The sequence below is a fragment of the Bombus terrestris genome, chromosome 10 (genome assembly GCF_910591885.1).
Source record: "Bombus terrestris chromosome 10, iyBomTerr1.2, whole genome shotgun sequence".
Lineage (NCBI taxonomy): Eukaryota > Metazoa > Arthropoda > Insecta > Hymenoptera > Apidae > Bombus > Bombus terrestris.
The window spans coordinates 19669134-19741222 of NC_063278.1; the positions used below are offsets into that span (position 1 = coordinate 19669134).

The window sequence follows — 72089 nt, forward strand, 5'->3', positions numbered from 1 at the left end:
AAACACTCTTTAATATTCTATAAAGTCAAGATATTCTAAGGAAAGAAAGACACGAACGTACCAGACATGTCTAAAGTACGAATTCAGATGCAAATATATCTATTCATATTTATTCGTGTAGCAAAATTGGAGATTAATTCATTAAATAATTACGTTGTGCTTGTACAATTAGAATGTAACATCAAACGTCAAAGGTACTAATCTTTTGGTCATTATAAATGGTTGCGCACTTCTTTTGTATCATAGAGTTATGAAAGAACTACACACATTGTGAACATAAATAGGGCCTTGCGTCGGAAGATCTTTTTTACTTACTGTACACAGTGACACGATTATATTCTATCTAACTTTGGAAATATAATTTTACTGAATGCAAAATTTAATTTTATATACCTTATATGCCGGTTACGAATTGCTCTGCCTAGAAAGAAAACTGAACAGCTTTCCCTGACTTCAGAACGTACTCTTTATGTAACTTTATGTAACTTCGCTGCAGAAATGTAATTACAGAGATAACTACGATGAAACTGCATCCCCTAATCATACAGAAATGTTACTTTTCTATTAAAATGTAATGTTGATAGCGATAACGATAGTTCTAAGGTGTTGAAATAATATCTACTATAAGTAGAACACTTATTAAACATCCAAGCATTGTTTAAATACCTCGATAGTAATGATTGCTTACGAATAAAATTAGAAAAAATATTGGAAACCTAATCCAGAAGAATGTTTAATTTTTGTTACAATCCTTCAGCAAAAGGAAATAGCATCTCAAAGAGCACGTTACTTCTTCAACGGAGGATAATCTACAAGTTGTCAGTTATATCGAGAGTCTTTTGAAAATTGAAAATTTTTACCCCAAAAACGAAAGAAATTAAAAAAGTATAAGATAAAACCATCGTAATACTAGCAATAGTTTCGAGTTAAATTCACGAAACAAATTATATAACTTGCGGAGAAAGTAAATTTAAAAAGTCGTTAAACCATTAAATAACATTAATGATATAATCGATAGAATGCAAGATATGACAGAACATGGCGTAAATTGGACTATTTCTATTTTATTTTCTTAACTATTTCTACACTGCATGGAATGTTAACCTGTAACGAGATTATTTTAAACAAAACGACGACAAAATCCGAGAAAATATATTTAACCGATAATGAGATTATTTTCGTATTTAGTACGTAAAACACATAATTTTGTTCGATTTTTGCTACAAAGCAAATGTACACATGCAAATCAATCATTAGTCACATAAATTTTATAATTATATAGTTACGTTATGTTTCATCTATTGCTAATTATTTCAATAATTCATTCGCGTCTCGTAATCTATTCAAGTAATCGAAATTCTCCTCGAGATTCAATATATAGCTACGCACGTTTAGTTTGCTCGATTAAAGATCGAGTTCATATTAGAAAATTCTCGTTACCGTTGCCTACATCGATGATATCGCAAAAGAAAGAAAGAAATGCTCTTTAACTTTGCAAGTGACTGTCGGATTGGGAAAAAGTTTGAAGAAAAATGTTTGGATCGTAATTCTAGTGACTCAAGTACCTGTATACCTACCTACCATCGGTATTGAGGTAGCTTCGTACGAAAGCAATGCGAAGATATCGTGGCAGAGAACTTAATGCTGTTATCGCAAAGTGGGAAGTACGTATTAAAAAAAAAAAGAAAAAAATCGTCGTTCCAAAAGAACGACCGGAGAAAAATGGAAAATAGTTCAGTGGCCAATTACTGCTGGAATTTTTACGGACGATTTAACGCCGCTTACCTTCGTTCTGCAGCGAAGCTCCGTTACCATAGTGCTTTCCTTTCAGGAATCAACGAAGAAAAGAGAAGGAAGCGATGAGAGGAAAATAAAGAAGAGACGGGAAAAATTAGCTTGGGATCTCGTGGAAATCTCGTGTCCTGATATTTGCATGTGATCTCTCACCGCAGGTTTTACGGAGAAGGAATGGGCTCTCGAGAAACGAAGGAAAACGCCAAGGTGGAACTATCGACTTTCCATTTCCTTTTTCTACGTGTGCTGCTAAACTTATCAGCATTTACTCAGGACCGGTAAAAGTTGAAGAGACAATGAAAGTGATAAAGCGATATCGATAGAATGCATCATTCTAAACAGTTCCAGTTTCGTTGCTAAACCAATCGAACAATTAAAAATCAGTAGAATTAATCAATATTGTATATTCCAACGTATGTATGTTTTCGCATGACGTTTCCTTTGGATTCATTACTATTTTAGCTTTAACACGTATACGTTTTCTGTTGTTTTCTCCCATCCTTTCTTTGCTTTTGATAAAATCTTGATGCTCTTCTGAATTTCATACTTTTTGGATGTTTTGTAACTTGTTAATTTTTTATTATACTTGCCATGCTGATAATGTCCGTATACTGTACATCGTAATGAAACACGCATAGTATCGCATGACAGTAACGTATCACGACGGAATTGTATCTTTATATTCCTCTGTGCTTTTATATTGCTATTTCGTTATTAGTATGAAAACTACATAGCAATTTTTTAATAAGCCATTCTAATCTTATAATTTTCATTTGCACGAAGTAAAATCTTCCCAAGACATTTCAAAATAGTGGTATTTCGTGTTACAGCATAAATTAAATCAACCTTGCTCTCGGAACATGAATTCTTCTCCGAACAGCAGTAAGAAAGAAAGTAAAATGTAAATTAATTTGAATCTCGGGAGAAGTTCGTGCCCTAATATTTCTATGTAAACTCTGGCGATAAAACTTAAATGAAACCAACTTTTCAGAGCCACTGTCGAAATAAGAATAGAATATTATGTAATACCTTTCGTGCAGATCTGCAGAGATATATTCCACAAGCTTGCTAGTTGGCGAAACACAAAAATAGAAATAGATCGTAATGAAAAATTGGAAAATAAAGAACAAAACTCCGGTTTCTTTATTTTTCCAAATCTGTTGTTTTCATAGAGAAAAGTGATAAAAGTGAACAGTATGAAAAATACAAACTATTATAGGGAAAACGATATGCAGCATAAAGCTAAGATTTTATATCTCATAAAGTTAATTGTGTATTTCCATTTATATTTCCATCCGAAAATAAAACAGGCCAGATCTACGGAGAAAGATATAAAATGTGATGAATTTTTTCTTATTGTTATTGTTTTTTGTTCTATATTAGATGATTATATATCTTGAGGAATGTTATGAAAATATTATATGTACGTGGATCGCAAAAATCTTGAATAACTCACAGAATTCAATTAGAGATAGTTACAGAAAGTAAATTTTATACGAATTAATTCGGGACAAATTGTTCAACTAGAATTCCCTCCTTATAGATATACCGTAAAATAATTAACTGTAAGAAACGAAGGAAAGATCGTTCGGGTCTTCAAAGGGAAAAATATTGTTTGAAACCAGGGCAATAATAAGCGTTATGCATCACTAGAACTTGTTTGTACTCAAGTGTACCACGAATACCTCGTTGGTGGAATTTATCTTTAATCGGACAAGTAATATTGCATCGTAAAACAGAAAGAAATACTTGATAGATTTCTAGAATATTTTCTCTTAATACAGAAATCTGGGTCCGCACGAATGTTTGAACGATTCTGGGAAGAAACGAGAAGAGCAGAAAACAAAAGAGATGGACGCAGAAGAAGAGAAATCGATTTGATTTCCCTGCACATCTGTTTTCCGGAATTTGCATACAAATTCGTGCCCAAAGATTTAAGAGAAACAGACATTCGCCGTCAGAAAAGAAAGTAGAGTTCGCTCCCTAGCCACGTGTCAATTGAATGTTTCCCGGTCTGAGAATTACGAACGAGAAACGCGGAACTCGAAAAGAGTTCAATATGTACTTACATACATCTATCAATGAAAATCAATAGAATACGCGACGAGAAGGAAATGCGAAACATAGGGAAGGAAAAACTGGGCGTGATTCTGTAGCAGAGCATCTAAAATTTCCATGCAAATTCTTACTTCGGTATTTACGAGAAAAAGACATTGCAGACGAAGATAGAGAGAAAAGGAGAATAGTCCGAGATCTCCATTGCTGTGCACGTGCCACTGCAAAGTACGAAGAACTCTAGGGAAGAAAAGAAAATTACGGATGAAACGGTGTACACGTATGATAACATTTATGTAATTAAAACTACAAGTGATTTTAAATAAAATTTTAACTTCGAAAGCGAGATCTGGCTATTTATCAATTGTAACACGAATAACAAGATTCTTTGATAGTATCATACGCTTTCGTAAAACTTTCAAAGACGTAAGTGATTATTTTTTGTTCAAACCTAAACTCTATTCAGAGGTACGTATTTACATATACAGGATGTAGCCGAGTAATATGTACAAGTGGGCATGAAGTGATTTCTTATAAAAGGAAAAGTAATATATATAAAGTAATGTTATAAAATTTGTTCGTACGACACTTCGTTTCCGAAAAAAGCGAGTTTGAAAATTTTCCAAGCATACTTGACTATGGCTAATAACAGGCTGGAATGAATAACGAGATCTTATCTTATACGTGAAAATAAGTCGAAAATGTAGAATAAAATATTTTCAGAAAATGTTTTGTTTCCGGGAAAGATAAATTCAAAGGTTTATATTACACGTATACTAGACCAATTCTTAATTAAACATAGAAAGCCTTAAACGTATAAGTTTCATTCCATATTTTTTAGTTATTGTCACATGTAGAATGACTTCCTATTAATTGCTTATTCATACTCAGTCGAATACTTGCATATGTTCTTGAAAACGAAATGTCATATGAAAAAGCTTTTTTGTATATTTTTTCTTCCTATTTTTTTATAAGGAATCACGTCACTCGTGACGTATCGGACGATCGTACTCTGTATAATACAGAATATAATAATCAGCAAATAAAACATGTACGTACATCGGTTAAATAACAAAATAATCACAATGAATAAAAGAAGGGAAATAATAAAAATTTTTTAATAATAAATTAACTTTCTTCGTGCTATAAACAATTAATTTTATGATAAATGAATAAAAAATCGTAGTTTTAATTTGTCACTCACGTTTAAAAATTCAACTTATGATAGTTATGCAAATATGCTATTTATACGAAACAAGCGACGTCCATTAGAAAAAAATTATAGAAATTATTTTTATCACTCCAACAGATAGCTAAGTGTGTTAATTACTTTGATATTTAAACGAGGAGTCATAGAGATATAGTGAATATTTAATTTGAAAGTCAGGTATAACATTATGTCAATCTCAAAAGCACATCTAACTTTTGGTAATGAAAGTATTCCGTATAAATTCGCTTACGAGATTTTAAGATGAAGCATTATTATCGCGATTAAAATCTTTTGTAAGATGTTTTACAGAGAATTTTTTTATCAAAGTGAGATATAAGGAGGATTTTTCTAATGAGATATAAGGATTATCCCATTCCAAGTTAATCACTTTTGCACCTTGATATTAAGAGTTTCCATAATATTGCAGAGAACTTAAATTCTTAACTTTAATTACTAATTCTTAATCTTGAATTGGTTGAAAACTACAGATGTGAAAAATTAGCAATTTTCATAGTTATCACCTTCGTTAATGAAGCTATTAAATAAGCAGACCACTTTTCTTTTGTTTTAATCGTGAAAAGCATGTCCTTCCCAATGAATTGCTTCTATATTTAAAAATTATTTTTACGTTATAAAAAAGATAGGAATATGTATATTTTGCAAAGTCAGCCTTCGATCGGGATGATTAAAGGTTTTGGAAATTCTCTGTATTCCACCGTCTTCCCTCTGATTAAAATCTTTTTAATCCACAGTCTGGATAAATACTGAGATGCGCCTCCAGTTAAGTTAGTACAGTATTCGGTCTACTGTCGTGTGTTGGTACAATAAAAAAAACCCAAATGTGTCTTATGGAAAAAATACGATTAACGAAATCGTGCACAATACAGTATTAAATCAAAAGAGGTCTACTGCAATCTCAAGTGTTACCTTCAAGGGCGTTCTATTTTGATAATTTGCACGATATTGTTTTCCAAATAAACGTTCATATTGTTAAAACTTTAAGAATACTCCTACATTCCACAAAACAATAGCTAACCTTCTTTCATTATTATCTCTTTCCATTTTTTATTTCGTTTGCTAAAAACAATTAACCGTTGCCACGGTATAATGACGAAGTTATTACGGAATTTTGTAGATGTGTAATAGTTTTCCACTCATATTTATCTACTTTCCAGCGTAATTTATCTATCTTGAAGGATAATACAAAAATAGAATAGTTATGTAATATAACTATTTGAAAAGCATTTTAACGGCTTAATGAAAGTCACTTGTGTATCTGATACCTGAATAAGGAAGTGTTTATCGTTGTGCTTTGGTCATGACCTTAAAGTAATCGGCATTTAATTCAGAAACAATTAAAAAAGGAGGTAAATGTAAATTGCAGACTTATCTTTTTTACATTTCTAATCAATTTTTTAAATTTTGAATCGAAAATTAAATTGACAAAATAAAAACACCTATTCCTAACGAATAAATACAAGAGACATTAAAATCCAGATGTTTAATTATAATTTGATAGGCGATAAAATTTTACGCTTTCTGATTAATATGGAAATTAAAAAAATTTAATTTAGTAAAGCTAAATATTTGCATTTTATAAAAACTCTGTATAAAACATATTTCAATATTAGAAAATTTTCTAACAAGTCATGGAACAAAATGATCAATATGGAATAATTTGCAAATTAGTAAAGAAAAATATTAGGGACGTTGTTTGAAATGACGCAACAATATTTACATATCAACTTTTATAAAAAATATGCACATAATCTGCGGTATTGATGAATCCATGTAAAACCAGGTGAAAACAGACTGCTGAAAAAATAATCGGATTTATACATGTAAAAGCGCAAACAAGAATAAGAAATAAATTATAAATTTAAGAAAGTAAAAGTTTAAAAATACGAGACATCACCTGAAGATTTTCTCTTAAAATGTATATTTGAGAATTTTCATATGAATTCTTAACTCAGAATTTAGAAGCAAACGAAGATAGGAGGAAGCAAGAGTGATGGAATGGAAGCCTATCCGCGTTCATACATATATCTACATACATATACATACTTCTTCATACATATGATACATACATTTACTCTGTAACCATACATCTAAACTGAATAAGTTAAAAACTTTGCTTGCAATACATATCCTGTAAACTGTAAAGGAACGAAGTAATTTTTTTCCTATTTTTAATCAAAATTTACGGTTACCCCAATAACTTATTGAGAGTCGTGAAATAAATGAAACGTTAAAATGTTAGCTCTCTGTCGAGTGTTTACAGGAAGCAAAAATGTGCAAAGCGAAATCAATCAAAGATAGACAGAGTATAAAACAAGAAAAACAAACTTTTCAAATACACGCGTTCTATAATAACAATTTGCTTTTTCATGGTCCCGTCAAAATCAAATTGCCGATGAAATCCAAGCTGTTACTAGCGGTAACAGTTTCACATACAGTAGCTTACAAAAGTATTCGAAAACTTATCATAAACATTTTATATATATATATATATTATGTGCATTATACGAAACTTAGTAAAATTTCGTTAGCGCTGTAATAGGACCCGACTATTATGATTATTAATAGTAAAATGATTGATGTACGTAAAAGTTACAAAACATTTATTGCAAACATAAACATAGTGAAAAGTTAATATACAGCATAAATAGTAACTTTCAACGTACAATTAGTATCAAAGATAATCTCGCTATATATTGTGTCATACTAATATAGTAACTAATAGACTTGTTCAAGTACTTCGATGATTTTTGCAGAGTTTATACTTTTAACAAATATTTTATAACTTCTATGTATATTTTCATATTAATTTCAAATCTTGTCAATATAATTACGACAGTCATCTCTCGTTACAGTGCTACATGAGATTTCAAAATGAGATTTGTAAATACTCACAATACAAAATGAGAGTGTTCAAATACTTTTGTGAGCCACTGTATGTATATATATGAACATAAATTATTATGGTTTAAAAACTATAGCTGAGCCACACGATAATGTTCTGATCGTGAAAAAGCATCGTCGATCGTAAATACATTTTATCATTTCTCATTTAATAAAATCCTAAACACACGTCGAGTAAAGAAAGGAAAGAAGGAATCAGTTAATTTTGTCATTGATCTAATAAATCAGCCTTTACATACGAATCGTAAAGATTGGATTTCAAGGGAGGAGCAGAGCCGGGCAGTCGTGAAAGAAAGGAGATAAGGTAGACAATCTCTCGCCTTTCGATTTTGTAGCTGTGGTATTTGTTTGAACGAGGAATACGGGGAATAAGGTGAAATAGAAGAAAGCCGTGTGGGTGGCAGATGTGCAGGCTTACCAGCAGATTTAAGAGGAACGCAAACCTAAACGCGCACGCGCATACATATACACACATTTTGATGTTCGGGGCTACGTGCGGAGCTTTTACAAATGGGAAGATAAATATTAAATGAAAGTTGTGCACGCCGCGGTTGTTCGAAGTGGCTGAATGTCCAATAATGAATCCATAATCTACTTTAATAATGAAACTTACGAATTAGCCGCGTATGTTCTTCCAGAGATTTAAGAATATGTTTAGGTCGATTGCAGTTTATTCAGTAGGTATCTATTGCATTATATATAATTGCAATATTGCTATAAATTAGATTGAAACTAATTAGATGGAAACGTGATAGAAATGATCGAATGTGATTTTTGATTTAAAAAAATAAATATATGTCGGAGATGAAAGAACACGGGAACATTCCCTTTGGAACTTTGGGAAGATCCCTTAATACTGTAATATAGATTCCACCATAGCCGTATTAAGAAATTGTTGTCATTCGATCTGACTGTATTTATTTGAGATTTATGATAGTAAGCTCGGGCTCGAGGCGACAACCGGTCGCCGAACGTAGCCGCGGTCAAGGGATGAACGTTTTGTCTAACAAAGGCATGAAGTAACTCTATAGCTCTCCTTAAAAGAAATAGTTGGGACGGTGCACGACAGTAAACATTTCAACGATTTCTGTCCCGTGGCTCGCCACACGCAGACTTTGTCCTTCGGGTAAGATGATTGGCAGATGTCAACGCATCTTTACAGTATATGTTTAGCTGGCCGAGGACCCGTTATAAATCCTAAGTTTCACTTATATAAAGTCCTTCAAACAGACAAATAGTCTTTGTCTCAATTATGGGAAGATAAGAGAAATCTATCCTCCCGCGAACGACGCTTCTCGCTAGTAACTTTCCCTCAAGGGCTGCTAGCAACTTTTTCTAACCATTGATATGGAGATTGACCAATTAGCAGCAACGCCAATTTCCCTCACCTTCCGAACGAAGGCTTTCCTCGACGAATCCGAGGATCTCATGTCCTTAGACACACACCATATAGTTTTTCCTCGGTGGCATCATCGGGACGGAGAGTCATTCTCTCGTGCGATCTCTTCGACGAAAAGAGTAACGTCTTTACGATCAGTAAATATTTCACGTTTTGTTAACAAAGAGTCAGACTTGGACTTTGTGAGAACGTACATCTATCATCCCATCGACCGCGGTTTCGTTATTGAGCCTAGGATCATTGTCATTAGCTTCTCGAGTATCTAATTATCGCGATTACTTGTCAAATTCTATCATAATCATATTTGCACTAGTAAATATCTCCTCTATTGCATAATGATAACGTCTAATGCAAATGGGGATTCGTTTCACGCCCTTAACCCTAACCCTAATCCTAATGTCAACCCGACATATGTATATATAATAATATATATAATTTATGCTAACTTATTCTATGCGCAGTCTTGATATATACATGTACAATGGTGGTTCTGGGATATCTACGTGCGACATTGGATGCTATTTTCTCTGCATCTGACTGTAAAATGTAAACACATATACAAAGCGAGTTGGAAAACTAATGAAACTTTCACATTTTTTTCGCAGAGAACGGCTGAGTTGCGAACCACGGTTCCTTTAAAAATGAAGCAGCAAAAAAAAATTCAACCTAGAATTTTAAGGTCAAGATCAATTTTGCGAATACTTTTTGTTTGCAAATATCTAACAATCCAGAGGTGTAGAAATTATTTCCACTGTACATATTGACCACATTCAAATATTGTTGACATAAATCAACCAGAGACCAAACACTTACGGACGGTACTGTAAATGCTACAAGTTTCTTCTTTTCTTAACGTAACATAATAACGGAAATATGTTTATTTCAGTGACGACGCAGCTTTAAATGTCATCTAGAGCAATCAGTTCGACGCTATTCTGATTTCGAGGCACTTATAACAGGTATTTAGATTGTGTGTCAATAAAAGTACAGATGATATTGTACGGATACAAACGATACGAAATATGATAATCGAATAAGCCGGATTTGCGGTTTGAAATTCGAGACTTTGATAACACCATTTGCCATTTATATTACGAGAGATCAACATTTGCGCAACATACTTAAAGGAAACTGAAGTAAAAACTAAAATTAGCATCTACCCTATTTCGCTATGTATTGTAAGTTAAAACTACAGTTGACGGGGCGTTGTGACTAACGCAGTTAAGGTTTGAAAAGGGTGAAAGTTCGGAAAAATATTGGCGATCTAGAAAGGCTATCACGGTAGCTAGTGACCCGAAATCACGTAGCTATCGGATATCGAAGGTTTGATTGTTTAACGTGAGAGAGTTTGGGGATGGCAAGCGACCCGGCGCGACACCACGTTGCGCTGTCTTATATTATTTCTAGATGAACTAGCCTGGGGATGAGAAAAGCGAGGGTAACTTCTGTCAAAAGAAATATGAGGAACAGCACAGCATTTACCCAGGAATTTCGGAAGGGAACGGTGGTCGATTAATTCGGTCACGCAATAACATGCATGTCTAATAAAAAATTCCAATATACTTATAACAAATCAAAAATACTTTTAGTGTCAAAAATTTGCACTTCAAAATAATACTCGAAACTCAAACTAAACCTAATAAACAAATGTAACGCTTGAAAACAAGCAATTTACAATAATTAATTATTGATTATTACTAGAAATGATTATGCCATTGTAGAAGTGTTGCTTTACGCTGTTTTTATGATATCGTGCTTTGGTATGCTCCATTTTAAAAGAGTGTTTTGTATGCCGTATTATGTATAATAGAATATTAATTTAATAATTGCTTTTTAGAAGTGTTTTAAAGATTAGTATCGTGTCAATGTCATGTATAATGAGAAATATGTTCAATTCGTTTAAACTTGCTCTTTTAGAATTTAATTAATTAAGAAATAGAATTAACATTCTACTATTTTTACTTTTATATTTTACATTTTACTCTTTTTTATTCAGAACAGGAGTTTCAAGAACACATCTAACGTTATATTTACTGTAACTACTGGCTTAGTAAATTAATTTGTTCTTTGAATACAATTACGAAGATCTGTATATTTTTCGTTGATAGGAAGTACGTATAGTGATCGAATTGTATCTAGCTCCGGCTAATTGTGCAAATGCCATCGAATTCATTCAATTGTCAAAGTGAATGATTGCTTTTATAATGCTGTTAACTGGTAAACTCGATCGATTTTTTATAGTGATTTGTGCCTCGGTTTCGGAAATAAATTTTATTGGAATTGCTCCCTGATAATATATCTTCTCCAATCAACTGGGTAATTATTCAACATTTTCTCTACAGGTTTTTATTGAATTCTCCGAGGTAAAATGTTTTTTTAACGCAGGCTAATGTTTTATTACAGGAATTTTCAGTACGAATAAATATTCCGAAACTAGTACATTGAAGAATATTGCTCGTGCCTTTGCGGTTGAAATGAAACAATGGTATTTAAAAATCTGTCAATATTCTAGGTTGTTTTCTTATTTTCATTCCATCTGTATCCAAATCGTTAATTCAACATGGGAACGAAACTACGTATGTGTATGAGTAAACATTTACAAAAGTAATGACTTACGCAGTTGATTACAAACGTGCTGTGGAGATCTATCGTTCTATCTTTGTCATTTTGTATAAAGCCATTCTCGGCAGCCGATGTGAATCTAAATCCTATAAAGTTCATTGTTCGTATCGTTGTTTGAGTCAATTCTGCATGACTAATTGCATGTGGAACCCAATGGTCGCTGATAAAGACAAAGTTGAGTCTATTCCTGAAACCCGTTGCTCCAGCTGATCTGTCTTAGCGATCGTGGGACTTTAAGTCCGTTTCTGAAGCCTCTTACTTCAGCTTAATCAGTGCTTTCGGTTAACTGTCTGTTCCTGAAGTTTGATGTTCCAAATGTTCGAACAGTTCTAACACTGGAATCCAATACTTCAACCAGAGAATTCCGAAGAAGTCTTTGATCGTAGTCAGTGATTGATATAATCACTTTCGTCCAATAAATTAATCATTCTACCTTTTAGTATCGTTTAGTCGTGTTCGTTGCACGTCTACTAATTTTCACCTAAGAATATGAAAATTTAGCAATAACGGGAAATCCTCTGTACGTTTTGTTGGTTTCTATGGAGCCGTTAGAAATATTAGGTCATCCCATAAGTTCGTGCCGACTTTTGTGTATACATTTCATGTGTCGATTTATAAACATACGGCGATAAGGAACCAATGCACTTGAAAAATGGGAAGAAGTTGTACAACGAGAGGGGGATTACATTTTTTTATGAAACTGAAAGGTATGTAAACAATCTTAATATCCGAATCTTAATCTTAATATCTTAAACAATCATATATAACCGCTCGAAAACGAACTTATGGGATGACCTAATACATTGTCCCTTTGAAAGCTCTAGATTTGCGATATACTAAAATGTATAACGATAAATAATGCAAAACCAACTGAAACATAATTGCGGAGTTTTACGTATTTGTAGAAAATTTAAACGTGCAATGATACACACAGTGCCATATTACATAAAAATGTACGAAATATCTAAAGTAAAGTACCGGTTATTATAGTAAGTGGGTAGAGAAAACCACTGCTTAGGACTTGCTTCTTTTTAATTGTATTCATAAAAATATAAACTTGAATAAATGTCAGCAGACTGATCGAATGACCGAATCTGTATCTTTATCCGCGTAAATATAAAGTTTTCCAAATTTCACTTTTATTCGTCAATGTTTCTAATCATATGATAAACCATATTAACGATGTGCTCCAACTGAGTTCGATAAAACGTTTAACTGTATCGATTATAGATCGTGTCTTAAGACTGTCTATGTCATTTTTTCTAAGTAACATTTTATAGTATCACTTTTTGTCTTTCTTAAATTCACTCTACCCCTTTTCAAGTTTAATTATTTTCCGACAATATTTTAATGTATCGGTTTCGGTTTTGATCAGAATGTTGTATGTATGATCGTTTATATGACTGTTTACTCATTGCAGGCAATTTTCCTTAAAAATTCCCGTGCGCATTTGGTTATTGCCTGTGGTTCTATAGAAATCGCCAGCGATTTTGGTTCTCGAGTTTGTGGAGTGGAGGTTATAAATATGGAGATTCCACGACGAAATACGAATTCCGCTACTTTTTTCTTCCTTCGGTTAGAATCTCGAACGTGTTCGGAGTTAGAACATGTTACTTTCTTCAAGATTCTTCGCTATTCCTATTTCTACGGTCAAATTGTTGTTTTGAACTTATGATAGCTTCTCTAATTATTCCTTTCTCTTTACGTATATGATTATTAATGGATTGATAATGTACTGTGAGGTTTTTATATTGGTATCTAAGGTCTTTCATGAATTTTGACGTATAGCAAACATGCAATATTTGAACTCGTGCTTATATCTGGAATACAAATTTAAGTTGATAAATTGATACAAACATTCGGTTAATACATAATATAGTTACACCTCTTAGGCGCTTACCTACTTTGTTGAAGGGGTAGTTTTAGCAGAAATCATGTTTTTCTCCGAATTATATCTTTTCAATTAATCAATATGTTAACACGAAAATTGCTGGATATATTAAGGAAGCATGAACTTGTTTCAAAAAGAGATTTAAACACTACAGGGAAGAAGATAACTTTATCAAAAGTGCAAAACGTGAATTTCATTTCACACTCACATTAGATGCAAACTTTAATATCAAATAGTGGTTGCCTTGAAAGGGCAATTATGAAAAGGTATATATATCAATGATTTTATATGTTTGTGTTTGATAGACAAATGAAAAATTTGGATATTATTGTTGAACATAGGCTCCCAAAGGATCTACCCATCATCCTCATCGGTGCATCTGTTGGTGATAAATTAGCACAAAGTAACATAATTGGATACGCTATTGTCTACCTTCTATTTGGGAAAATGGAAAAATTGTCCTATCACAAGATTCTTAATCAACCCAGAAATATCGAGAATTATATCCACAAAATTTGTCTGACTATGAAGGAAACCAAGTCGTAATTAGAAACATCCTCCCTAAAATAACAGTTTTATTTAACATTTAAATATAGGTATATTTTGTTAAACAATCTAAGCTTCTACTCGAACGTTTAGAAGATATAATTAGATCATACGACGATAATGCTGAAATCAGTCTAACTGATTGCAGTTTTACAGCAAAATTATTATCATTTGCTTCTAATCAACTTTCATCTCCCGCATTCCAGCCGATGATTATTTAAGCATGGCAAACATTCGGGATTAATACACTCTCTAATATCGTAAGTTTTAAAAATGTTTTAAAAATGTGTAACAACTAGCTGTGACAAAGTTAGTTGCAACGAGCTATGTGCGATTCCGTGTAGCTATGTCCAGTATGAAGAAAACCTACTTTGCATTTATCACATTTTTGATCCTTTATTATATTTGCACTAGTCGTAATATATAATTACGGAATAAAATTTCATAATTATTATATAAATTCAAAAAGTATTTGTGAATTAAAATTTGAAAAAGTAAAAAATATTATATTCTTTATAAGTTTTTGATAAAAAAGAAAAAAATTAGAAATATGTTGCACAGGTACATAAAGTCACAAATAGTGTACATGTATACGTGTAAAATAAAAATATGCAATGAAGGGGGTGGACAAAAATATGGAGTAATCTTCGACTTAGGGGACGCAAAATTATTGACTTTGTTTCTAGTTTCTTATGTGATTCGAGTTGAAAAAGAAGTTTTTAGGTGATGAATTCGCTAGTTCAAAAGTTATACGTACATAAAATACAATATTTTAGCATATTTGACAGATTACTTTGACGCCATATTGGCTTCTACCTATCATCTGTTTGGTTCGCATAGATGAGTATTGAATCAAAGTTGGTCGAAAATTAGTTCTACCGGCGTATAACCGGCCGCCGCGAGGTGGCTGAAGAGTAAAGAGACCCAAACCTAATCCAATTCAAAATCCCGCCGCAAAATGGCCGCCACCTACGTGCTAACTACTGTCTATAGCCAGTGACTCCATTCGAATCATGGCTCGAAGCTAATATAATCTGTCAAATACGCTAAATAATAATCAACACAACTTTTCGAATACGCTAAACCTGCTCGATTCTATTATGAATGCATATTATATATGTAGTATCTTAATGGGTCTTAGAGGAAAGGACAAGTAATGATGTTTTGATTTAATTAATAATATTCGAAGCAAGGAAATAATTACAATGCTGTCGTACGTCTTATTTTCAGACGCGGCTTTCGACTTCCCGATTCACACCCTTCGGCTTCTACACTCGCTCGCTCTCGCTTCTCAATTCACACTCTGCACACCTTTTGCATCCGTCCTCTCCGGCTTCTCAACTAATACTGTCTTTAGCGTCTCTTTTGTCTTTTCCCGTCGTTCGAGACACGTGTCCCGAAACGCCCGTGGCCAGGGTCACGCAGGCCCTTTCCACGAAACTATCCACTTAAAAAGAACCGACGACACATTGATGTACCCGACGATGCCGCGGCTCTCGCGACATTGTTTACGATTCGGCCGATATCTTAGGCCTTTTGTCCACGATACTACATATATGCATACTGTTTGCATTAATGGATTCAACACCTTAAAATTTGTATTTTCAAAGTTTATACACCGAAAATTACAAGATTACAAATACAGAAGTCAATAAAAGATGCTCAGAATATTAATCTAGAAAAAACCCACAAAGCAAAAAGAATGTTACGAAAAGATATCATTTATACCCTGTGACATACAAAATTTGGTGACTGGGTAAAGCATCAAAATCGGCCCCAATTCGGGCATAAAAGACATTCGCGCGACATCAAGTCGTTTATCGTTTTACTACGCACTGGACCCCCTTTTACGCCGAATGCGCCGGCCAGCCACGTGCGCGAGTCTCGAAGAGTTCTTTGTCCGTACAACCGACAGAAATAATATCTCTGTCAACTCACCGCTCAAGGAAACTCCCGCTGCACGGTATGCATCCGTGAAAATCGTCAAGATGCTATGTCATAATTTTCCGCTCTATCAATTTTGATATGGACGGATGACGGACGAGGGTAGGGACTCTTTGCAGCGCTTCACTTTCTCGCGACGTATTCACATTTACCGAACTGTCTTGTTTCGATCGAGAGTTCTACTCGCATTCGCACTACCAACGCGAATGACCACACAGGCATCTCCTCCTTTCTTGTACATGTGATCACTCTTTGATAATTGACTGAAACATCGATTACTGATCGAACCACAATCGCGGTGCGGCGTGCTTGGTGATTCGCTTTCGCAGTAACTGCAAGCGTTCCAGTAACTGGCCATGGGCCTACGACACGACGCAACGGTCTCTTACAGTTACAAACGATGTACAGAAATAAACGTGAAATTCAATGCCATAGAAATTTCAAATGTGAAATTTTTCGAGTACCACGTTTTGGGAGTTACCTGATTCTCCATATCATTTTCATGTCGCGTGCGACGTTATCGATTTAGTATAGTACTGGTTTGAATGAAAATTAAAGTCTTGTATGAAATTATAGATAAAATGTCGTATATTAATAGTTAATTTTATATAAATATAGTAATACTGTATATTAATAGTTAAATGATTAATTTAATTAATTTTAAATAAATCTTTAATCTTTTAATCCTTTATATTTCCATCTTTGTATCCTCAAATCAACTTTAATTATGCATTATTAAATATAGATAGTCCGACTTACAACCAGAAACTTGTAACGCAATTTATCGATAACTGAGACAAACAAATTATACTCAATGAAAAAAAAGGAAAAGAGCAATGAAAGGAATAAAAAGAACAATGAAAGAAGCAAAAGATCACCAAAATCATACTTTTGTGAATAAATACGTACATGAATCAAGTACTCGATCTTTACCAATAAATTAACTAATTAACGCTTAAAATATACAACGGGATATAAAATCAAAAATTTGACAATAAAACTTGTCTTAAAACTAAGTTGCACCTTTAGTGAAGAAGAGGCAGCTCAAGAGGTAGGCTCGTTACAGGGACTATGTGTCCTATGCCTCGGGAAACGTGTTAAATATTAGATAAAATAAAATAAATCAATAATTTAATTGTTATAAATTAATGGTATTGTTCTACATTAATAGTTGGATTCTTTTCAACTAACGACATCATTATTATAAATTAATAGTATAAACGTCATAAATTAATAATTGATATAAATTAATAACGCAATCAAATTAAATAATTTTCTAATTTTTAATTGTAAATCTGCGACTTTAATAATTCATTGCAATAATCATAATATTTCTTGTTCTCTGCAACTAAATTTCTTGTTCTCTTCTCGAAAACTAAATTTACACTTCACGTATCTGCTTCATATGAAATGTGAAGAAGAAATCGGCGAAACAAAAACATCAAAAGTAAGTACAATTACACTCAACGCTTTACCTAGTTTTGAGGTCTACGGTCAATTCAAAATCATTTCATTACAGATCATTGAATTTTTCCTTATCAGCTCCAACGTGGAACTTAAAAAAAGTGCATTGAACTTAAAACAACTCAAGGTTACCTGGATAAGTCAGAAAATATGATACACGAGAAAATCTAATTGCTACCAACCCATGAGTTCCGTCAAATGCTATACAATTCATACAAAACATTTTTTATTACAATCATTAGGTAACGAGTTATTTTGGATGATGTGTAGTTCTTATCGCTTCACCCTATACATTTATGAGTAATACTCACAGTTATATTTAATTACTGTAATATTCTAGTTGTCGCATTTTTAGCAACTAATTTTGACGCGAGATATTTCCAATGTAATTTTTGGACTCAGAATTTGTTCGGAATTTTAGAGGCCCCGGCGGCTTTAAAACCGATAGTAAACAACGGAGAAATGCCATAGCTGCGGAACCATACCGTCTTACTAGCATGCCGGGAAAGGAAATTTGCGTGACAAGGAAAAAATGGAGTCATCTTCGACGATAACTATCCGACGAGTGCAAATATTTCGTGCCCGATTCCAATATATGTCGCTTAAATATTTGTCTGCAAATCACATCAGCTATCGCATGTGCAAAGTTCATAGCGGATAAAAATACCGACATTCGAATGTTATTCCAACGGCAGACTTTATGTTTCAACAGCGTTTACCTTCTAAGAAAAGCATTTGAAAATGAGGAAGAGAAAAGATATATTTGCGTCATTTCGCGTCGCTCGAATTCTGGAAAGATGTAACTGCGGAAACTGCTGTAAAAATATTCAGGATGTTTACCATGGCCATTTACCAGCTCTTGATGCAATAAAAAAATGGTTTGCGCAATTCAGATGTGCGCAATTCCAACTGGACGAGCAGCTATGCTTGGTCGACTTTCTTTGATAGACGATGATATTGTGCCCAATTAATTGTTAAGTAATCTCCGAATTTCAATTGAAGAAGAAGCAGAGAAAATTTTGTTTGTATAAAGAGCTGCTGCACCGTCTAGATAAACATCGCGAATATTTTTTCCGGTAATTCCCATCGTTACAACTTTTCAATAAGACGCAAATGAATATTTTCTTCGGCCATTGTCTTCAAAATCTTTTTTATCTATATCAAATTTTTTTTTGCAATGCGTAAGTTGCCAAACACAAAAGTTTTTAGCTGAAATAACGATTGAATATCGCTACTTTTATCCGCTATGCAGTCTGCATATACAACAGATACGACATGCAGAAAAATAATTTAGTGCATCAATTAGAGTCGAGTACATATGTTTGCAATAACCCAATATTTATCAAGCAATATTTAGATAAAGAACCAAACTCTTTTCGCAATTGTTACAATCTGAAATACGTCAAAATATGTTTGCAGCATCTCTATATACCTAAGATAAGACACATACTATGCCCTTTACATATTCATGAAATTTCTGATGATACGCAACAGTTGCTCAGAATTCAGTATTTATGCAATTGCCAGTACAAAAACGCTCGTCGCTTTGATCTACATCGTATCGGGTCCACTCTTTTACGTTCGATGTTGAATTCATGTATATATACTCCAAATTTCTGTATTTTCTCTAGTACTTGATTTTTTGATTATTTATAATCTTCTAAATTCTGAGACATAATATCCACATGTCCATTGTAAGTTTATTGGTATCTTAAGATGTTATCAGCCATTTGTGTCTGTGTCACCACTATTTTACATAGCTTTTCATTTTTTTCCATCAATTGTATAAATAAAAACAGGGAATCAGACAAGGGAACATCTCACCTATTTCACTGACACTGAGATATTTCATCAAAATCAACATTCTAAACGACTCTCTTTTTAATCGCCGCTCGACTTTAGTTTCCGAGTTGTAGAACAATTTATGTTTAATACTAAATGTATTATTTAATAACATATTTTATGAATTTTTGTACAGTAAATAAATTTTCAGTAACGGTAGGTACATTGCTTATATTTTTGACCAATCGAAAACGAGAATATAGCGCAACATTGCATATATCAGTCAATTCATCGAATATTACTTCACGCTAGCGTAACAACAGAATGCTTCAATATCATCTAAATTGGCGAGATTTTATGATAATAAAAAAATAATTACCAAACAAAAAATTCTCTCTGCGACAACCTACTAGACCAAAGTAGATTTAACAAAGTAAGAACCAAATCCCCTTAGCATCCAAAAGGACAAATGATGGTACTATGTTTATTAATCATTTTCTGTTACTTCGTCTTATGTTGCAAAAAGATGGTTCGTAAGATATGAGAACTTAATATTACAGATTGATAAAGGATTTCGGAGAAATACAAAATGGATGTTGAACGGATTATTTTTGGAGGAGTACAATCTGACCCGATCATATCGGTACTTTCGATGCTCTTAAGTTTGTCGCTATATGTCATATATTCGAATGTTCCTTACTCTTCAACGAATGTTCCTTCCAAATTACTATTGCCATCTTACGATTTCATAGTCGTAGGCGGTGGTTCTGCAGGTATGTCTTTTCATATTGTCCATACGAATTTCGGTTTTAAATGTGATAAAAATGTGACAAAGATAAACGTACCCGTTTGTTTACATATGAGAAAGAGCATATTATTTCTTGTACGATCAACTGACACGAGAATTTAACAACTTATATATTTTGATATTTTACCAACGCAAATTTCATATAATGTATAGTATCATATATATATAGTATATTAATGACGCTATGCATCGTTTGTATGTATTAACGATTAGATTTTAACTTTTTGTTTTCTTCATATAAACGTATTTTAGGTTTGTTTTGTAAACTATTTTAAATTTATCGCCAATTTCATTTCATAATTTGGACAAATTGTCTCTTTCTCTGTGTTTTGAACGAAATTACATAATTTTTTAATTTACAAATATTTGTAATCTCTAATTAGATTCAATTATTTCGAGTATGCTCAATTTATAATGCTCTGTCAATTTACACGATTACAGGAGCCGTTATAGCGAATCGCTTGTCCGAAATAGAAGATTGGGACATACTCCTCCTGGAAGCAGGTGGCGACGGAAGTGCTATATATGATATTCCTTCTTTAGCCGACAGTGTGCAGCTCTCCGAAATCGATTGGAAATACAAGATAGAACCTAGTGAAAATTTCTGTCGAGGTAAATAATACCGAATAATACCTAACTATAATAATTATAAGTTAAATAATTACAAAATAATTAATTAATTAAATAATTACAAAAGAAACACTGCAATCACCCTTTAAGCGTCCAAGTCAAACGTTTTATTTTTAACGACGTAGAAAGTAAATTAAAGAAAGGAAAGATAAAATCATGTTACGCTTGGAAGGAATTATAAAATGCAATCTATGACAACGCGAATAAATAAGTAAAGCATTCCAAAACATTGGTACATCACCGTCTTTCAATTCTAATAAATTCTACGCTAAAACTACCTAAAGATGACAAAATAACTAAAAGGATGAATAAGAGATTCTCCTTTTTACAGTTACTAGAAACATAGAAATATTTTGGCCAAAAATAACATAATTTCCATTTTGATGGAATATAATTGTGTAGATTTATTTACTTTAGTAATATCGCGTGGATTACACTGTTTCATACATATACAACATTTAGAAACATTAGGCGATTCCTTCTTAAGATAAATCGAAAAATGTATTGCCGAATCCAAACAGATATAAATGAGAATAAATAACCAACCTAGTTCAATATACAAATTATTCGAAATGCGTTCGGTGTACTTTACGGTAAATTATACCCATAGCGATGGAAGACGGTCGTTGCCTCTGGCCACGTGGTAAAGTGCTCGGAGGCACCAGCATGGTAAACACTATGCTATACGTCCGTGGTGCCAAAAAAGACTACGACATCTGGAAACAACAAGGCAATCCAGGATGGTCCTAGGAGAATGTGCTGCCTTATTTTTTAAAATCCGAAGACAATCGAAATCGCTTCCACACAAACACACCGTATCACTAGTCCGGGGGCTACCTTACCGTCGAGAAACCTCCATTTCACACTCCCCTGGCCGCTGCATTCATTCAAGCAGGCCAAGAAATGGGTTACGAAAATAGAGATATTAACGGAGAACGACACACTGGGTTCATGAACCCTCAGGCTACCGTCAGACATGGAAGCCGGCAAAGGCCTTCCTGCAGCCAGCCAGGTCACATAAGAATTTACAAGTCGCTATGAATGCGCATGTTACTAAAATTTTAATAGAACCATCGTCGAAGAAGGCTTATCGTGTAGAATTCGTTACAGATGGAAAGACATTACACGTTCGTGCTAACAAGGTGATCGTTTCTGGAGGAACTATCAATAGCCCCCAGTTGTTGATGTTGTCGGGAATAGGACCTAAAGAACATTTAAAGGAACACGATATACCAGTAATTCAGGATTTAAGAGTAGGCCATAATCTTCAAGACCATATAAGTGTGGGGGGCCTTACGTTCTTGGTGAATGAAGAAATTGCACTCGTACAGAGTAGGTTGAATAATATTAGCAACATACTAGAATACGTCATATTCGGAGAGGGTCCTTGGACTACTTTAGGAAATGTCGAAGGAGTAGCTTTTATCGATACCAAATATGCGAATGCCTCCGACGACTTCCCAGACATACAACTGCTTTATTATTCATCGGGACAGAACAACGACATCATTAGAGAGACTCGTGGATTGACCAGAGAATTCTATTACGCCGTGTATGGAGAGCTTCAGGATAAGGACGTGTGGAGCGTGTATCCTACGTTTTTAAGACCGAAAAGCAGAGGTGTTATCAAGCTTCGAAGCAACAATCCTTTCGATTATCCATTGATTTATCCGAATTATTTCAAGCAGCCAGAAGACATGGCAACATTGATCGAAGGAGTTAAGTTTGTGCTTGAGATGAGTAAAACTGCTTCTTTCAAACGTTACGGGAACATAATGAATCCGAAACTATTCCCAGGTTGCAAGCATGTTCCTATGTATAGCGATCCTTACTGGGAATGCATGATCAGATTTTATCCCGCGACTATATTTCATCCTGTGGGTACTTGCAAGATGGGGCCTAAGTCGGATTCAAAAGCTGTGGTAGATCCTTGGCTTCGAGTTTACGGAGTTACTGGACTTCGAGTCATAGATAGTTCGATTATGCTAAATTTAATCAGTGGCAATATCAATGCGCCTACTATTATGATCGCAGAGAAGGGTTCAGATATGGTAAAACAGAAGTGGTTGAAGGAACGGGATGCAGGTGAACAGTTGTAAATTGATTTACGGTAGAAGGTACTTCTGTAATATTATTAGATAATAGAAAGTTATTGTTTCTAATTGAAAAAAAATTTTCTTATGAATCAGCGAACTACAAGTCAGAAAATGGTCATATTGTGTAAAATTGAACGATCAAGCGACCCTGTGTAGTGTGATACTCGATCGCAATCATATGAAGAAGCCTCGTTCGAATAGATTATTAAAGTAGCTCGCTATGTATCGCCACGTTTACAATACAAAAAAACAGCCAATCGGTTGGTCTATTCATACTGCGTCGATTATTCTAATAATTTTCAGCTTGAGATTATAATTTCTTCGAACAAGAAGAAATTAATTGCTGTTTCATGCAATTGCGATTGAACTTCACTTATGGTAGCTTCGTTTGATCGTTCGATTATATTTCATCCGCCTCTCTTTCGATGTTATCAATGTGGATGTTTCGAAATGTAGCAAATCTAAATGAATATCCTTTATTTAGCTGTGATGGTATTTCTGCCGAGAAGCAATCCAACAACCACTTCGGTGACCAATCTGACAATTTGAGGTTAATTTTACTGCTAAGTGTTCTTTGGAGCTTGCAATCTGATCTGACTGGAGTATTTTCTTAATAAAGTCTCTCTTTCTCCCTTTCGAATAACATTCAAAACCAACCTTTAGCTATTTAGTTTTGATACAGTTCTAACCTCTGAGCGTCCAGTCATATGTTGATTGTCGTCTTTTATATCTGTAGATGTCCTCTTCTTGTGAATCTTTGGGTAACATTAGGAGATATCAGAATTCAACATTGGGCCCCTATCATACATACAACATCCTTTACTATAACCAGGAAAAACAATTGCTATCCAGGCACTAGGCGCCCTGAGCGTCTACATGATCATAGAAAGAAAACCCTGTCTTCGTAGTGTACAAACGCTCTGAAAGCGTTCGTGTATTCCCTTCTCTTAAAGGGACAGAAAAAGAAATGTAAACTACTTATTCAGTAAAATCCTAGTCTGTGAATTTTCTGCTCATTCTGCAGTTTCTATAATTGTACATAAAACAACTTTCCTTCCTAATGAAGCTAATGTAATCGCTTGTTTTGCGGAATAAGCACACGAGTATACGGATAATGAAGATATAAGTAATTGACTAACCTTGCTTCTTACTATTTTACGACTTCATAATTCCTGAAACATTCGCAAATAGTTATTGATAACATTACAGTTTATCTGAATTATAACTGTGCTTCCGTAACAGTTTATGCGATAGTATTGGTTACCGTATCCGGGTATGGGTATGGGTATGGGTACCGTATCCAGCGGATGGGTATAGTGAGTCACCGAAACCAAGCTCTCATCCCCTGTATTCTGGATTTAATTACTGCAATTTATTATTATGTATATATGCGAAATATACTTTTGTGCTCAACTTAAAAACAGATTCATTGAAAATTATTTCAGGTCATTAGTACCGGTTTCATATTACGTTAGCTCAGTCTTTATCTAATTCATATACATTTTATCTCTGCGTTATCAAGATTCGCTATCTCTCTTGTCAATGGTTTATGCTAAATGACTTGTTGTGAACTATGTCAAAACACCGCCACCTACTGCGAATTGAAGAGAAATGGTAAAATGGTTTGATTACTAATCGCATTCACATGTTTTCTATTTTTATTCCTGTATCCATATATGACTAGAAGTGTTTTTGCTAAGCAGACTATTGAAAATTGTACTGTTGGTGCAACGAAATAATCGTATAAAGAGATATTTCTACAAAATTATGTTGTTGTTCAAACCTTGAGAAAAATTTCTGATGTGTCGATTACGTAATTATGCCGTTTTTCATGTGGCGCTATAATAGCTCAGAATTCAGTACTTAAGCGATCGCTAAGCAGAAGCATTCCTCGTCTTGGATTACGCGTCACCGGATCACTCTCTTAGGTTTAGTGTTCAATCCACGTATGTATTGCATAAATTTCTGTATATTCGCTAATATTTTGCCATCTCATTAACTCTGATCTGTTTTTTAACAAATAATATCAACATCTATACTGTAAATTTATTGTCGTTTTATTCCTTTCTCAGCCATGTGTCACCATAACTTCAATTAACTTCTTATTTTTTTGTCATCTGTATAAAAAAAAATGTGATTATTCAGAGACGGAAAAACTTAAAAGAATTCGATGACATCGAAATACTTCGTCAAACTCATCATTTTGAACAACTTTCTCTCATATTTATAATCGCCGCTCAGCCTTGGCTTGCAAGGGACAAAGCAATTTATGTTTAATACCATGTGTGTTGTTTAACAATTTTGTAATTTTTTGGTTACAGAACGATTTTCTTGTGACTAGAACTATATTTATAACATTTTTGACGCATTGAGAATCAAATAAAGTACAACAGTCGATATAGCGATCTAATCATCAAAGATTATTTCATGACACCTTTTATTAGAATAGCACAATCTACAAACCGTCGCTCTTTCTATTTTAATTGCACGATATCGAAAGTAGTGGCTCTTTCATCAGACAGTTAAGTTTCAGTTGCTCCATTTAAGCCTACTTCAAGACGATGAGATATCGTCACATAGATTTAAATGAAATATTTTGCGAATTTCGTGAAGGCTGTGCAACATCGCAGCGGTTGCAGGTATAGAAAAACGTTGTTCAGGATGTTAACCTTGAAAACATGTTTCACTGGCAAAATCATTGCGATATACTCATTAAAAAAAAAGAAAAATATTAGTTTCGCTAGATCCTAGTCGAGAAAAGTAGCTTTAAGAATGAAAGAACCAAAGCCCCTTACGGCCCGAAAGAACAAATGATGGTGATATGCACTCAGTAATAATTCTCTGTCACTACGTCTTATATTGCGAATAAGATGTTTGGTAAGGTATCAATCCTTAATGTTACAGATTGATAAAGGATATCGGAGGAGAATAAAATGGGTGTCAAACGTATCATTCTCAAAGGGATGAAATCGCATTCGGTGCTACCGACACTCTTAGGCATGTCGCTGTATGTCATCTATTCGATTTTTCCATACTCTTCGTCCAATGTTCCTACCAAATCATTACTGCCGACCTACGATTTCATAATCGTAGGCGGTGGTTCAGCAGGTATGTCTTATCACGATGCCGAAACAAAGTTTCGTTAAAAATCTTATAAAAGTATACCTAAAACAGCCGCAGCTGCGTATGTGCGTGCAAAGAAGAAGGCATTGTTACTTGTATAATCGCGCAACACCAAAAACGTTACGTACTTCCCATATATCGATTTTTTCCAAATTTCATTTTCCGATCTATCTATCTATCTATCATAGACATTAGTGATCATACGCGCTATTTATATACATTAATGAAGAAATTTGATCTACAATTTTACAAAATTTTTTACAAAATTTTATATACATTAATGAAGAAAAATGGGATCATTGTGAAAACATTGTGAATTTATCGCGAAGCATTATTTCTAATTTCGACAATTTTACTCCCAATCTCGATGTGTTGATGTAAAACTACAAATTTCTGATTTGAAAATATTTACAACATCTAAGGAAATATTTTCTTAGGCATGTTTTATTTAGATACTCAATGAATTTACACCATTGCAGGAAACGTTATGGCGAATCGCTTGTCCGAGATAGAAGATTGGGACGTACTCCTGTTGGAAGCAGGAGCCGATGGAAGTGCTATATATGATGTTCCTACTCTTGCCCCCACTTTGCAAGGATCCGAAATCGATTGGAATTACACGACGGAACCGAACGAAAATTACTGTCTCGGTAAATAGTATTGAATAATAAATAATTATAATAATGATCGGTGCTTAATTACAATAATAATACCAGACACTCTAATCATTCACGTTCAACGCTTTATTTTTTCCATTGAAAAAGAAGGAATTTGAGAAAAGATAGATAAAATATTATCATGCTTAGAAGGGAATATAAAGTTCTACCTGTGGCAATGCGAATAAATGAAGCGAGTAAATAAGTAAAGCAAATTCTGCGTGCATCATAATCTTGCAATTGTAATGAATACTAGCACTAAAAAGACGTGAAAATATCGGACCAGAATTATCTTTCGAATACAATAAACAGATATTTTAGGCGCAATTAATGCTGAACAAAGTTTAGATTGACATATAATTATATAGATCTATTTATTTTAAATAATGACATTTGATTTGTATATAGAACTTACTGTATTTTATATAGAACTTACTTATTTGTATATAGAATATATACTGATTTATATATAGAACAGTCAAATATATTTGCACAGTTCTTGTGTTAACATAAATCGAAAAATGAATCTATCGTTCATTCCAAAGAATGAATGAAAGAGTGAATCAGTGACCTTCTAAAATCAATATTCGATTACGAATTACTCGCAATGCTTCCAAAGTTCTTTTGTAAATTATGTCAACAGCGATGGAGAATCGTCGTTGCCACTGGCCACGTGGCAAGGTGCTTGGAGGCTGCAGCGGCATAAACTACATGCTCTACATCCGTGGTGCCAAAAAAGACTACGACATCTGGGAACAACAAGGCAATCCAGGATGGTCGTATCAGGATGTGCTGCCTTACTTCCTCAAATCCGAAGACAATCGAAGTCCCAAATACGCTAAAACACCGTATCACTCGACCGGCGGGTATTTAACCGTCGAAGAACCACGATGGCGCACTCCCCTGGCCGCTGCGTTCATTCAAGCCGGCCAAGAAATGGGTTACAAGAATAGAGATATCAACGGAGAACGGCACACTGGCTTTATGATTCCTCAAGGCACCATTAGAGATGGTAGCCGCTGCTCCACAGCGAAAGCCTTCTTGCGGCCAGCCATGTCGCGTAAGAATTTACACGTCGCTATGAAAGCACATGTTACCAAAATTTTAATAGATCCGTCAACGAAAAGGGCTTACGGCGTAGAATTCGTTAGAGACGGGGAAACGGTGCGAGTACATGCCAACAAAGAAGTGATCGTTTCTGGAGGAACTATCAATAGCCCCCAGTTGTTGATGTTGTCAGGGATAGGACCTAAAGAACACTTATCGAAACACGGTATAACAGTGATTCAGGATTTAAGAGTGGGCCATAATCTTCAAGACCATATAAGTGTGGGGGGCCTTACGTTCTTGGTGAATGAAGAAATTGCACTCGTACAGAGTAGATTGAATAATATTAGCAACATACTAGAATACGTCATATCCGGAGACGGTCCTTTGACAACCTTAGGATTTAATGAAGTAGTAGGTTTTATTAATACCAAATATGCGAATGCCTCCGACGATTTTCCAGACTTACAAATACATATTTGGACAACGGGGGACTTCACCGAGAGCAGTAGAAAAAGTTTTGGATTGACCAGAGAATTCTATGATGCCGTATTGAAAGATGTTCACAACAAGGACGGATGGAGTGCGTACCCTACCCTTTTAAGACCTAAAAGCAGAGGGATTATTGAGCTTCGGAGCAACAATCCTTTCGATTACCCATTGATTTATCCGAATTATTTCAAGGAGCCAGAAGACATGGCCAAATTGATCGAAGGAGTTAAATTTATAGTCGAGATGAGTCAAACTGCTTCGCTTAGACGTTTTGGGAGCAAACTGAATCCGAATCCATTTCCTGACTGCAAGCACATCCCATTGTATAGCGAGCCGTACTGGGAGTGCATGATCAGATCTTTCCCCTTAACTGTAGCACACCCCGTGGGTACTTGCAAGATGGGGCCAAAGTCAGATCCACAAGCGGTGGTTGATCCTTGGCTTCGAGTTTACGGAGTTACTGGACTTCGAGTTATAGACAGTTCGATTATGCCAAATTTAATCAGTGGCAATATCAATGCGCCTACTATTATGATCGCAGAGAAGGGCTCCGATATGGTCAAAGAGAAATGGTTGACGAAATTAGACGTATATCAATAGCTGCTATTGTAAATTAATTTTATGCACCTGTTTGTACTATTGCGTGTATTTATTACATGAGCGAAATTATTTTAAATAAAATTTGATGGGTATGGTACTTCTGTATTGTAGTATCGTGGAAATTTAGGTATACATTTTTCCTGATACTATTTATAATTTGTAATTTATTTACAATAAATTAGTTATACAGATATTAATGAGACAGAAAACGATGATTGTTTAATATAATACTAAATGTAACAATCTTACTCTAATTCGACCACTCTCGCAATTAAACAACTCCAACAACTCAATCTCTCAGCTACGCTGGTAACTCACGCAACTCGACAACGCTGACAACTCCACTCTCAACAATACTAACACCTCTCGCAACTCGACAACGCTAACAACTCTACTCTTCGACTCCTCGATTAACTCTGACCTCTCGACTCATCTCACTTCTCGATCAACCGTCCAACGCTTCTCGATCAACAACAACTTTTTTAGATTCAAACCGTCCTCCTCCGTTGGCGTTATTTTTTCCCCTCTCAAATTCCGTCCTGTTAACGCTCCACAAGAACTAGGTGATTTTAGTCACATAGGTTTTTTTCCCTATGTAAGCTAACAACGGAAGGACAGACGACATTGTTTTGATCGATTTCTAACCAGGCTTTTTCCTCACGATACTACAGTATTTTAAAATGATTTCAGGGAAAATGTTTTTGACACGACTTAGTGGATTGTTAAATTAGTTCTCACTTACTGTAAATTTCGAGCTATCGCGGGGAGACGCGGTCGTTAGAATACGCGTCAACGAGAGTCGTAAATTCCCGTTACGATTAGAATAATCGACACCACGAATAGTTCGATCCCCGTATTTCGGTTAGGATAATCGGGGTGGTTGATGCGGTATAACACTGAGAGTCACAGAATTATAATAATGTATATTTCCAACACTTAGTCTACACGATTGAAAAGATATCAACAATTAACAACCTTATCGCACGCAGATAATATAGATGTATACAATATAGAGCAAGGCTCTTACAATTGAGCTTAGTCTCTTGGTGGACGTAGCACGATATGATACTTAATAGAATAAGCGAATGTTTGGCTCAATGTGTTATGTTCGACGCGTCACAAGGAACTGATCGACTTTTGATGATTTCTTTGTCTCATCTTTAAGACGACCCCCACTATACTTAGGTCACGCCACCGTTCGCGCCTATGATCACGTATGTCTGTTCTTGCGTGAAAAACGTAACGGACCAAATTCGACGTTTCGAGAACTCGTTGCTTGGCGACAGCTATGGGCTCGTCGATACATTGTATATGATCCGGCGGTCAGATAAGACGATCTGACTGAGACATTGTAGGGCCGCGAGTGACGGTTAGAAAATACAGCCTGTGTTAAGCCTCGTGGCGTAACACTTACCGATTACCGATATGAGTTGTATCCCAATCGACGCATCGTAACCCGATCTGAGCCCTCGCGAAGTCGATGAGAATCCGGGCTGCGTCCCCTTGCTGCCGCTTCGAGGTTACCCATCTTCTCTCATAACACCTATTAGGAAGGCGTCGGTTTGGGGGAAATGTCATCCGATTTGAGCGAGGAAAGTAATGCCTACATTTGTGCCAACATACAAAAATGAGTGTGATGAGTCTTGTGCGGAATTTTACTGCAAACTATCGTCTTGCGATATATTGTCTCGCGGGGTATTGTCTTGAGAAATATTGCATTGGCAAGTATCAGCGGTGAAACTGTAGAGCCATTGCTTCCACACGGATTTCGATGATTTTTTAATATCTTGTTATTTTATGATCCGGAACAACTTTAACAAAAATCTACAGACACCACTACATTGAATTCTGCCTATAATTATACGCCCGTAAAATCGTACGCGTTAGTATTCGTTGTTAAAAGCTGGACAGAATTACCTGACCTAGAAACCTAACACTTAACTTCTGTTTATGTATACAATCGAGAGTTGGACGAACTTGGATAAAGATCCGTTCAGAACTGTATATGCGGAACTATGAGACAAGTCTGCTATAATTGAATTAAAAGTCAATATCATCAAAGAGCTGGGTTTGAGTTTGGGGTAGGCTTTACAATCTGGCCGTCGTGAAGCTGGCTGACAGTATTTGGATGGAGCAATAAAAATTCTCCCAGTTTTTAAAATAATATCAATTATTCATGTCCCTATTAATTTGATAATTAATTTGTACTTACCTCCACAAGCGTTATTTTTTTAGAAGCGTCCTGCAGTCGAAATTCGGGGATTACTTTGCAGTAAATTGAGCACAATGTCATCGTCTACCAGAGAAAGTCGGTCAGAGTGTGACTGGTCTTGCAGTTTGAAATCACCACGTCTGAATTTTGCAAACTATTTTTTTATGCTGCGAAAAGCTGCCATACAGTCGTGGTAAACATCGTGAATATTTTTGCAACATTTTGCACCGTTACATCTTCCCAGAATTTCAGCAACATGAAATAATGCGCAGATAAACCTGTTGCTCGCTTATTATCAAAATCTTTTATTGCATTGTAAAAGCTGACAAAACACGAATGTCCGCTGTTGAAACAACAACTGAATATCATCCTCTTTATCTCAATTATATATGGCACTTGTGAACAAATAATTTATCTTTTAGAATCAGGCACGACCTTTTTACTGATCCAATATCCACAATTTGGACAAACCATCTAAATCTTCTCGCAACAGTCGAGATCTGAAATGTATCCACGGTTTACATAAATTAATCGCATCTTTGTTTACCTTAGATAAGAAACGCACATATGTATGTAATTCTGACCTGATGCAATAGTGATACAGGATATAGTATTTAAGCCATCCCCAAGAAGCGTTCGTTGCCATTGTTCACGTCGCATCGAAGCACGCTCTTAGGTATGGTAAACATAATCACCCATATATGAAATCGATCTCTAAATTTCAGTATTTTCGCTAATACTTGGCTATTACATTATTTCTGATCTTTTACATCTTACCACATAATATCCACACCTATGCTATAAGTTTACTAATACCACATAGATTTCTCTTCTGTATTTGTGAAGTGTTAAAAATAATTAGCTTTCTCATTAATGAGTTAAGTTTAGGTTGAGCTGTATAAAAATGAAATTGTGTACTGCAAGATGAAGAGTAATCATAACGTGAATTTCATTAAATTATTTTGCGAATATTTATCTTGGAAACAAAAATCGAGCACCACCGCGCCGGTGGCACGTATATGAAAAAGTTGTACAAAACGTCAATTTCGGCAATATGTATTAAGGTCATCGAAATTAATGAATTGTACACTTCTTAGAATAATTAGCAAACAAGATATTTGTTTCTACAAACTTTGCTACAAACCATTGGAGTGTAGTAGATTGAAGAATGTAAGAAACAAATACCGATCGTGTCTGAAGAGATAAATAAGGATAATACATGTTTATTAATAATTCTCTGTTACTTAATATCATAGATTGATAACGGAAATATAAGTACAAAATGGATGTCCAACGCATCATTTTCGGAGGGATGAAATCACAACCGATTACATCGATCATTTCGATGCTCATAAGCATGTCGCTATACGCTATCTATTCGATTGTTCCTTACTCTTCGACGAATGTTCCTTCCAAATCGCTATTGCCAGCTTACGATTTCATAGTCGTGGGCAGTGGTTCTGCAGGTATGGTTTTTCATATTATCCACGTGAAGTTCTGTCCTAAAAATTATAAAAGTGTGTCAAAGATAACTGCACCGATGTGTTTGCATGCGAAGAAGGTCGCGTTATTGCTCCTAATATGATGGATAGATGCAAAAAATTTAACAATTCACACATCCCGATCTTTTGCCAAATTTTCTTCGACGACACTGTCAATCCACTGGATACATTGTATGCAATGTTGTGCGTTATTTTAACATCTAATTTCCTTCGTCTAAATATATTTTCCGTTTACTTTGTAAACGTACTTTTGCATTATCGTGAATTTCGATTCGTAGTTTCGACAAATTATCTCCCTTCCTTGATGATTTGAAATTAGACTACGAACATTCGACTCAAAGATATCTGGGACATTAAACTGGATTAAGATTTCATAGATATGTTTTCTTTAAAATGCTCTGTAACTTTACACGATGACAGGAGCCGTGGTGGCAAGTCGCTTGTCCGAAATAGAAGATTGGAACGTACTCCTGCTGGAAGTAGGTGAAGATGGAAGTGTTGTCTATGATATTCCTTCTCTTGCCGACAATCTACAGCTCACCAAAGTCGATTGGGATTACAGGACGGAACCCAATGAAAATTATTGTCGAGGTAAAAAGTGTCGAATTATACTGACTTACAAATAAAAACAGTAAGTAGTTAATTACAGAAACAATACTGCATCCCCTAATCATTAACGTCTAACGTTCTATTTTTTACGTTGAAAAGAAGGGGACGTAGATAAAATTATATAACGCTTGGAAAGGATTATAAAATGCAACCTAAAGCAATGAGAATAAACGAAGTGTGTAAATAAGTAAATCTTCCTATAACATTGGCAAATCATCACAATTCATTTCCAACGTAAATTGTCACTAAACATACCAGAGAAGTTAAAATGACAGATTTGAAATTTTGTATTCTACAATTACTAAAAACATACAGGTATTATTGCTATTAAGGTTTTATCTCATAATAGAGAGAGAGAGAGAGAGAGAGAGAGAGAGAAAGGAAATGGGTGGATGAATGTATAACAGAAAATATATATAAACAAGATTAAGTATAAGTACAATGTGTATACTAATCCAGATGCGCACAATAGTAGCGTTACTTTACGAAAGAGCTTCGAAGCCATGGGTCTATGGGTATTAATACAATTACGAAAAATTGGCTTGTCTGTACCCCGCCGCATCATCTGTGAAAGGCATGATCTTAGTAAGGCTATGAGGCTGAGAGGCCCTTCAAATTGATTTAGTGTTAAACAATACTCAATGGCTTCGAAGACTAAGAAAGCTAAACACAAGAGATGATGTGCAGTTTTATATGGAGTGGGACCCACTTCAACAATTGCCAAAATTAATATTGCTTTTTTTTAAATTTACGAATTTGCAGGCTTATTAATTTCAAGTAACACCACTTGAATTATATTGATTTGCATTTAGAACCAATAGGTAGATTTCGGCATACCTAATGTCAAATCTAAAACGAAGAATGAATCTATCGCCGAACCCAAAGATATATAAACGTGAATTCATAACCAAACGACAACAATATTCGTTTATGAATTATTTACAACGCTTTTGATGTACTTTAACGTAAATTATACCCACAGCGATGGAGAATGGTCGTTGCCGCTGGCCACGTGGCAAGGTGCTTGGAGGTAGCAGCGGAATAAACTCCATGCTTTACGTCCGTGGTTCCAAAAAAGACTACGACAACTGGGAACAACAAGGCAATCCAGGATGGTCGTATCAGGATGTGCTGCCTTATTTCCTCAAATCCGAAGACAATCGAAGTCCCAAATACGCTAAAACACCGTATCATTCAACCGGCGGGTACTTAACCGTTGAAGAACCACGATGGCGCACTCCCCTGGCCGCTGCGTTCCTTCAAGCCGGCCGAGAATTGGGTTTCGAGAATAGGGATATTAATGGAGAACGGCAAACTGGCTTTATGATTCCTCAAGGCACCACCAGAGATGGCAGCCGCTGCTCTACGGCGAAAGCCTTCTTGCGGCCAGCCAGGAAGCGGAAAAATTTACACGTCGCCATGGAAGCGCATGTTACCAAAATTTTAATAGATTCGTCGTCGAAGAAGGCTTACGGCGTGGAGTTCGTTAGAAACGGGGAGACGTTGCGCGTACGTGCCAACAAAGAGGTGATCGTTTCCGGAGGAACTATCAATAGCCCCCAATTGTTGATGTTGTCAGGAATAGGACCTAAAGAACACTTATTGGAACACCATATACCAGTGATTCAGGATTTAAAAGTGGGTCATAATCTTCAAGATCATGTTGGAGTCGGAGGACTTATGTTCTTGGTGAATGACGAAATTTCGTCCATAGAGAGCAAGATAACTAATATTAGCTATATCTTAGAATACGCCATGTCCGCAGATAGTCCTTTGTCTACCATAGCAACAGTGGAGGGAACATGTTTTATCCATACCAAATACGCGAATGCCTCCGATGACATCCCAGACATACAACTGCATTTTATGTCATCGGGACCAAATAGCGAAATTTTTAGAGAAGATCGTGGACTGACCAGAGAATTCTACGACGCCGTATATGGAAATCTTGGTGGCAAGGGCTCGTGGAGCGCATTTCCCGCGCTTTTAAGACCAAAAAGCAGAGGTGTTGTCAAGCTTCGAAGCAAGAATCCGTTCGATCATCCATTGATTTATCCGAATTATTTCAAGGAGCCAGAAGACATGGCGACATTGGTTGAAGGAGCTAAGTTTGTATACGAATTGAGTCAAACTCAATCGTTTAAACGATATGGAAGTAAAATGAATCCGACACCATTTCCTGGCTGCAAGCATATTCCCAAGTATAGCGATTCTTTCTGGGAGTGCATGGCCAGATTTCTTTCCGTGACTATATATCATCCCGTGGGTTCTTGCAAAATGGGACCTAAGTCGGACGCGAATGCCGTGGTAGATCATCGACTTCGGGTTCACGGAGTTGCTGGACTTCGAGTCATAGACGCCTCGATTATGCCAAACCAAGTGGGTGGTAATACCAATGCGCCGACTATTATGATTGGTGAGAAGGGTGCCGACATGGTAAAAAAGGATTGGTTGAAGAAACAGGGTTCGGATTGATTACTACTTTGGTAAATTCATTTTAAGCGACTGCTAGTAGTATACCATTACGTAATAAAAACATACGGTTTTGTATTGAAAATAAATTTTCATTATGTATCGCGTATGGCGAAGTACGGTTTAAAATATAGCCTTGTTTTATAAAATTGGACGATCAAACGAAATTAACGTAAGTGAGGTTTGACTATAATTATATGAAAAAACTTCTTTAGAATATATATCGTAATGCTCCATCTGCCCTCTAGATATCATAATGTTTAAAGTAATATGATCGCACGTACTTTGTTAGGATAAGAAAAATGTTTCGTACATGTATAATAGTATAAACTATGTGTTATGCAATAAAATAGTTATTACAATAATTTGTCTTTGATTTCGTCATGTATCGTGCGAACGTTGACTTTGATATAGTTGCTTCTCCAAAAGGAAGTGTAGTACAGTAGAATACTATAATAAGTTCAATGCGTCGAGGCGATAAACATAAGCAGAGCGAGAGTGATACAGTTGCAACTGTTGGCTGCCGACTGGTGACATTCGAGAAATTAACATTTTGAGTAACTTTTCTTATACATGTATCTGTCGGTCGAAAACTATAATTCCTAAGGAAAAAAAACTATAGTTTCGAATATAGTTTTCGAAATATTTGCAAAAACCATTGATAGTCGGCGTTGGTTTTTGCGTATGAAAACGATAAACAACGCTCATATAAACCTATCCCTTATCTGACCTGATTTTCGACTTTTAGCGAGTTCTGTGTTGAAATAATTTTATCTGATGATAGAAGTAGTTGTATTAATTTCGCCTCCCCATTTGCGAACAGAATTCGTTATCTCATGAACAATACCTGGACAAATGGAGAGAGCAAGACGGACAATGCTAAAACCATTCTTGTATTCAAATCCAAGCAGGTCATTATGAACACTTCTTAAGAAGCTACGCAGAGAGAGTTTGTTAATGTACAAATTCACTGTAACTCGAAAGCGAGGAAAAATAGGATATGTGTTTGCAACAACGTCCTTTCATCTGCAGAATCCACAGCCGCATCGGTTTCCTGATGCTACGAGAAATTCTACATAATTAAGGAATACAATTGCATAATCATTATAGAGATTGGATATGCAGTATAGTGAAATACAGTTTGAAAAAGTGAAAGTACTGTATTTACTATAAGCTTTCCTAGATTAACTAGAAAGAATAGAAATATGTGGTAGAGGTACATAACACCATATATCTTGTGCACACATACGTGTAAAATAAAAATGTACACTAAACAATAAAAGATATATTTCTGCGTACATACATTTACAGTGTACCATATCTAAACGCAATTTGAACTTCAGGTGAGATAAATAAAAAAAATTCATAGTCACTATCAGAGCCGAAAGCCAAGGTTCCTCTGTATTCTACTTATTTTATTTACATCTATTTAGCAAAAATCCAAAAAGTAAATAAAATTATGGAACGATGTTATTTATACACATTTTTAGGGCCGTTGTCGCTGGTCTTTGACACCATTTTTCTAGCTGTTATCAAATTTTTATTTCAGCTATTAGGAGGTAGAGAACTATGAATTTCCAACTGTTATTTTTTCAATACTGATTTTATTGGTCGTCTGGACAACTTTCCTTGTCGAAGCAAACGATTAAAAGTGGCTAAAGTCATAGTTTTTCAGGACTACCGAACTAAACCCTAAAGATTTCTACATTTTTAATTCATTGCCGCCTGTTTTCGCGTCAATCGATTTCGATAAAATTGTCAGCAATGTCATAAATATAACAATGTCATAATATATAAAATGTATATATATTTATATTTGATTATGATTACATTGATATGTAATTGACATAACTATTTCAACTTACAGGCACAAATGAAAAACTTGTAACAAGCGACCTTTAGCTTTGTCTCCTCGACTCTGATCAACTGCAAATTTCTCAAAATTTTTTGTAGACCTCATCTAGTAAATTAGTTGTTCTAATTTCTCAAAAAAATATGTGGTCGTTTCATGAAATTTAAGAAAAACTGTTATCACCTTTTAAAGGATGTACGAATGTTTTTTTTTACACTAAATAAGCGCAATTTACGATGTTGCAAAATAATTTCTCAAAATACCTCGTTTACGTGATTATCAGCAAAAAAGCACTCGTCGCTTTGCGTTCCATTATATCGTTGCACAATCTTACGTTTAACGTTTTGTAGACATTACAAGATATATATATTTTTACTTTTGAAACAAATTTTCTTGTAGTTATAACCTTTTATGAAGGACAAATTTAAGTTAGGAATTATTTCGAAAAAATAATAAATTGAATAAAAGCGTGACACTTATGTGTAATGAATCGTGAAAATCGACCAAGAGGTCTCAAAATATTTTTCGTAAATATGCACATTAATTTAAAGACACGTCAGCATCACCCAAATGTGTTCATTAATAAACCTCTATTACTTCGTCCTATCTTGCGAATAAGATTACTGTGAATGTATCATAACATAATATCACAGATTGACAAAGAAAATCGGAGAAGTACAAAGTGGATATCGAAACATTTCGGAGGGATGAAAACAGAACCAATTGTACCGGTGCTTTCGATGCTTTTATGCGTATCGTTTTCTATCATGTATTCTATAGTGCCTTACTTTTCGACGAGTGTTCCTTCCACATTACTGTCGCCAGCTTACGACTTATTACTCGTGGTGGGTTGTTCTTTTTTTATTATGTCGTTAGAAAATTCCATTTTAAACATGATAAAAGTGTGACAAAAACAAGCGTATCCGTATAAATGTGTTCGAGAAAGAGCATGGTATTGCTCGTATGATCAACTGATACGAGAATTTATCAACTTACACGTCTCGATATTTTACCAATGCAAATTTCATATAACGGCTCTATCTTATGTATAGCATATTAATAAAGTTATGCGCCGTTTCTATATGTTAACGACTATATTTTAACATCTTGTTTTCTTCATATTTTTATTTCTTTGTTTTCTTCAATGTGTATTTTAGGTTTGTTTTGTAATCATATTTAGAATTCATCGAGAATTTTATTTCGTAATCTCGACTAACTGTCTCCCTTTCTCGATATCTCGAAATGAAACTACATACTCTTGACTTTTAATTATTTTCAGTTGTCTCAACTACATTCTATTTATAATGTATCTGCCAATTTGCACGATTACAGGAGCCCTTATGGCGAATTGCTTGTTCAAGATAGAAGATTGGGACGTACTCCTCCTGGAAGCAGGTGGCAATGGAAGTGCTATACATGATATTTCTTTTTTACCGGACAGTGTGCAGTCTGAAATCGATTGGAAATACAGGGTGGAATCTAATGAACTGCAATTCGTTAGAGACGGAGATACATAGCGCGTTCGTGCCAACAAAGTGATCGTTTCCGCGGGACTTATCGGTAGCTCACAGTTGCTGATGATATCGGGAATAGCATCTGGGGAATACTTCTCCGAACACTGTATACCAGTGATTCAGAATTTAAGAGATAATCGTAAGGACCATATAGGAAGATGGGTTACGTTCTTGGTGCATGAAGAAATTGCACTCGTAAAGAGTAGGTTGTATAATATTAGCAACGTACTAGAATACGTCATACTCGGAGAGGGTCCTTGGACCAACGTAGGAAATATCGAAGGAATAGCTTTTATCAATACCAAATACGCGAATGCCTCCGACGATTTCCCAGACATACAACTGCTTTATTATTCATCGGGACAGAACAACATCATTAGAGAGACTCGTGGATTGACCAGAGAATTCTACTACGCCGTGTATGGAGAGTTTCACGTCAAGGACCTGTGGAACGCGTATTCTACGCTTTTAAGATTGAAAAGCAGAAATGTTATCAAGCTTCGAAGTAAAAACCCTTTCGATTATCTATTGATTTATCCGAATTATTTCAAGGAGCCAGAAGACATGGTGACATCGATCGAAGGAGTTAAGTTTGTGCTCGAGATGAGTAAAACTGCTTCATGCAAACGTTACGGGAACAAAATGAATCCGAAACCATTTCCTTGCTCCAAGCGCATTCCGATGTATACCGATCCATACTGGAGGGACATGATCAAACTTTATCTCTCAACTATATTTCACTTCGTGTAAACTAGCAACATGGGGCCTAAGTGGGACTCAGAAGCCGTGGTAGATCCTTGGCTTCGAGTTTGCGGAATTACTTGACTTCGAGTTATGGGCTGTTCGATTATACCCTACATACTCAATGCCAATGCCAGTGCGCCGACTCACATAGTCGTTAAGTGGGGATCGGATGTGATAAAAGAAGTATGGTTATAGAAACGGGATTCAAATCAATAGCTGCCTTTGTAAATTAATTTCATGCGATTGTTACTTTTGAATTTAAAATAAATTTTCATGACGTATTACGAATAGCAGTTCCCCTGTCACAATATCGTCATGTTTGATAAAATTAGACGATCAAACGAAGTTAACATAAGTGAAGTTTGGTTGTAATTATACGAATTTGCCTTTTTACATTACTAATGTTATACTCTTTCCGTTCGCTAGTTTAGGGTAAACGAAACGAAGTGCTCTATCGCTTACCCGGCCTCGCTTCAATGTCATGTTGCAGAAAGTTTTTAAGATATTGTCCCCAGAACAATGGCTCAAAAAAGTATAGTGTGAGCAGGCGTAAGAGAGCGCATGTCAGCATATGTGGAAGAGAAGGAAACTGTTTGGAGAAACCGAACGCGCTAACCCTACGTTTTATGTAGACGCCTATGGCAGTGCTATGACAGTGCAAACTCATGCTTGACATTCATTCTGAATTTAAACAAATTAGATACTTTGTATTTCTTTATCAGAAATGTAGTAGCACGATGTCTTGCCGCTTTTTGATGTCAAATTCCTAACGCAGTTTTGCATCAAATATTAGCATTTTGAATAAGACCTAGACGAATTTTAGCTATAACAAATGAACATGTCGTCTTGCCAACGCGTTAACGCAACGCTAAAATTTGAAGAGATTCCTGGGAAATTCATATTCTCAGAGAAATCCGTTAAAATAGCTAGAAGAATATGAGAGGTGAATTTGAGGTGTTACATTTATATTCCTGTAATTTTTCCAGTCTTTGTCTCAACTCTTTGAACGAGATATTCTCATATAATGGCGATTGAACTTCACTTATGGTAGCTTCGTTTGATCCTATAATTATATGTCATCCGCCTCGTTCTCGACGTTATCAATGTGATTGTTTAGTAATGTAGCAATTCTAAATGATACCTTAATAACCTTCATTTAGCTGTGTCGGTATTTCTCCCGAGAAACAATCAACTTCGGTGACGAATCCAACAATCTGAGGGTAACTTTACTGCTAAGCGTTCTTTGGAACTTGCAACTCGGTCTGACTCGACTCTTTTCTTAATAAAGTCTCTTTCTCCCTTTCGAATAACATTCAAAACCAACCTTTTCCTATTTTGTTTCGATATAGGTCTAACCTCTGGACGTCCAGTCACATGTTAATTGTCGTCTGTTATACCTGTAGGTGTCCTCTATTTTTGAATGCTTGTATATCTTTAGGAGATCTCAGAATTCAACATTGGGGCCCTGTCTTACAACAACATCCTTTACTATAACCAGGAAAAGAATACGTACCCAGGCACTAGGCGCCCTGAGCGTCTACATGAACATAAGAAGAAAATCTTGTCTTCGTAGTGTACAGACGCTGTGGTAGCGTCCCTTGTCTTAGACAGAGAAAAAAATATAAACTACTAGAAATATAAAATCTGACAAAGGACTGTGAATTTTCTACTCATTCTACAGTTTCTATAATTATACATAAAACGACTTTCTTTACTAATGCATCTAGTGTAGTAGCCTGTTTTACGGAATGAGCTCACGAGTATAAGAATAATGAATATATAAGTAATTGGTTAACCTTGCTTCTTACCATTTATTTTATGACCACGAAATAAATAGTTGGTTATTACATAAGGCAAACATGAACTATTGTTCTTAAATTACTGAAAAACTGTCTCAGTTATACATGTATTTGATATATGGTACTATTGTGGCACCTCAAAATGGTCGATAAGTCTTTGATAAGATTAACAAAAGTTGGAAATGATCAGGCTCTGAAAATTTAACAATATCTGAGTTATTTATTTCTAAACTTCTATGCGTAACACAAATATTATTAATTTAAATTCGTTGCAAAATTGCTTTAACTTTACACTATTAACCGAATTACCTTATTTACCTCATAAACTTTATTAGTAAGATTCCACGTTTTGTAGAATTTATATTCAATTTGTGAAAGTACGAGGTGCGTCCACCTTGTCTCCCTGAGTCGACTAAGAATGTGTTGATTTTCGAAATAGGATATTTTGATCAAGAACTGATCTGGAGACTGGGGCGAGCAGCGTGACTCCTACATTTCCGCCAACATACAGAACGGAATGTGATGAGTCCTGTCAGGAATTGTCTTGCGATATATTGTCTCGTGGAGTATTGTCTTGCGATGGCGAATCTAGAGAACTGTTAAACCGGAGAAACCCGCGAATATCGATGATTTTTGAATTTGTTGTCGGGGGCATGATCCTGAGCAACTTTCTCCTGTACGTGTAAGTTTCAGTCGGTCATAGATTCCAAAATATTTGCCAAAAACTATCGATACCACTGCAGTGAACTTTGTCCATAATTGTGCTTCCGTAACAGCCTACGCAATAGTATCGGTTACCGTATCCCTGATAGCGGACGGATATAGTGAGTCATCGAAACCAAGCTCTTGTCTCTTGATTATGGCACATTCCAATGTAATCTAGATTTGAGCAACCTATAGCAAAATCTGCACACAACTACATATGCAATACTGTTACAAATGTCTGTTATGTCAAATTATGTAAAAATTTATGTAAAGAAGGACACACGTCACCATTTTCGACGATTCCGAAATGTATTGCTATGTTGTTATATTGGAGATATTCACAAAAAATGTCAATTACATTAGGATTCCATTACCTCTCATTCTAGCATGCAGATGGCCAAATTTTTGTATCGGCCACCTAAGCTGAAATCAATGACACTATTCATCTTTGATGTAATTATACGAAAACAGACATAATCATGGGTAATTGGTTGACTTATATACTTATCTTGTGTATGTGAGATGTTATTGTAAATTGGTATTTCATGCGAGTTTATCAGTACATTCTCAATTCAATTGCTACGATTTATTATTGTTCACATCTAGAAAACATACTTTAGTATTCAACTTGAAAACACACCATGTATATTTGTCACTAGGTTACATGTACAAACAGGCAGGTAAAATGTAGTGCAATGTTGCACATATTTGTAGATTTACAGGAAATTGTTTCAGGTGATCACTACCGATCTCACACTACGTTAGCCTAGTCCTTACATAATTCATATTCATTTTTATGTCTGCGTTGTCAAAAATGGCAATCTCTCTCGTCAATGTCATATGCAAAATGACATATGCTGAACTATGTCGAAACATGCACATCCATTTCATATTCAGGTGCAATGGTAAAGTAGTTTTATCACTAATCGAACTCGCACTTTATTATTTTTATTGCTACCTGCACTGTTAAAAGCACGTCTTAGACATTGATATTGCTTCAAATAGGGTGCGCTCTTCCCACCACTCTACAAGTCTACTTAAGTGCTAATAGTGCAAATGATTACTCGTAGTTAGCTAAGTAATTTTTTTGAAAATTGGTCTGTAGATACAACGAAATAATTGTATGTCCAGAGATATAAGTTTACAAAGTTGCCTTAAGTATTCTAACCTTGAGAAAAATTTCTCATGCCTCTATTATATAATTACGTCTTTTTTCATATCGCTCAATAATTGTTCAGAATTCAGTACATAAACGATCGCGAACCAGAAGCATTCGTCGTCTTGGATTACGTCGCATCGGAACTCTCTCCTACGTTTGGTGTTTAATTCACGTATGTATTGCATAAATTTCTGTATTTTCGCTAATATTTTGCCATCTCATTACCTCTGATCTACTTCTTAAGAAATAATAACTACATGCCGTAAGTTTATTGCCGTCTTATTCATTTATCGACCATGTATGTCAGTGACACCACATTTTCAAATAACTTCTGATTCTCTTATCATCTGCACACATAAAAAAAATGTGATTATTCAGAGATGGGTAAACCTCAAAGAATTCGATGACATCAAAATACTCCGCCAAACTCACCCTTTTGAACAACTTTCTCTCATATTTATAACCGCTGCTCAGCCTTGGCTCGCAAGGAACAAAGCAATTTATGTTTAATACCATATGTGTTGTATAATACTTTTTTAATTTCTGGTTAGAAAACGATTTTTTTGTGACGATAACTATATTTATAATATTTTTGACGCACTGACAATCAGAGTAAAGTGCAACAGCCGATATTGCTATCTATGCATCAAAGATTATTTAATGATACCTTTTATTAGTTTAGCACAATCTACAAACCGTCGCTTTTTCTATTTTACTTGCACGATATCGAAAATAGTTGCATCTTTCATCCGTGAATTAAGTTTCAGTTGCTCCATTTAAGCCTACTTCGAGATGATGAGGTATCGTCACGTAAATTTAAATGACGTGTTTTGCGAATATCGTGAAATATAAGGCTGAGCAACATCGCAGCGGTTGCAGGTATCGGAAAACGTTGTTCAGAATGTTAAAATCATCAACATGTTTCACTGGCAATTAAAATCGTTGCGATACACTCATTATAAAAATAAATAGTAGTTTCGCTAGATCCTATTCGAAAAAGGTTGGTTTAACAATGAAACAACCAAGCCCTTAGGACCCGATAAAATAAATGATGGTAATATGCATTCAACAATAATTATCTGCCACTTCGTCCTATATCGTGAGTAAGATGTGGATTAAGGTATAGAACATTGATGTTACAGACTGATAAAGGAATTCGGAGAAGAATAAAATGGACGTCAATCGCATCATTTTCGGGGGGATGAGATCACAACCGATCACATCGACGTTATCGATGCTCATAAGTGCGTTGCTATACGTCATATATTCGAATGTTCCTTACTCTTCGACGAATGTTCCTTCCAAATCGCTATTGCGAGATTACGATTTCATAGTCGTGGGCGGTGGTTCTGCAGGTATGGTTTTTCATATTATCCACGCGAAGTTCCGTCCTAAATCTGATAAACGTGTGTCAAAGATAAGTGTATCGGTGTACTTGCGTGCGAAGCAGATCGCCTTGCTGCTCCTAATAGGAGGGATTGACGGAAAAAATTTTTTTTCAAACTTCCTTCCACAACTCTGTCAATGGATGCATCACTAGATGCATTAAGAATGCTGTACGTTACTTCTACATACTAACGCTGCAATTTTAACTTCTAATTTCCTTCCTCTAAATATACTTTCCGTTTGCTCCGTAAACGTATTTTTGCGTTATCACGAATTTCGACAAATTATGTCTCTCGATGTTTTGAAACTAGGCTACGCACTTTCGAATCAAAGATATCTGCGACGTTAAATTCGATTAAGATTTCTTAGATATATTTTAATTAAAATGCTCTGTAACTTTACACGATGACAGGTGCCGTAGTAGCCAGTCGCTTGTCCGAAATGGAGGATTGGAACGTACTCCTCCTCGAAGCAGGTGGCGATGGAAGTGCTGTGTACGATATTCCTTCCCTTGCCGATAATCTACAGCTCATCAAAATCGATTGGCAATACACGACGGAACCCAATAATAGTTACTGTCGAGGTAAATAGTGTGGAATTATATCGAGTTATGAAAACTGTAAATACATAATTAAAAGACAATACTGCATCCCCTAATCATCCACGTCTAACGCTCTATTTTTTACGGTGAAATAGAGGGAAGTGGATAAAATTATATCAAGTTTAGAAAGGATTTTAAACTGCAATTTATGATAATGAGGATACATGAAGTGAGCAACTTTGTAAAGCATTCTAAAACACTGAAAAATTATCACATATTATTTCTAACGTATATTGTCGCTGAGCTCATCAGAGGCGATAAAATGATATATCTTAAATTTCTTATTTTGCAATTACTGAAAACATATAGGTATTGTTGCCAAATGTGATATTACTTTGTAGGAAAAATGTATAAATGTGCAGACTCATTTATTTGAAATTCACTAATATGTATATAGAACCAATAGGTAGATTTCGGCATATCTAATGTCAAATCTAAATCGAAGAATGAATCTATCGTCGAACCCAAAGGTATATGAAAGGTGAATTAATAACCGAAGAACACCAATATTCGTTTATCAATTATTCACAACGCTTTCGATGTACTTTAACGTAAATTATACCCACAGCGATGGAGAATGGTCGTTGCCGCTGGCCACGTGGTAAGTTGCTTGGAGGTAGCAGTGGAATAAACTCCATGCTTTACGTCCGTGGTTCCAAAAAAGACTACGACATCTGGGAACAACAAGGCAATCCAGGATGGTCGTATCGGGATGTGCTGCCATATTTCCTAAAATCCGAAGACAATCGAAATCAAAGCCTCGCCAAAACACCGTATCATTCGACCGGTGGGTACTTAACCGTCGAAGAACCACAATGGCGCACTCCTCTGGCCGCTGCGTTCATTCAAGCCGGCCGAGAAATGGGTTACGAGAGTAGGGATATTAATGGAGAACGACAAACTGGCTTTATGATTCCTCAAGGCACCATCAGAGATGGTAGCCGTTGCTCCACGGCGAAAGCCTTTTTGCGGCCAGCCAGGAAGCGGAAAAATTTACACGTCGCCATGGAAGCGCATGTTACCAAAATTTTAATAGATTCGTCGTCGAAGAAGGCTTACGGCGTGGAGTTCGTTAGAAACGGGAAGACGATGCGCGTACGTGCCAAAAAGGAGGTGATCGTATCCGGCGGAACTATCAATACCCCCCAGTTGTTGATGTTGTCAGGAATAGGACCTAGAGAACACTTATCGGAACACCGTATACCAGTGATTCAGGATTTAAAAGTGGGCCATAATCTTCAAGATCATGTAGGAGTGGGAGGACTTATGTTCTTGGTGAATGAGGAAATTTCGTCCATAGAGAGCAAAATAACTAATATTAGCTATATCCTAGAATACGCCATGTCCGGAGATAGTCCTTTGTCTACCATAGCAACAGTGGAGGGAACATGTTTTATCAATACCAAATACGCGAATGCCTCCGATGACTTCCCAGACATACAACTGCATTTTATGTCATCGGGACCAAATACCGAAATTTTTAGGGAAGATCGTGGACTGACCAGAGAATTTTACGACGCCGTATATGGAAATCTTACTGGTAGTGGCTCGTGGAGCGCGTTTCCCGCGCTTTTAAGACCAAAAAGCAGAGGTGTTGTCAAGCTTCGAAGCAAGAATCCGTTCGATCATCCATTGATTTATCCGAATTATTTCAAGGAGCCAGAAGACATGGCGACATTGGTTGAAGGAGCTAAGTTTGTGTACGAATTGAGTCAAACTCAATCGTTTAAACGATACGGAAGCAAAATGAATCCGACACCATTTCCTGGCTGCAAGAATATTCCCATGAATAGCGACTCTTTCTGGGAGTGTATGGCCAGATATCTACCCGTGACTATATATCATCCCGTGGGTACTTGCAAAATGGGACCTAAGTCGGACGCGAATGCCGTGGTAGATCATCGACTTCGGGTTCACGGAGTTGCTGGACTTCGAGTCATAGACGCCTCGATTATGCCAAACCAAGTGAGCGGTAATACAAATGCGCCAACTATTATGATTGGTGAGAAGGGTGCTGATATGGTTAAGGAGGATTGGTTGAACAGACAGGATTGAGATAGAAGATTACTTTTGTAAATTTATTTTAAGCGACATTCGAAGATGGTATCTCGCTGGGGGTATCCATCCACGTGTTATTTAGCAAATATGTCAAAAAAATTATCATATGTTGAGCTGCACAAATTGTAAAGTACAAATTAAATAATAAAGATAAACAATTTTAAGGGACTGCTTGTAGTATACCATTACGTAATAAAAACTTGCGCCTTTCAATTGTAAATAAATTTTCATAGCATATTATAATCGACAGAGGTCGTGTCACAATATCGTTCGGGCTAGCGCGTTCAGTTATTTCAGATAGTTTCTTTCTCTCCCACATATGCTGACATGCATTCTCTATGGCATGCGCGCGCTATACTTTTTTGAGCGACTGTACTCTGCAAAATACCATAAATACTTTCTGCAACATGAGGAGACGTCAAAGCAGAGCCGAGCAGACAATAAAATGCTTCGTTTTGTTTACCCAACACTAGCGAACGGAAACAGTATAACATTAGTGATGTAAAAAGACAAGTTCGTATAATTACGATTAAATTTCACTTATGTTAACTTCGTTTCATCCTACAATTATATCTATTTCATCTGCCTCGTTCGCGACGTTACCAATGTTGATGTTCAAAAGTGTTGCAAATCTGAAGGAATACTTCATTTTTCTGTGATGATATTTCTGCCGAGATTCAATCAGCGACCTGTTTGGTGGACAAGCCCCAATCTGAGGCTAATTTTACTGCTATGCGTTCCTTGGAGTTTGCAACCCGGTGTGACTAGAGTATTTTCTTAATAAGGTCTCTCTTTCTCCTTTTCAAATAACATTCAAAACGAACCTTTACCTATTTTGTTTCGATACAGGTCTTAACCTCTGGATGTCCAGTCACATTGTAGTTTTTTATACCTGTAGATATCCCCTATTTTCGAATCTTTGGATAACTTTAGGAGATTTCATCATTCAACATTGTGTCCCTGTCTTATATACAACATGCTTTACTATGACCAGGAAAAAAATTGCTATCCACACACTAGGTGCCCAGGGCGTCTACATGAACATAGGAAAAAGACCTGGTCTTCGTAGTACACAATCGCTCTGGAAGCGTCCGTAACTCCTTCTCTTAAAGGGGCAGAGAAAGAAATATAAACAACTAGTTATATAAAATCTGGTAAAGAACTGTGAATTTTCTGCTCATTCCGCAGTTTCTATAATTATACATAAAACGACTTTCCTTACTAATGCATCTAGTGTCGTAGCCTGTTTTAGGGAATGAGCTCACGAGTATACGAATAATGAATATATAAGTAATTGGTTAACCTTGCTTCTTACCATTTATTTTATGACCACGAAATAAATACTTGCTTACTATAGAAGGCAAACATGAACTATTATTCTTAAATTATGGTTTCAGTTACATGTATATGGTATCGTAGGTAAAAGGCCTAAGATATCGGTCGAACCATAAACAATGTCGCGAGAGCCGAGACGCCGTCGGATCCATCAATGTATCGTCGGTCCTTCAAATGAATAGTTTCGTAGAAAAAGGCCTACGTGACCCTGGCCACGAGCCTTCGCGGAACACATGCGTGGTGGGGCTAAGAAAAGACAAAGGGATGCTAGCCCAGGGGGTATTAGTTAGTTGGGAAATCGTACAATGTGAGATGAGAAGTCAGAGAGAGTGACTGCAGAAGCCGGAGAGTGTGAGTGGAGGAGCCGGAGAGTATGAATCGGGAAGTTGAGAGCCGAGTATGATAATAAGACGTACGACAATATTGTAATTAGTTCGTTGTTTTGAATATTATTTGTTAAACCAAAACATCATTACTTGTCCTTACTCTAAAGACCCATTAAGTTACTACACGTATATTTGATATATGGTATTAGTTTGGCACCTCGAAGTACTTAATAAGTCTCTGATAAGATTAACAAAAGTTGGAAATAATCAGGCTCTGAAAATTTAACAATATCTGAGTTATTTATTTCTAAACTTGTATGTGTAACACAAACATTATTAAATTATATTCGTTATGATATTGTTTTAATCCCGAAAGAATCCCTACTACCTACTACTAAAGAGGGGAAATGTATTAAATTTTATATTCGCCCACTGGAAACTAAACACATCGGTTTGTAAAGCTTCAGAATCAGATTTCCAGATGTAAGTAATTTTAGTATTTACGTCGGTGGCTATTCGCTGTATGCGTACAAGGGCCTAGCTGATGGATTAGGCTTATGATGCTAACGAAACCTCATCATATGAAAACGATTCGATGGAGATTGTTCACAAGGTAACGGATATTTAAATTGCCTAACTACCGGTGTGAGCTATACTTAACCTTATTAGTAATATTCCACCAGCTTGTCGCACTCGATCGATTAAGCAGGTGTTGGTTTTCGAAATAGGATATTTTGATCGAGAACTGATCTGGAGACTGGGGCGAGCAGCGTGACTCCTAGATTTCCGCTAACATACAGAACGAAATGTGATATATTGTCTCGTGGAGTATTGTCTTGCGATGGCGAATCAATAGAATTGTTAAACCTGAGAAACCCGCGAATATCGATGACTTTTGAATTTGTTGTCGGGAACATGATCCTGTACAACTTTCTCCTGTACATGTAAGTTTCAGTCGGTCATAGATTCCGAAATATTTGCTAAAAGCTATCGATATCACTACAGTGAACTTTGTCTATAATTGTGCTTCTTTATCAGCGTACGCGATAATATTGGTTACCGCATCCCTGGCAGCGAACGGGTATGGTGAGTCACCGAAACCAATCTCTTATTTTCTGTTTATAGCACATTTCAATGTGAACCAGATTTGTGCAATCTATAGTAAAATCTACACACTACATGTGCGATACTCCACCAAATGTTTGTTATAATTAAATTTATCTAAAGAAGGAAATACTTTACCGATTTCGACAATCCCGATGTGTGTTGTTATGTTGTTATGTTCGAGATATTCACAAAAAATGTCGATTACGTTAGGATTCCATTACCTCTCATCCTATCATACAAATTGTCCCTTTTTTGTATAGGACACCTAAGCTGAAATCAATGATACTATTCACTTTTAATGTAATTACACGTAAAACGACAAATTCATGGGTTAGTTGTAGGGTTATATTAATATCCAGTCTTTGTGAGATGACCGGTAACGCTAGCATAGCTATTGTAAATTGCTATTTCATGCGATTTTATCAGTACATTCTCAATTCAATTGCTACGATTTATTATTGTTCACATCTAGGAAACATACTTTAGTGTTCAACTTGAAAACACACCATGTATATTTGTCATTAGGTTACATGTACAAACAGGCAGATAAAATGTAGTGTAACGTTGCACATATTTATAGATTCATTGAAAATTATTTCAGGTGATCAATACCGGTCTCACACTACGTTAGCCCAGTCCTTATATAATTCATATTGATTTTTATTTCTACGTTATCAAAAATCGCTATCTCTTTCTTCAATGTCATATGCAAAATGACATATGCTGAATTATATCGAAACACGCTCATCTATTCCATATTCAGGTGAAATGGTAATATAGTTTGATCACTAATCGAACTCGCACGTTTATTATTTTTATTGCTATCTGTAGTGTTGAAAGTATGCTTTAGTAATTCATATTGTCTCGAATAGCGTAAACTCTTCCCACCACCCTATGAGTCTACTTGAATGTTAATAGTGCAAATGATTAGTCATAGTTGGTAAGTAATATCTTAAAAATTGTTCTGTTGATACAAAGAAATAATTGTATGTCTAAAGAAACACTTTTACAAAATTATGTTAAGTGTTTAAACCTTGAGAAAAATGTCCGATGTGTCTATTACATAATTATGTCATTTTTCATGTTGCGCAATAATTGCACAGAATTCAGTACATAAGGGATCGCTAGCCAGAACCATTCGTCGTCTTGGATTACATTGCTCCGGAACTCTGTCTTACGTTTGGTGTTTAATCCACGTATGTATTGCATACATTTCTGTACACTCGCTAATATTTTGCCATCTTATTAAAGATCTTATTAAAGATATTATTACTCATATTTAATTTTTAAGAAATAGTATCTGCATCTATATTGAAAGTTTATCGTCGTCCTATTATTTTATCAACCATGTGTGCCAGTGACACCATAATTTCAATTAACTACTTATTTTCATATCATCTGTATACAAAAAGAAATGTGATTATTCAGAGATGGGAAAACTTAAAAGAATTCGATGACATCGAAATACTTCGTCAAACTCACCATTTTGAACAACTTTCTCTCATATTTATAACCGCTGCTCAGCCTTGGCTTGTAAGGGACAAAGCAATTTATGTTTAATATCATGTGTATAGTTTAACAATTTTGTAATTTTTTGGGTAGAAAACGATTTTCTTGTGACGAGGACTATATTCATAACATTTTTGATGCATTCAAAATAAAGTAAAGTGCAACAGTCGATAGAGCGGTCTATTCATCAAAGATTATTTCATGATACCTTCTATTAGTCTAGCATAATCAACAAACAGTCGCTTTTTCTATTGTACTTCACGATATCGAAAATAGTTGCATCTTTCATCCGTGAGTTAAGTTTCAGTTGCTCCATTTAAGCCTACTTCGAGATGATGAGGTATCGTCACGTAAATTTAAATGACGTGTTTTGCGAATATCGTGAAATATAAGGCTGAGCAACATCGCAGCGGTTCCAGGTATAGGAAAACGTTGTTCAGAATGTTAAAATCATCAACATGTTTCACTAGCAATTAAAATCGTTGTGATACACTCATTATAAAAATAAATAGTAGTTTCGCTAGATCCTATTCGAAAAACGTTGGCTTAACAATGAAACAACAAAGCCCTTGGGACCCGATAAAATAAATGATAGTAATAAGCATTCAACAATAATTCTCTGCCACTTCGTCCTATATCGCGAGTAAGATGTGGATTAAGGTATAGAACATTGATGTTACAGACTGATAAAGGAATTCGGAGAAGAATAAAATGGACGTCAATCGCATCATTTTCGGGGGGATGAGATCACAACCGATCACATCGACGTTATCGATGCTCATAAGTGCGTTGCTATACGTCATATATTCGAATGTTCCTTACTCTTCGACGAATGTTCCTTCCAAATCGCTATTGCGAGATTACGATTTCATAGTCGTGGGCGGTGGTTCTGCAGGTATGGTTTTTCATATTATCCACGCGAAGTTCCGTCCTAAATCTGATAAACGTGTGTCAAAGATAAGTGTATCGGTGTACTTGCGTGCGAAGCAGATCGCCTTGCTGCTCCTAATAGGAGGGATTGACGCAAAAACATTTTTCTTTTTCAAACTTCCTTCCACAACTCTGTCAATCCACTAGATGCATTAAGAATGTTGTACGTTACTTCTACATACTAACGCTGCAATTTTAACTTCTAATTTCCTTTCTCTAAATACACTTTCCGTTTGCTCTGTAAACGTATTTTTGCGTTATCACGAATTTCGACAAATTATGTCTCTCGATGTTTTGAAACTAGGCTACGCACTTTCGAATCAAAGATATCTGCGACGTTAAATTCGATTAAGATTTCTTAGATATATTTTAATTAAAATGCTCTGTAACTATACACGATGACAGGTGCCGTGGTAGCAAGTCGCTTGTCCGAAATGGAGGATTGGAACGTACTCCTTCTCGAAGCAGGTGGCGATGGAAGTGCCGTGTACGATATTCCTTCCCTTGCCGATAATCTACAGCTCATCAAAATCGATTGGCAATACACGACGGAACCCAATAATAGTTACTGTCGAGGTAAATAGTGTGGAATTATATCGACTTATGAAAACTGTAAATACATAATTAAAAGACAATACTGCATTCCCTAATCATCCACGTCTAACGCTCTATTTTTTACGGTGAAATAGAGGGAAGTGGATAAAATTATATCACGCTTAGAAAGGATTTTAAACTGCAATTTATGATAATGAGGATACATGAAGTGAGCAACTTTGTAAAGCATTCTAAAACATTGGAAAATTATCACATATCATTTCTAACGTATATTGTCGCTGAGCTCATCAGATAAAATGATAGATCTAAAATTTCTTATTTTGCAATTACTGAAAACATATAGGTATTGTTGCCAAATGTGATATTACTTTGTAGGAAAAATGTATAAATGTGCAGACTCATTTATTTGAAATTCACTAATATGTATATAGAACCAATAGGTAGATTTCGGCATATCTAATGTCAAATCTAAATCGAAGAATGAATCTATCGTCGAACCCAAAGGTATATGAAAGGTGAATTAATAACCGAAGAACACCAATATTCGTTTATCAATTATTCACAACGCTTTCGATGTACTTTAACGTAAATTATACCCACAGCGATGGAGAATGGTCGTTGCCGCTGGCCACGTGGTAAGTTGCTTGGAGGTAGCAGTGGAATAAACTCCATGCTTTACGTCCGTGGTTCCAAAAAAGACTACGACATCTGGGAACAACAAGGCAATCCAGGATGGTCGTATCGGGATGTGCTGTCATATTTCCTAAAATCCGAAGACAATCGAAATCAAAGCCTCGCCAAAACACCGTATCATTCGACCGGTGGGTACTTAACCGTCGAAGAACCACAATGGCGCACTCCTCTGGCCGCTGCGTTCATTCAAGCCGGCCGAGAAATGGGTTACGAGAGTAGGGATATTAATGGAGAACGACAAACTGGCTTTATGATTCCTCAAGGCACCATCAGAGATGGTAGCCGTTGCTCCACGGCGAAAGCCTTTTTGCGGCCAGCCAGGAAGCGGAAAAATTTACACGTCGCCATGGAAGCGCATGTTACCAAAATTTTAATAGATTCGTCGTCGAAGAAGGCTTACGGCGTGGAGTTCGTTAGAAACGGGGAGACGATGCGCGTACGTGCCAAAAAGGAGGTGATCGTATCCGGAGGAACTATCAATACCCCCCAGTTGTTGATGTTGTCAGGAATAGGACCTAGAGAACACTTATCGGAACACCGTATACCAGTGATTCAGGATTTAAAAGTGGGCCATAATCTTCAAGATCATGTTGGAGTCGGAGGACTTATGTTTTTGGTGAATGAGGAAATTTCGTCCATAGAGAGCAAGATAACTAATATTAGCTATATCCTAGAATACGCCATGTCCGGAGATAGTCCTTTGTCTACCATAGCAACAGTGGAGGGAACATGTTTTATCAATACCAAATACGCGAATGCCTCCGATGACTTCCCAGACATACAACTGCATTTTATGTCATCGGGACCAAATACCGAAATTTTTAGGGAAGATCGTGGACTGACCAGAGAATTTTACGACGCCGTATATGGAAATCTTACTGGTAGTGGCTCGTGGAGCGCGTTTCCCGCGCTTTTAAGACCAAAAAGCAGAGGTTTTGTCAAGCTTCGAAGCAAGAATCCGTTCGATCATCCATTGATTTATCCGAATTATTTCAAGGAGCCAGAAGACATGGCGACATTGGTTGAAGGAGCTAAGTTTGTGTACGAATTGAGTCAAACTCAATCGTTTAAACGATACGGAAGCAAAATGAATCCGACACCATTTCCTGGCTGCAAGAATATTTCCATGAATAGTGACTCTTTCTGGGAGTGTATGGCTAGATATCTACCCGTGACTATATATCATCCCGTGGGTACTTGCAAAATGGGACCTAAGTCGGACGCGAATGCCGTGGTAGATCATCGACTTCGGGTTCACGGAGTTGCTGGACTTCGAGTCATAGACGCCTCGATTATGCCAAACCAAGTGAGCGGTAATACAAATGCGCCAACTATTATGATTGGTGAGAAGGGTGCTGATATGGTTAAGGAGGATTGGTTGAACAGACAGGATTGAGATAGAAGACTACTTTTGTAAATTTATTTTAAGCGACATTCGAAGATGGTATCTCGCTGGGGGTATCCATCCACGTGTTATTTAGCAAATATGTCAAAAAAATTATCATATGTTGAGCTGCACAAATTGTAAAGTACAAATTAAATAATAAAGATATACAATTTTAAGGGACTGCTTGTAGTATACCATTACGTAATAAAAACTTGCACCTTTCAATTGTAAATATATTTTCATAGCATATTATAATCGACAGAGATCGTGTCACAATATCGTTCGGGCTAGCGCGTTCAGTTATTTCAGATAGTTTATTTCTCTCCCACATATGCTGACATGCATTCTCTATGGCATGCGCGCGCTATACTTTTTTGAGCGACTGTACTCTGCAAGATACCATAAATACTTTCTGCAACATGAGGAGACGTCAAAGCAGGGCCGAGCAGACAATAAAATGCTTCGTTTTGTTTACCCAACGCTAGCGAACGGAAAGAGTATAACATTAGCAATGTAAAAAGGCAACTTTGTATAATTACGACCAAACTTCACTTATGTTAACTTCGTTTCGTCCTACTATTATATTTCATCTGCCTCGTTCTCGACGTTACTAATGTGAATGCTCAGAGACGTAGCAATTCTAAATGAATATCCTTCATTTAGCTGTGTTGGTATTTCTCCCGAGAAGCAATCAACTTCGGTAACGAATCCGACAATCTGAGGCTAATTTTACTGCTAAGCGTTCTTTGGAGCTTGCAACCCGGTCTGACTGGAGTATTTTCTTAATAACGCCTCTCTTTCTGCCTTTCGAATAACATTCAAAATCAACCTTTACCTATTTTGTTTCGATGCAGGTCTAACCTTTGGACGTCCAGTCACATGTTAATTGTGGTTTGTTATACCTGTAGGTGTCCTCTATTTTTGAATCCTTGTATATCTTTAGGAGATCTCAGAATTCAACATTGGAGCCCTGTCTTACAACAACATCCTTTACTATAACCAGGAAAAGAATACGTACCCAGGCACTAGGCGCCCTGAGCGTCTAGATGAACATAGGAAAAAAAACCTGGACTTCGTATTGCACAATCGCTCTGGAAGCGTCTGTGTATTCCCTTCCCTTAAAGGGGCAGAGAAAGAAATATAAACAACTATAAAATCTGGCAAAGGACTGTGAATTTTCTGCTCATTCCACAATTTCTATAATTATACATAACATGACTTTCCTTACTAATGCACCTAGTGCAGTGGCCGATTTTACGGAATAAGCTTACAAGTAGACGAATGTTAAATATGTCGGAGATAAAAGAACACCGGAACCTTCCCTTTGGAACTTTGGGAAGATCTCTTAGTACTGTAATCCAGATTTCATCATAACCGTACTAAGAAATTGTTGTCATTCAATCCGACTGTATTTATTCGAGATTTATGATAGTGAGCTCGGGCTCGAGGCGACAACCAGTCGCCGAACGTAGTCGCGGTCAAGGAATGAACGTTTTGTCTAACAAAGGCATGAAGTGATTCTATAGCTCTCCTTAAAAGAGATACTTGGGACAGGACACGACGGTAAACGTTTCAATGGTTTCTGCCCCGTGGCTCGCCACACGCAGACTTTGTCCTTCGGGTTAGATGATTGCCAGATGCCAATGCATCTTCACAGTATATGTTTAGCTGGGCGAGGACCCGCTACGAATATTAAGTTTCAATTGTACAAAGTCTTTCAAATAGACAAATAGCCTGTGCCCCAACTACGGGAAGATAAGAGAAATCTATCCTTCCAGGAACGCTTCCCACTGGCAGCTTTTCCCAAGGACAGCTAACGTCCTTCTCTAACCACCAACATGGAAATTGACCAATTAACAGTAACGTCAATTTCCCTCACCCTTCGAACGAAGATTTTCCTCTGCGAATCCGATGATCTCGTGCTCTTAGGTACACCCATCATAGTTTTCTTCGACAGCGTCACCGTGACGGAGAGACACTCTCTTGTACGATTTCATCAACGATTGAATTGTCATCCTTATACGTAGTGATTGCTCCTTGCATTAACATTGAGTACAACTTAGACGCTACAGAAGAGTAGAGTTCGCCATCCCGTTGACCACAGATTCGTTATTGAGCCTAGGATCATTGTCTTTAGCTTCTCGAGTATCTAATTATCGCGATTACTTGTCAAATTCTATCATAGTCATATTTGCACTAGTAAATATCTTCTCTATTGCATAATGATCACGTCTAATGCCAATAGGTATTCGTTTCAAGCCCTTAACCCTAACTCTAATCTTAACGCAAACCCGACAAATATATAAGTAATTGGCTAACCTTGCTTCTTACTATTTATGTTACGACCACGAAATAAATACTTGGTTATTCCAGAAGGCAAACATGAACTATTGTTCTTAAATTATGGTTTCAGTTACACGTATATTTGATATATGGTATTAGTTTGGCACCTCGAAGTACTTAATAAGTCTTTGATAAGATTAACAAAAGTTGGAAATGGTCAGAGCCTGAAAAATGAACAATATCTGAACTCTTTATTTCCAAACTTGTATGTGTAACACAAACATTATTAATTTATATTCGTTATGATATTGTTTTAATGTCGAAGAAATCCCTACTACTAAAAAGAGGAAATGGATAAAATTTTATATTTGCCCACTTGAAACTAAATACATCGGTTTGTAAAGCTTCAGAATCAGATTTCCAGATGTAAGCAATTTTAGTATTTACGTCAGTTGCTGTTTGCTGTATGCGTACAAGGGTCTAGCTGATGGATTAGGCTTATGATGCTAACGAAACCTGGGGATTCGATGGAAATTGTTCACAAGGTAACGGATATTTATGTTTTCTAACTGCCCATGTGAGTTACATTTATTAACCTTATTAGTAATATTCCACCAGCTTGCCACGCTCAATCGACTAAACAGTTGTTGGTTTTCGAAAAAAAATATTTTGATCGAGCACTAATCTGGAAACTGGAGCGAGAAGAGTGACGGCCATATTCCCGCTAACATACTGAAAGGAATGTGGTGAGTATTGCCAGAAATTGTCTTACGATATATTGTCTCGTGGAGTATTGTCTCGTGACGAGCATCGATGACGAAGCTGGAGAAACGTTATGTCCTCTCGGATATCGATGATTTTTTAATTTGTTGTCGGGAGCATGATCCTGAACAATTTTTTTCTGTACATGTAAGTTTCAGTCGATCATAGTTTCCGAAATATTTGTTAAAAGCTATCAATACCACTACTGTAAACTTTGTCTATAATTATGCTTCCGTATCACCGTATGCGATAGCATTAGTTACCGTATCCCTGGCAGCGGACGGGTATGGTGAGTCACCGAAACCAAACTCTTATCTCCTGTTTATAGCACATTCCAATGTGAATCAGATTTGGACAATCTATAGTAAAGTCTACACACAACTACATGTGCGATACTCTTACAAATGTCTGTTATAATTCAATTTATGTAAGGAAGGATACATATCACCGATTCCGATCATCCTGAAAGGTGTTGTTATATTGTTACGTTCGAGATATTCACAAACAATGTCAATTACATTAGGTTTTCATTACCTCTCAATCTAGCATACAAATGGCCACATTTTTGTATGGACCAACCTAAGTTTAACTCAATGATGTTATTCATAATTTTTTCGCATAATTACATTAATGATGAATAATATCATTCATCAAGACAAATCCATGGTTGGGTTATATTCATATCTTGTCTTTGTGAGATGGCCGGTAAAACTAGAATAGCAATTATAAATTGCTATTTCATGCGATTTTATCAGTACATTCTCAATTCAATTACTACGATTTATTATTGCTCACATTTGCGAAACATACTTTGGTATTTAACTTAAAAACACACCATGTATATTTGTCATTAGGTTACATGTGCAAACAGACAGATAAGATATAGTGCAATGTTTCGCATATCAATAGATTCATTGAAACTTATTTCAGGTTGTGCGTACCGACCTCATACTACGCTATACCAGTTCACACCTAATTCATATTTATTTTTATCTCTGCGTTATCAAAAATCGCTATCTCTCTCCTGAATGTCATATGCAGAATGATTTATGCTGAACTATGTTCAAACACACTTATCTATTCCATATTCAGGTGAAATGTTAAAATAGATTGGTTAAAAATCGAACTCGTACGTTTATTATTTTTATTCCTATCTATATTGTTGAAAGTATGTTTTAAAGATTGATATTTTTTGGAATGGGATGCGCTATTACAAATCTACTTCAGTTTCAACAATGTGAATGATTAGTCGCAGTTTGCTAAGTGATCTTTTGAAAATTGGTCTGTCGCTACAACGAAATAGTCAAATGTCCAAAGATATATGTTTACGAAGTTGCTTTAAGTATTCAAACCTTGGAAAAAATTTCTCATGCCTCTATTATATAATTACGTCTTTTTTCATATCGCTCAATAATTGTTCAGAATTCAGTACATAAGCGATCGCGAACCAGAAGCATTCGTCGCCTTGGATTACGTCGCATCGGAACTCTCTCCTACGTTTGGTGTTTATGTATTGCATAAATTTCTGTATTTTCGCTAATATTTTGCCATCTCATTACCTCTGATCTACTTCTTAAGAAATAATAACTACATGCCGTAAGTTTATTGCCGTCTTATTCATTTATCGACCATGTATGTCAGTGACACCACATTTTCAAATAACTTCTGATTCTCTTATCATCTGCACACATAAAAAAAAATGTGATTATTCAGAGATGGGTAAACCTCAAAGAATTCGATGACATCAAAATACTCCGTCAAACTCACCATTTTGAACAACTTTCTCTCATATTTATAACCGCTGCTCAGCCTTGGCTCGCAAGGGACAAAGCAATTTATGTTTAATACCATATGTGTTGTATAATACTTTTTTAATTTCTGGTTAGAAAACGATTTTTTTGTGACGATAACTATATTTATAATATTTTTGACGCACTGACAATCAGAGTAAAGTGCAACAGCCGATATTGCTATCTATGCATCAAAGATTATTTAATGATACCTTTTATTAGTCTAGCACAATCTACAAACCGTCGCTTTTTCTATTTTACTTGCACGATATCGAAAATAGTTGCATCTTTCATCCGTGAATTAAGTTTCAGTTGCTCCATTTAAGCCTACTTCGAGATGATGAGGTATCGTCACGTAAATTTAAATGACGTGTTTTGCGAATATCGTGAAATATAAGGCTGAGCAACATCGCAGCGGTTGCAGGTATAGGAAAACGTTGTTCAGAATGTTAAAATCATCAACATGTTTCACTGGCAATTAAAATCGTTGCGATACACTCATTATAAAAATAAATAGTAGTTTCGCTAGATCCTATTCGAGAGAGGTTGGTTTAACAATGAAACAATCAAGCCCTTAGGACCCGATAAAATAAATGATGGTAATATGCATTCAACAATAATTATCTGCCACTTCGTCCTATATCGTGAGTAAGATGTGGATTAAGGTATAGAACATTGATGTTACAGATTGATAAAGGAATTCGGAGAAGAATAAAATGGACGTCAATCGCATCATTTTCGGGGGGATGAGATCACAACCGATCACATCGACGTTATCGATGCTCATAAGTGCGTTGCTATACGTCATATATTCGAATGTTCCTTACTCTTCGACGAATGTTCCTTCCAAATCGCTATTGCGAGCTTACGATCTCATAGTCGTGGGCGGTGGTTCTGCAGGTATGGTTTTTCGTATTATCCACGCGAAGTTCCGTCCTAAATCTGATAAAAGTGTATCAAAGATAAGTGCATCGGTGCGTTTGCGTGCAAAGATGGTCATGTTGCTGCTCCTATCACGAGGGATTGACGCAAAAATTTAACAATTCACAGATCGCAATTTTTTGTCTAATTTCCTTTTACAACAGTGTCAATCCACTAGGTGTATTAGCAGTGTTGTACGTTATTTCTTCATACTTACTTCGAAAACGTATTTTTTGTTATCGCGAATATCGTTTTGTAATTTCGACAAATTATCTCTCTCGATGTTTTGAAATTAGGCTACGCACTTTCGAGTCAAAGATATTTGTGACGTTAAATTGGATTAAAATTTCTTAGATATATTTTAATTAAAATGCTCTGTAACTGTACACGATGACAGGTGTCGTGGTAGCAAGTCGCTTGTCCGCAATGGAGGATTGGAACGTACTCCTTCTCGAAGCAGGTGACGATGGAAGTGCTGTGTATGATATTCCTTCTCGTGCCGATAATCTACAGCTTACCAAAATCGATTGGGAATACACGACGGAACCCAATAATATTTACTATCGAGGTAAATCGTGTCGAATTATATCGACTTATAAAAGCGGTAAATACATAATTACAAGGACAATACTGCATCCCCTAATCATTCAGTCTAACACTGTATTTTTTACGGTGAAATAGAGGGAAATGGATAAAATTATATCACGCTTAGAAATTATTATAAAATGCAATTTATGGCAATAAGAACAAACGAGTCGTGTAAATAAGTAAATCTTTCTAAAACATTCGTAAATCATCATAATTCAGTTCTAACGTATCTTGTCGGTGGACTTACCAGAGGCGATAAAATGACAGATCTAAAAACATATAGGTATTCTTGCCATAATTAATAATGCTTTGTATTGAATAATATAAATGTGTTTGTATAAAAATATAGAATATATAAAAGTGCAGACTTATTAATTACAAATAATACCGCTTGTATTTTATAGATTTGTATATAGTACCAATAAGTAGATTTAGGCATACCTAATATCAAATCTAAATCGAAGAATGAATCTATCGCCGAACCCGAAGATAGATATAATCGTGAATTAATAACCAAACGACAATAATATTCGTTAATGAATTATTCGCAATGCTTTCTACGTACTTTAACGTAAATTATACCCACAGCGATGGAGAATGATCGTTGCCGCTGGCCACGTGGCAAGCTATTTGGAGGTAGCAGCAGATTAAACACCATGCTTTACGTCCGTGGTGCCAGAAAAGACTACGACATCTGGAAACACAAGGTAATCCAGGATGGTCTTACTAGAATGTGCTGCCTTATTTCCTAAAATCCGAAGACAATCGAAATCACAGCTACGACAAAACACCGTATCATTGGACCGGAGGGTATTTAACCGTCGAAGAACCACGATGGCGCACTCCCCTGGCCGCTGAGTTCATTCAAGCCGGCCAAGAAATTGGTTACAAGAATAGGGATATTAATGGAGAACGGTAAAGTGGCTTTATGATTCCTCAAGGCACCATCAGAGATGGTAGCCGTTGCTCCACGGCGAAAGCCTTCTTGCGGCTAGCCAGGATGCGGAAAAATTTACACGTTGCCATGGAAGCGTATGTTACCAAAATTTTAATAGAACCATCGTCGAAGAAGGCTTATGGTGTAGAGTTCGTTAGAAACGGGAAGACGTTGCGCGTACGTGCCAACAAGGAGGTGATCGTTTCCGGAGGAACTATCAATAGCCCCCAGTTGTTGATGTTGTCGGGAATAGGACCTAAAGAACACTTAAAGGAACACGATATACCGGTGATACAGAATTTAAGAGTGGGCCATAATCTTCAAGACCATATAAGTGTGGGGGCCTTACGTTCTTGGTGAATGAAGAAATTGCACTCGTACAGAGTAAGTTGAATAATATTAGCAACATACTAGAATACGTCATATTCGGAGAGGGTCCTTGGACCACTTTAGGAAATGTCGAAGGAGTAGCATTTATCGATACCAAATATGCGAATGCCTCCGACGACTTCCCAGACATACAACTGCTTTATTATTCATCGGGACAGAACAATGACATCATTAGAGAGACTCGTGGATTGACCAGAGAATTCTACTACGCTGTGTATGGAGAGCTTCAGGATAAGGACATGTGGAGCGTGTATCCTACGCTTTTAAGACCAAAAAGCAGAGGTGTTGTCAAGCTTCGAAGCAACAAACCATTCGATCATCCATTGATTTATCCGAATTATTTCAAGGAGCCAGAAGACATGGTGGTATTGATCGAAGGAGCTAAGGTTATACTCGAGATGAGTAAAACTGCTTCGCTTAGACGTTACGGAAGCAAAATGAATCCGACATCATTTCCTGGCTGCAAGCATATTCCCCCCAAGTGTAGTGATTCTTTCTGGGAGTGCATAGCCAAATTTCTTCCTATGACTATATATCATCCCGTGGGTACTTGCAAAATGGGGCCTAAGTCAGATGCAAAAGCCGTGGTAGGTCCTCGGCTTCGAGTTTAGGGAGTTGCTGGTCTTCGAGTCATAGATAGTTCGATTATGCCAAATTTAATGAGTGGCAATACCAATGCGCCGACTATTATGATTGGTGAGAAGGGTGCCGACATGGTTAAAGAGGAATGGTTGAATGGACAGGGTTTGGATTGATTGTTACTTTTGTAAATTTATTTTAAGCGACTGGTAGTAGTATATCATTACGTAATAGAAACATGCGGTTTTGAACTGAAAATAAATTTTCATTATTTGTCACGTATGGTGGAGCGCGATTCAAGATATAGTCTTGTTTTATGAAATTGGAGGATCAAACGAAGTCAACATTAATGATATTCGATTGTAATTATATGAAGAATCCTCCTTCGAATATATAACCTATTACTCCTCTGTTCTCTATCTGTCCTCTAGGTATCATAAAGTTTAAAGTAATACGATCTCATGTACTTTGTTATGATAACAAGAAAGTTTCGTACATGTATAACAATACAAACTAAGTGTTATGCAATAACATGATAGCGTAATTTGCCTTTGATATAGTAATGTGTCATGCGAACGTAAGTTAACTTTGATATAGTCGCACCTCCAAGAGGAAGTGTAGTAGAATGTTATAGTCTTTTCAAAGAGACGAGGCAGTAAACGTGTGGAAAACGTGATTGATAGAGTTGCAACTATTGGCTGCAGACTACTGACACTCGAGAAATTAATATTTTGAGTAATTTTTTTTATTCGTGTAATTGTTGACCTGAAACTATTGTTCCTAATGAAGGAAACTATTGTTGCGAATATAAATTTCGAAATATTCTCAAAAACTATTGATACCACTACAGTAAATTTTACCTATTATCGGCAAACTTACAAGAAATTATACTTTTTTTAAACATTTTTTATATAAAAAGCCGAAGGGAACGTAGACTTCAACATCTTTGTTAGTTTTGCAAATACAAACAAATATATGAGGAAAAGTTTCTAAAAAATACTTAAAAATGGCATACTTTCATCATCGCATCATTGTGGCTAGTAGAAAATGGATTTCAAACGCGTAGATTGACGTTGATCTTGAAATGAGTTTAAGGAGAAAAATTAATAATTTGTAGCGAAGTAAAAAGTTTTCATATTTCCTTCCCAAATTTTTATTATTTTGCAAGAAATGTTCTATATGATCTACCATTACTTTGAAACATTCCAAATGATCCGAATAAGTATCACGAACTACGCAAGTGTTACAGAACCCATAAAAATAAGGAACTGCACTGTACTTACGTATTGCCGAACAGAATGATACCGTGAATTGTAAGTAAAACACACGTTGTTGTCTTGTTCACATTGTTCCCATGTGATGTTTATTGCTAGTGCAACGAAGTAGCTGTGATTCGGCGTAGCTATATACGGTGTAGTCAATGTGAAAAAAGCCTGCTCTGCACTTATCACATTTTTGATTCTTCATTACACATGGCACTGATTATAATATACAGGGTGTCCCGCAGCATCGGGAAATGGTTTCAGCGGTGAATTTTGCGCATGAAAACAATAAACAGTGCTCATATGAACGTACACCCTATTTGACCCGATTTTCGAGTTTTAGCGAGTTCTATGTTGAAGTAACTTTATCGGAAGATGGAAGTAGTTGAACTAATTTCACCTACCTATTTGCGAATAGAATTCGGTATTCTCATAAATAATATCTGGACAAATTGAGAAGGCAAGAAGAACAACAATAAAGCGTCTGCAACTTCGTGTTCAAATGCAAAGAGTTTATTATGAACACTTCTTAAGAAGGCATGTAGATAGAGTTTGTTAACTTATTGTAAATTTTTATTTAAAAATTTAATTTATTGTAACTCGAGAACGAAGAAAGATAGGGAACGTGTTTGCAAGAACGTTTTTTATCGTTTCCATGTGCAAAATCCACAGCCGCACTGGTTCCTTGATGCTATGTGATACTCCGTACAAATAATGAATACAATTGTATAATCATTATACAGATTGATTATACAGTATAATAAAGTACAGCTTGAAGATGTGAAAAATATTACATTCGTTATAAGCTTTTCTAGTTTAAGTAGAAAGATTAGAAATATATTGTAGAGATACACAAAACCATATATGACCTACATACGTACGTGTAAAATAAAAATGTACACTAAACAATAAAGGATATATTCTCATGTACAAACATTTACAGTGTACTATACCCAAACGTAGTTCGAACTTCAGCTGACATAGATAAAAATAATTCACACTCATCCATATCGGATCCAAGGGCCCAGTTTGTTCTGTATTCTATTCTTATTTTAATAGTCCTTCGATCAGTGTCGTCATATCTTCCGGTTCATCGAAATAGTTTGGATAAATCAATGGATAATCGAAAGAATTGTTGTTCCGAAGCTTGATAACGCCTCTGTTCTTAGGTCTTAAAAGGGTAGGGAACACGGTCTATGCCTCCTTATCCTGAAGCTCTGCATATACATACGGCATCATAAAATTATCTGGTCAACCCAAAAATATTTCTACTGGCGTCGGAGATGACGACATCCAATAAGGTAAAATGTAATTGTATGTCTGGACAATCATCGAAGGTATTCGCGTATTTGATATCGATAAAAGCTACTCCTACAATAAATGCAAAGGTGGTCAAAGGACTGTCTCCGGATATGGCGTATTCTAGGTTATAGCTAATGTTATGCAACCTGTTCTGTACGATTGCAACTTCTTTATTGACCAATAACGTAAGGCTCCTCGCACTTGTAGATTCTTCAAGACTATGGCCTACTCTTAAATCCTGAATTGTTGGTGGCTAAAAAATGGATTAGGATTCATTTTGCTGAATCTTGTTGCTAAATGCTGAAAATGAAACAGTTTTATTCATCTTGAATACAAACATTTTACTATTATTAACAAAAAATATTATAATAGAAAATTTCACGATATCCACCTACTTTATAATTTATAGTTTACCTTATAATTGAACTAAACGAAATTAGACGTAAGTAGCATTATATTTTGTGCAAGAAATTACCAGAAAAATATCAATTTTTATTATAATTTTTGAATAGATAGACATTTTGAAATACAATTTATGTAGTTCAATTTACCACTAAAAAAAAACAAGCAATTTTTTGCATACAACGTTTTTTTCTGCCACACAGAGTTATATTGAGAAAATATTGAGAAAAATGCATTTTACATCTCCAACTTCAGGGGCTGTTTCATCCTCTAAACGTGAATAATAAAATACTAAAATAATAAAAATAATAAAATACGTGATAATAAAAATACAGATCAAATATTTTTTCGAGAACTATATTCCGTATAAATTTCATCAAAATCGTTTTGGAAATCTCCTTTGATAGTGTTATTTATGCAAAAAGGCCCATTAAGTCAGATCAAATTCATCCCTATAGCTCTATTTAGTAAACTAATATGGTGTTCTATAAAATTACACTTAAAGTACCTGTTAAAGGCTAAAGCTAAGGAAGCGATTCGATTGATGCAATAAATAATGCATATTTTCATATTAAAAAAAAATAGTGCCATTCATTTCTTTTCTGTAACATTTTTTTCTAATATCAACCGAGAAGAAAATATGGCTTGCTACAATTACGTGAATTACCCAATGTACGAGGATAATACGATACCGGATAACGAAGAGAAAAAAATTATAAGATATACCGAAAGGGATCCTCTTTATCTTACTCAAATACATCGATCTACTTATTTCGATCGTTTGAAAGAATAGATAAATCGGAGATAAATTTGTAACATTTCTATAAAATAAAGCATCAGAGTATCTTTATTTTATTTATTTTCTTCTGTTATTTTTACAATTAATCTTAAATTATCAATTTGTTTTAGCATTAGTTTCCTTATTTTCAAAGAATCGAAGAAGTTATTGACGAATGAAAACAAGTATTAAGCTCCTATCATCCAGCTCGATTCATCAATTTGAAGACTGTGAGAAAAAGACTAAGCTTCGTCATCTTCAGTTGTCTCGGTGAACCAACCGATCTAGCAACCTTTAACTTTTATCACTGGTATAAAGGCTTTCCTTCCTGTTCGTGGTTTCCTTTCTTTCTTGTTTCTGTATTTCTCTAGATCTCCGTTCCCGTTTTATTTTTATTTTATCTTTAAACGTCACCATTAATACTACGGCCTTATCTCGTTCTTTCCCATTGTTTTTCCTCTTATCCCAATGCTGTCATTCGGATATTTTTGTTTCATTCCATTTCATTTTCCTGCTACTTAATTTTCCTTTTATTTATTTATTTTTATGTTTCCCTTATTTATTTATTTTTTTTTTTTATAATTCTCTTATCTCGATTTTGTTCTAACACGTTTTCGAAAGTCGTTCTCCGCTTATTATTTCAACATTTTCGTTGAAATTCATCTCAAGTGATACCAAAAGGAAATCTCGTAATAAATCACTACGCATTTTGTTTCCCTTGTCTTGCTTAGTTTCGTTGCAATTTAAGAAGAAAACGAGATCTTCGAGCCACATAATATACAGAAACGTAACAAGTTCCGTTACGATTAGAAGCTTCGCGGTTCATCCAACGTTGTTAACGCGATCGGCGTTATCTTGTTTCTATCAATTACTCCTTCTGCAATTAGTCACGTCGTCTTCAAAGAACCAGATATTTTTGCTGCATGTTTTAAGAAAATGTTACAAGATGACAAACCATAGGAAATATTCTTAACACATTCGCAACCGGCAACGTGGTTCTACGTCATTTCAAAACCTGCGGCTAGTTGCTGTTAACACGGTTCTACCATATCTTGTTTCATATTCACAATGAGTTACGCGCACCTTGCAATGACTAGTACTTTACTATTTGTTGTTACATGCTTCTCTAAATTATTAATGCTATAATATCGCAGTCATAAGCCGCATAAGGTGCATTACATGGCAGTTTGGAAACTGTTGGATGGCCTGGCAAACAGATCTCTACAAAGTTATTTTATATCACACCATGATATGACACAGCAAAATTTTGCATATTCACTGGCAATCTAACAGCGAAATTCTGCGACGCTTCGGCTATGGACTCTTGGAAATTGTAAACGACGAACAGCTAAGGCTCGTGTGTCAGACTCATCGGCTGCGAATGTGTTAAAATGTCCCTTTTTCTTTTTTACAACTAAAAGAATTATGTTTGAAATAGATAAAGAGAACTACGGAAATATATAAAACTATTATAAATATTTTTTTCTATCTCTTTTATTTCAAATATTTATTCAATAATAATATCGTTATCTTGATGGAGTCTGATAGATTTTTTCTGTATTTTAAGCTTTCAGTTTGCATTTACATTCCCGTTCGGCATTTTATTTTTCCTTGCATCAACGTAAATTCATGTCTGCATGTAGCAGTTTCGACATAAATCGATGCCGGCGGATTTTCTGATGGCGTCATTCTCTGATCGCATCGTAAGTGGAATTTATTACACTAGTTGTAAGATATATAAATACCTATCCATCCTGATGAATTAATGGATCCTTTATCATTAGGCCGAAGAAACGCTTAAAACAATATCCAGCGAGTTACGTTAAATTGTAGTTCCAAAAACGATATATTACACCATATACATATGGTATATATACACATATACATACATATACATATATACATTTCGTTTTATAAGCAAATAATACAGGCACAATGTTTTTCGTTTTATATTATTTTATTGAATTATGCACGAATATAATAAGAGAAATAAAATGAAATAGATCACACCTAATTCAATAAAATAATATAAAACAGAAATTGTTGTTCATCTATTATTACCTTATGAAACGAAAGAAACTTTTTTGACAATCTATAATATATATATACATATTTATGTTGACACGTTTTATCGATCCTAAAAATTAAAGAAGACTATGTGAATTTTTATATAACGTGTATATGTATACCTGTTCGAAGTATATAAACAGAAAACTACTATGATTACCGTTTCAAGAATCTTGGGGTTACGATAAATCTATATGAAAATTCTCAAGCGCATATTTCTTTTAAACTCAAAGTCACCTGCTCTTATATGTATAACCTCTATTCTTACTTTCCATATTTTCCACGCCGCAAAAGCTGCTTGTTTCTCCTCTGATCATATCAACGCTTGTTTGCATAAAGCAACGTTGTTTACTGTTTTTATTTAAACATCCGAGATTCAGCATGTTTTCAACAAAAGTCCATAATGTTTGTTTCAACTTTCAGAATACATAAATTTCAGTGTGCGTATAATCCAACTGATTAAACATGCACACGAATTTCATATTTCTCCCACGTTACTCAATTTTTGATGTCCATTACGCAACACCATCTATCATTACGCACTCTCTAATGCCTGATTCTGGTCTTCAGTTTCAGCGAAACAGATAACTATTAGCAGTGTTTTTCAACGGCTAACTATGAATTCGTTATTTCAAGCTCATAAAGGTCTATATTCTACAGTAGCTGTTCTAAAATTTCGTCGTTCTAGAATATATGAATTTTTTTAATCCAATTACCACAATCGTTCGATTTGAAACGTTATCTTTTCTGTATATTTTCTTATAAGATGTTCATCTTATTGTTAATAGCTTATTCTATAACAAAAAATCACCAACTTTGTTGAATTTCACCAATGCGTGAATCGTTTTAACGTTTACACGATCTTTTCTAAATTCTAGATTTATAGTTCTTTCAACTTATGTGGTAGTTCTCCCAAGTTGTCTCGAAACTCCTAAATATCTTTATTGTTGATGATGGTTAATGACGGAGATCATAATATTTCTATTTTCCTTAGTGTTTAATTACTCTGTACTATATTAGTCGGTAATTAATAGTTGCCACTTGCAATAAAGTATCTAATTTTTTTTTTAGTGGCAAGTGATGACAGAACAAAAATGTATAAGTGGTACTGTTTTATCAGTTTCAAACTTAGGCGACACAATATTTTATACGCTCTATCATTCTATTAAATATCATTATCTCGTTATTCTGTTCATAAAATATAATTAACACTTTTCGCAAAGATTCATTTCTCCGTACAAAAATGCTTGCCTCGTAATTCCATTCCCCTTTTCACATTTGGAATAATCCTCTTTACTGTATTTGTATTTATACACATTGACGATTTTTATTAATTTATTAATTTCTTTATTATCTTATTATGCTCCATATTCTGCCCATATATATATATATGTATATGTAAATTCTATAGAATTAAAACTACCCGCCAGCCGACATTTTTACTTTTGTTTTACTAACAGTCATTTGCTGAATAGAATAGATCACGAGAGAAGAACAGTAATTTAGAAAATCGGTTCTCGATTTTCCAAGTAAAATTTGTAGTAGATTTGTTATTAACTGTTATTGTATTTAATTAGATTATTTCCAAGATAAACTCGATCTTCCAGAATCGATCGTCTGATTTACCCTAAGGATTTGTATGTGTATATATATGTAATAACTTAAAGCACTTAAAATTAAAAATTAAGAAAAATGAAAAAAGGTACGTATATACAAAAGGTGAATTATAATCATATAATATGACTATAATATATATAATATTATATATATACCATATTGCCAGTATATCATCATACATCTTGTGCATTATATGACTGTAATTCACTTTCAGTTTGACGACGATGTATTTTTTCTCTCCTTTTTGGTTTCTAATTTTGAGCGCCAAATACCACATTGTTTGTACATAACTCTATGAACAAACGATAACAGATTGATTTTTGTGTTTTCTCAACCTAGCTTTTAATGTTTGGGAAAATTAATTGCACAATCGACCTTTTTTCCGTCCCAGTTTCCTCTAAAACGAAACTAGATTTTCCGAGCACTATCTAAACACAAAATGACATCTGATTTGAATTGCGATCGCACCATATAAATTATTTCCCTTCTTATTTGTAAATCTCAAGTTAACCATCGTGATATGTGATTCTTTCACCATTGGTTGCTCGTCAAATATATATCGGGTAACTGTTTCAATACCGAGAGCGAGTGGAAGATGTAATGTATTGTGTCATCCCAAATGATGGATTATATCGGAGGCGTGACTTCAATCGATTGCTGTCGAAATACGAACTCGAATGATTGTCTGCATCCAGTGCGACTAACTCTTGTCGCATGATTGATTCGAACGATAATCAAGATTCTAAGAGATAATAAGTTTTGGTAACAATTATATTTATTAAATATAGAATTCTATTCTAATGATTTATAATACAAACGGAGTCAGGCAGATACTGTGGCCTCGAAATAATGTCTTTGAAAAAATCTAATTTGAA

The 72089-nt window shown here is 35.6% G+C and overlaps 4 protein-coding genes and 2 pseudogenes across 5 annotated transcripts; all 6 read left to right on the top strand.

The window, feature by feature from the left end:
* Positions 1-21677: 21677 nt before the first annotated feature.
* LOC100649985 lies at positions 21678-23166 on the top strand (annotated as a pseudogene).
* Positions 23167-24893: 1727 nt separating this feature from the next.
* On the top strand, positions 24894-35894 carry LOC100650106 (glucose dehydrogenase [FAD, quinone]-like). 2 transcript variants are annotated; one of them, XM_048409238.1, is made up of 4 exons: positions 24894-25109; positions 26068-26271; positions 26766-26936; positions 34387-35894. In XM_048409238.1, exons 2-4 carry the CDS (start codon positions 26097-26099, stop codon positions 35877-35879), a joined length of 1839 nt encoding a protein of 612 aa, XP_048265195.1. In that variant the 5' UTR covers positions 24894-25109; positions 26068-26096; the 3' UTR covers positions 35880-35894. The 2 variants fall into 2 exon arrangements, with proteins under 2 accessions (XP_048265195.1, XP_003403320.2); XM_003403272.3 differs by lacking the exon at positions 34387-35894 and adding an exon at positions 27586-29277 and having other exon boundaries at positions 24898-25109.
* A 3411-nt stretch (positions 35895-39305) lies between these two features.
* Positions 39306-39992, top strand: LOC125385819 (fatty acid photodecarboxylase, chloroplastic-like). The gene has a single exon (XM_048409466.1). It carries the CDS (start codon positions 39306-39308, stop codon positions 39990-39992), a length of 687 nt encoding a protein of 228 aa, XP_048265423.1.
* A 3720-nt stretch (positions 39993-43712) lies between these two features.
* LOC125385770 (glucose dehydrogenase [FAD, quinone]-like) lies at positions 43713-47862 on the top strand. The gene is made up of 4 exons (XM_048409188.1): positions 43713-43821; positions 44792-45004; positions 45448-45618; positions 46205-47862. The coding sequence occupies exons 2-4, from the start codon at positions 44821-44823 to the stop codon at positions 47689-47691; spliced, it is 1842 nt and encodes a 613-aa protein (XP_048265145.1). The 5' UTR covers positions 43713-43821; positions 44792-44820; the 3' UTR covers positions 47692-47862.
* Positions 47863-51570: 3708 nt separating this feature from the next.
* Positions 51571-55716, top strand: LOC100647448 (glucose dehydrogenase [FAD, quinone]). The gene is made up of 4 exons (XM_048409186.1): positions 51571-51658; positions 52654-52866; positions 53307-53477; positions 54059-55716. The coding sequence occupies exons 2-4, from the start codon at positions 52683-52685 to the stop codon at positions 55543-55545; spliced, it is 1842 nt and encodes a 613-aa protein (XP_048265143.1). The 5' UTR covers positions 51571-51658; positions 52654-52682; the 3' UTR covers positions 55546-55716.
* A 5966-nt stretch (positions 55717-61682) lies between these two features.
* On the top strand, positions 61683-66110 carry LOC100650352 (annotated as a pseudogene).
* The last annotated feature ends 5979 nt before the right edge of the window (positions 66111-72089 follow it).

What these genes read in the sequence shown, in the direction of transcription:
- LOC100650106 (XM_003403272.3), top strand. Translation starts at nt 26,097, where the DNA reads ATGGGTGTCAAACGTATCATTCTCAAAGGGATGAAATCGCATTCGGTG. An exon ending in CGTAGGCGGTGGTTCAGCAG is followed by an intron (nt 26,272 to 26,765) that starts GTATGTCTTATC and finishes ACACCATTGCAG; the next exon opens with GAAACGTTATGGCGAATCGC. An exon ending in GAACGAAAATTACTGTCTCG is followed by an intron (nt 26,937 to 27,585) that starts GTAAATAGTATT and finishes TTATGTCAACAG; the next exon opens with CGATGGAGAATCGTCGTTGC.
- LOC125385819 (XM_048409466.1), top strand. Translation starts at nt 39,306, where the DNA reads ATGATATCGGGAATAGCATCTGGGGAATACTTCTCCGAACACTGTATA.
- LOC125385770 (XM_048409188.1), top strand. Translation starts at nt 44,821, where the DNA reads ATGGACGTCAATCGCATCATTTTCGGGGGGATGAGATCACAACCGATC. An exon ending in CGTGGGCGGTGGTTCTGCAG is followed by an intron (nt 45,005 to 45,447) that starts GTATGGTTTTTC and finishes ACACGATGACAG; the next exon opens with GTGCCGTAGTAGCCAGTCGC. An exon ending in CAATAATAGTTACTGTCGAG is followed by an intron (nt 45,619 to 46,204) that starts GTAAATAGTGTG and finishes TTATACCCACAG; the next exon opens with CGATGGAGAATGGTCGTTGC.
- LOC100647448 (XM_048409186.1), top strand. Translation starts at nt 52,683, where the DNA reads ATGGACGTCAATCGCATCATTTTCGGGGGGATGAGATCACAACCGATC. An exon ending in CGTGGGCGGTGGTTCTGCAG is followed by an intron (nt 52,867 to 53,306) that starts GTATGGTTTTTC and finishes ACACGATGACAG; the next exon opens with GTGCCGTGGTAGCAAGTCGC. An exon ending in CAATAATAGTTACTGTCGAG is followed by an intron (nt 53,478 to 54,058) that starts GTAAATAGTGTG and finishes TTATACCCACAG; the next exon opens with CGATGGAGAATGGTCGTTGC.